Source organism: Crocodylus siamensis, chromosome 8 (genome assembly GCF_052110815.1).
Source record: "Crocodylus siamensis isolate JL-2025a chromosome 8, ASM5211081v1, whole genome shotgun sequence".
Taxonomy (NCBI): domain Eukaryota; kingdom Metazoa; phylum Chordata; order Crocodylia; family Crocodylidae; genus Crocodylus; species Crocodylus siamensis.
In genome coordinates, this window is record NC_143402.1 from 35,009,847 (window position 1) to 35,081,935 (window position 72,089).

Below are 72,089 nucleotides of genomic sequence, written 5' to 3' on the forward strand. Positions count from 1 at the left end.
CTGCAGCCCAGGCCCATGTCTACTGTTTCTAATCCCAGTTCTGGTAACTTTAGCTCCCTACACTTCTACTTCCTTACCTTAACCTTTCTCCAGGTATACCAAGTACACCAAGCACATACATAGATATCACAATACCCAACTTAGGAAATCACTTGTGTGTATGTGTAGGTGGGTGCTTTGTGTGTAAATTAGTGAATACACCTATCTATATATGGATAGATGGATATTGTGTGTGGTATATGAATTAGTAATCTGCATATGTGTATTGAATGTGAAGGTGTTGGTAACTGGTAACTGATTCTGTCTAAATTTGGTGTGTGTAGTTTGCGTGAACCTAGACTAATTATTTTGAACACATGTGTATCTGAGTTGCTTGTGTGTGTGTGTGTGTGTGTGTGTGTGTGTGTATGGCATTGTGTGTATGATGTACAAATTAGTGATCTGTGTCTAATGTTTGGGGTTAGTGTAGGTGCCCAAGCTGGTAGTGTGAGTGTGTATGCCTAATAGGGGTGTTTGCACCTAACAAGTGTGCACTTAATTGATTTTTATGTGTGCATGTGCAGTTGTACACCACTCTCTTCTGAGATCCTGAGTATTGGCCTGATCCCTCAAGGCAACCGATGGTGTCAGAGAGACTTCTCCTCTTGAAGCGCACACATACACACACTTTGCTTCTTCTTTTTTTTTTAATACAGACTTTTATACCCTCAGTTCAGCTTCTTCAAAGCAGTCTTAATAGTGTAAATAATTCTCTTTTCTATTGATAAGGGGTTATCTAGTTTGGAACATCTCAAGAAACTGATTGATAACCAGGAAAAACATAAGGTTATGGAGTAACCAGTCACTTTGGAGCCAGCTTGAAATTCTTATGGATAGCAAATATACTGGATGGGATACCTCTTTGTTTCTTCAGAAACAATAGATAGCTTGCAGCATCAGGGTCTTGGATTTTTACCTGTTGTGACCAAGCTACAGCTTAGCATGACTTTTCTACATCTTACTATTTAACAGACTTAAGGCAATTATTGGAGTGTTCATAACCCTTTGTGGGGAGGACTTCCACCAGTAATCCCGGGAAAAGTATGACAACACTTGTGGTCAGGGCTCCAGTGGTTTGGATGCCGCAATGAACCCTTTATCATTATTCAAATGCCCATACCCCCTCTGACTTGGTCTCTTTGCCTCAGCATTCCCTAACTTGGCAACCAAGATTTAGTCAATGAAATTTAAATCAGCCTCCCATAGTGGGACCAGGAAATGTACGGCCCGAGATGTCTATTAAACTTTTACTTCTGCTTAATGGTGTGTGTGTGTGTGTTGTGGGGGGGAAGTCCTTTGTAAATCCAGATTAGAATTGGTCTGATAAATGCTGATCTGGCTGTGTGTAAATGTGGGTTGATTAGCATTTGGAGCACAGATTCCTGATCATGCAGTGCTCCCCTGCTTGTCTGATCCTAGAATTCACTGCAGTCTTTCCTTCAGGCATTCTGTTCTCCTTCTTCCATGTAAATGAATTGTCATTTGGTTCCATCTTGGATGCAAATGAGACTTAGGGCAGTTGCTCCCTTATCTGGAGGGTTTTAGGTATGTCTCCCACTGCATCTTAATCAGTTTTGATTAGGTAGAGAAGGGGGGGGGGAATTCTTTGCGAGTCAGACAGGCAGTGTCCTGTGCCAGGGTTCCCCAGGAACATGCAGCTGAGAGGTAATAGCATCCTGATGGGGAAGGGTGGCTTGGTGGGGCTGTCTGTGGTAGGACAGCCCCCAAGAAATTTCATAGACATTAGGGCGAGAAGGGACCTTGCAAGATCATCAAATCCAGCCCCCTGCCAGAAGAGCAGGAAGTCAGCTGAGGTCATAGGATCCCAGCAAGATAAGCATCCAAATTTCTCTTGAAGGCAGTCTATGTAGGTGCTTGAACCACCTCCAGTGGCAGGCTATTCCAGACCTTGGGGGCTCAGATAATAAAGAAATTCTTCCTTTCTTTGCCTAACCAGCTGTCATTTTGATGGCCCAGTCTTTTAAAAGGCCTGAAACAGTCTTGCAGGAGTTTATAACCATTCGACCTTGTCATCCCTTGGGGTGCTCTGGTAAACAATCATTCCCCCAGATCCTGGTGAACCCCCCTGCGCTTTTCTAGGCTAAAAAGCCAGCTTCAATAGGTAAAAAGGCAGCTTTTGTCTTTGATTTACCTGCTAGAGCATTCTGCAAGTTCTATCAGATTCTTTACTCGTCCTCCATCCCAGCCTAGTCTGTACCCAAGAAGACTAAAGATAAAACTATACACTTGAGGCAGGATTAAATAGAGTTGTTTATCTGGCTACTTACATGTTACCTCCTGGATTCTTTGTGCGGGCGCGTGGTGGAGAGCGGGGTACAACACTGCATATAACTTCTAGCCCTCCCCCGCTCCCCAAGCAGAAATCTTTCCTGATATATTGAAGACCAGGATAATATGTGCACCTTTTTAGACCTAGAGAATGCTAATTGTAAAGATGAGGTCTTTCACTTAATTTCTTCCAATGGTTTGACTAACCAATTGTCATTTTGATGGTCCAGTCTTTTAAAATGTAAAATTAACCATTGTCTGGTCAAGCCTGGCTCCTGTGCCTCAGAACAGGCTTCAGGTATCAGGCATTCAGGTACTGGGCATCAAGCTTTCAGGCCTGAGGAAGACTACTATGATACCGTACCCAAACGTATGTATGTCTGTCCCAACCATACAGCTAGTCCAATAAAAGATATTGCCTAGGTGTCCAAGAAACTTATTATTTACTACTTAAGAGTCATATTGTGCAATTTTAGCTCCATTAATATAGGAAATGCACTTTCTATCAAATAACACAATGCATGAAACATAAGGATGGTAAGAATAAAAACAGCTTCACAATACCTTTACATATCATATGAGTAAAACAAACTCAAGAAATAAATGCTACACACCCCATGAGCCTCTTAGATTTGTGACAGCAATATCATTTAAAAACTAGTATATTATGTAACAACCAAGATAATCACATAACTGATAACGTATGTTTATTATGAAACAGTACAGTAGCATTTACTTGTTCCAGGGCTTCTCATTTGCTTGGAGGAGCAGTCAGCCAGGTCTAACTGCTAACATAGGTTCCTTGCTGGGATACAAGACCTCCACCTAACCCAGGAGGTGCACAGTCCCACCAGAGGGAATGCCCTACTGGACCTGGTCCTGGCCACAGGCGATGACCTAGTAAGGGGACTCCAGGTCCTTAATCACCTGGGTGATAGTGATCATCACCTACTGGAATTCACCATCCAGTGCAGAGTGTCAAAGGCCTGGAGCGGCAGTAGCCCTTGACTTCAGGAGGGCTGACTTCAATGAATTGAGGAGATTGGTAGGAGAGGCACTGTGGTCCCAAACAGTAGGGGAATTACGTGTCCAAGATGAGTGGTCGATTCTTAAGGAGACAATCGTCCGAGCCCAAGAGGTGACAGTCCCAATGCGAGTCAAAGGGGGCAAGAGTGCCCAAAAGCCCCCTTGGTTCACCAAAGGCATTTAGGAATTTCTGAAAGCCAAAAAGTAGGCGTACATCCAGTGGAAGGGAGTGGGGGAGCTATTACTAAAGAGTATTATACCTCCATAGTAAGAGTCTGTAGGGAGGCTGTTAGGAAGACTAAAGTGGAGATGGAACTAGGGCTAGCAACAAGGGTCAAGGACAACAAAGAGTCCTTTTTTAAATACATAGGAAGTAAAAAGAAGGCATCAGGCAATATGAGGCCCCTGCAGGATATGCTTGGCAATCTGGTGGTTGCACCAGATGAAAAGAAGTCAGACCTTTTTAACAAATTCTTTGCCTCCATTTTTCTGAGAAGGAACCGGGACTTCTCCCCCACTGGGATTCAGGATGGACTCAGGAGTGACTCTGCTAGGCCTAGGGTAAGGGAGGACCAAGTTAGGAAACTTTTGGAGAGGCTGGAGGTGTTCAAATCAGCAGGTTCAGGTACTCTCCACTCTAGGATGCTGAGGGAATTGGATGGGGTCATTGTGGGTCCCCTTGCACAGCTTTACAAGCACTCATTGTATTCAGACCAGGTGCCAGAAGACTAGAATAAGGCCAATGTGGTCCTATTTTCAAAAAAAGGGAGGAGGAAGGACCCAGACAACTATACACCCATTAGTCTTACTTTGGTCCTGGGGAAGCTGTTTGAAAAAATTATCCAGAAGCATATCTGGGAGGGATCGGCAGAGGGGAGGATGCTCAAGGGCAACTGGAATGGGTTCATTAAGGGCAGTTCCTGTCAGACCAACCTGATAGCCTTCTATAATCAGGTTGCAAATTCATTGTATGCAGGTGTCAAGGTGCATGTAGTCTTTCCAGACTTCAGGAAGGCCTTTGACACTGTCTCCCACCCCATTCTCATTAAAAAGTTAGGTGACTGTGGCATTGATGCCTGCACAGTCAGATGGGTTGCAAATTGGCTAGGGGGCTGCACCAAGAGAGTGGTGGTGGATGGTTCATATTCAACCTTGAGGGAGGTAGGCAGTGGCATCTCCCAGGGCTCAGTCATCAGGCCCGTAGTGTTCAATTTCTTTATCAGCGACTTGGACAAGGGGTTGAAAAGCACCCTGTTAAAATTCGCTGATGACACCAAGATTTGGGGTGAGATGGGCACGCTAGAAGGGAGGGATAGGATACAACTGGACCTGGACTGGTTACAAGGGTGGGTGAATGTGAATAGGATGGGATTCAATACTGACAAGTGCAGAATACTGCACTTGGGCAGGAAGAACCAGCAGCATACCTATAAGCTAGGGAACTCCCTTCTTGAAAGCACAGTGGCAGGAAAGTCTTGGAGTTATTATCAATTCTAAGATGAACATGAGCCACCAATGTGAGGATGCAGTCAGCAAGGCTAACCGCACCTTGTCATGTATCCACAGATGCATCACGAGCAGCAAGGAGGTGATCCTCTTCCTCTATGTGACACTGGTCAGGCCACTGCTAGATTACTGTGTCCAGTTCGGGGCACTCATCCCACTTGAGGAGGGATGAGGCGAGCATTCAAGAAGGTCCAGAGGAGGTCCACTCACATGATCGGGGGCAGCAGGACAGGCCCTTCGAAGAGAGGCCAAGGGAGCTGGACCTGTTCTGCCTTCACAAGAGACGGCTGAGAGGGCATCTAGTGGCCAGGATGATAAGCTTTAATTTATTTCTGTAGCAGGGCACTGAGGTGTCTGCTACTTGTGGAGTAGTAATGAAGAGGCACAGGTGCAAGTTGTTACGGCAACCAGTGGGAGTCAGCTGACCAGAAGGGGCAGGGCTTGGCTCCTATACAACTTGCAGGCTGAGGCTTGGCAAGGAGTTCCCTGCCAGTGGCCATGGGGGGAAAAGAGCTTTCCCAGAGCAAGCAGAGGGGAGAGGCCAGACTGCAGATACAGCTTCAAGACTGGGGGAAAGATAAAGCACCCCTGATGTGGTGGGAATAATGTTATAGCCGAGCAGCTTTAATTTATGTCACAGTCCAAGGGCTTGTGTTTTGTTTCTTGTTGTATAAAAGACCGGAGGTTTGGGTGAGGCTGTTAGGGGTTGAAGGAGGCCTCGTAGGAGATCCTTGGCATTGTGGGAACCCCAGCCCCGAGAGGGGGTGGTGAGAAACCCCAGTGAGGGAGTAGTGATGGTGAGCCCCAGTGCGAGAAGTGCAGAAGCCCCAGACAGGGGGCAACAAGAAGCCCCAGAGAGGGGGCACAAACCTCCAGCACCAGTGAGATGTGACCTTAAAAGCTGGGGAGCTCTGGTGCACCTGGGGTGCTGCATTATTCTCAGGCTCAGGGTCATCCCCGGGTTTGGGGCTTGCGGCCCTCCAGCGGTGGGGTTGGCACCTGGGCCCTCTGGACCAGGCTCCAGATTGGAGCAGGAAAAGAGGCCCCGGGCCTCAAGACAGTGGAAAAGGCTAGAGCCTTGAAATCAAACCCTGTTTAGTGGGTTTAGACGGAAAGGCCTAGCTACAGCAAATCAGGGGTCAGTCCCACATAGGGGAAAGGCCCCAACATATTGGCAGCTACAATTGGCAGCTTCCAGCTCACAAGAACATCATCCTAATTTCCATCAAAGCATGGCAGGAGAGTATAGAGTGGGACATAAGAACCCCAAAGAAGGACCCAAGGGTGCCCACGCAAGGCACGGAGTACTAGGAAGATGGTGTTAAACATACCAGCATGTACTATTATCTATGTGTTTAATTACTTTGTTTGCATGTTGCACATTTTAGAAATCCTATTCTATTTTCTGCAATAGGAAGCCATCATTAAGACTAAATATTTTCGGAACTATTCTGCAGTAGTTACTTAATCAGGGAAATCATTCTATTTAAGTCAGATTTGGGATTCAAAGGTATGAATATTAGGAATCTTATTTTAAAATGAGACTGAATATACCTTTTTATACAGAGACTATATTCACATGTAAACACAGTACTAGTTATTTGTCACACCCACGTAACTTTTCTAACTATCAGCTATAGTGTGCCTGCAACTGGTTGGTGGCCAGGTACATGGTCACTTCTTCAATCAAAGGCAGAAATGGATCAGAACAGCTGTACAAAATAGCTGGATATGTTGCTTATTCAAAAGCAAGTGTTATTTATAGTATTTATTTATTATAATTAAAACACTAAAAAGAAGCAGCTGTATTTTAAAACAATTTACCATCTACTTATTTAACTATTGTTAATATTAACTCCTCTCCTTTAAAAACTCTCTCTCCTTTGTATAAAAGATATCGCCTCTACGAAGAGTTCTGACTGCTGTTTCCTGTAGACCAGCATGGCTACAACCTGTATCTCTGAAACATGGAAGATACCATAATTAGCCATTTTCAACTGAAAACTTCACTTATTTATTTTTTTACAAAAAAGAAGCAAAATTTAATACCCTGAGACCTGAAGGCTAACAACCCTTCTCCAGCAGCCTTTTGTTCAAGCCTAATATATGGTGCCAGGTTTAACATTCGGAGGTGCTTCAAGCACCTACATTGAACACTTTCAAGAGCAAATTGGATGCTTATTTTGCTGGGATCCTATGACCCCTACTGACTTCCTGCCCTTTGGGCGGGGGGCTGGACTTGATGATTTTCCGAGGTCCCTTCCAGCTTTAATGTCTACAAAATCTAATTTCCATATTTGCAAAAACAACCTCTACACAACAGAAATGCCTTAGTGTGACAGGGGGTGCACTAAGTCTCAAGCCAGCCTGCCCACCTGTCTATGGGGCAGTCCTCCCAGTCTTGTCTGCCACGACCTTGCTGTTACAATAAACTGGTGGTAAGTGTGGAGATTGCCCACTGTAAGCCCTGATGCCAGGGGGCACTATCCATGGCTCTGTACCACCCCCACATAGTGGCCCATGCCTTGCAGATGCCACCCAAAGGCAGGGCCTGGGGTTAAAGCACCCCTCCTCTCCTTTCACCTGGAAGATAACTGGCCTGGCATTTTCTGGGGGCTCCCATGCCACTAGGAACCCCAAAAGGCCACCCTTCCCTGTCAGGGTGCAGTTTCAAATCATAACCAGGACCAAGAGCCTCCAAGCCATCCCCATAAGCTCCTACCCTTACCTCCTAGTTGGTGCTTGATGCCATGGAAGGAACATGTCCTGGTGGAACTGCTGCTCCTGCAATAAAGTGCTGCCTCCAGCTCTGCTGACCTGGATCTAGAATGACCATTCATCAGAGATGGGACATCACCTGCTGCCAGCTCTTAAAGTGGCAGACACCAGATGTGCTCTGCCATCCACCTTCCCCCTTAAAATGTTTCCTGGGGGAGGATTTACCCTGCTGCTCCACAAGCAAGCCCCAACAGAGCTTGTAACAGCCCCAGAGTGGTGAGGACCCCTCTGGTGCTCTGCCACACAGACTAAGGCTTTTATAATATTAGAATGTTAAACCTGGCACCATATATTAAACATCCAATAAAAAAATGTTTTAGCCAACTGTCATGATTTTATTTGGTGCTATCCCTAAAACTCCAGCTCCTGTGATTTTGAAAATAGGCCAACTTTTATTGCTAATGGTTATAGAGAAAGCTTTGGTAATGGCTACCATAGAAAAGTATAATAAAATAAAGACCCATGACATTATTAAAAAAATAAAATCTCATGCTGCTACATCAACAATGGCCACAAGCTGAGGGAGGATAAGTTTAGATTAGATTTAGGAAGAACTTCGTCATTATAAGGGTGGCCAGAGCCTGGAATAGGCTTCCCAGAGATGTGGTCCTCTCACCTTCCCTGGAAATCTTCAAGAGGAGACTGGATAGGCACCTGGCTGGGGTCTTATGACCCCTCCTACCCCCAGTGCTCATTCCTGCCCCTGGCAGGAGGTCAGACTCAATGATCTGTCTAGGTCCCTTCCGACTCATTGATTCTATGATCAGAGAAGTGGCATAAGGCAGCACTCAAGGAACTTTGTCTGCATAAGGGTGTTGAACATTTGGGTTTGGCAATACTCGCTACATACATGGTCAGACTTTATGTACAATAAACTACTCTATGGTCATGTCTACACATGTATTTAGGATATGCCCACATTTAAATGTGCATTATCTTAAGCTACATTAAGCTAATTTAGTCGCACATCTACACGTGCATGCATTAAAGCATATTAACACTGTGCACGTGGACTGACATGGAAATAATGTCAGTCCCAAGTCAGTCAATACACAGTGTTAATGTGCCTTAATGCATCTACATGTGCATTAATGAACTTTAACTATTTGTGCCTAAATTTGATGCCTTCTTTGGCAGGTGTTAGACCTCAGCTCCATGTGCCACCCAACAACTAGGGGAACAATGGATTGGTGCCATCACGCATCACCTGCGCACATTGCTCATCAACAGCTTTATTCAAAATACAGACAGTTTTGGGTCAGCTCCAAAAACCAGGGAGCTGGCATGAACATTAGTTTTTTTTCATATTTACACACATTGGTTTATGCTCATTAACATTTATTCCACATTTCTCCCTCTTTTGTTTCACCCTTAGTTCTTCCCATTTTAAGCTCCCCCCATTTACTGTTTGTTTCATTAGCTTGGAATTGCCTATGTATTTCACTAATTTACATGTCTTTTTGCTATGAGCACATGCCTAAAATCCTGACCCCACTTCTTTTGGTCACTTGGGTGGATTTCGACCGAAGCCTGGAAGCTTCTGGAGGCTTCTTTGCCAATCACCTTTTGTATATGTTTATCTCAGATTCTGTTACCAGTTGTGTGTTGTCTTTCACATCCCAGTCTGTTTCAGTCCCACGTTATACCATCTCCACATTCCTAAGACTTCACCTCATTCACAGCACACAGACTTACACAGACTTACTTGAAAATGGTTGACATAGTTAAGATAGCTACTTAGCATAAGCAAATGGCTAGCTTAGCATAAGCTTTCATAAGCAAAATATACTTCAACGTCTAACGATAGCTGGTGGCCTTCATCCTGTTCTTCTTACACAATGAGCTATATATCTTACAACACTACTACATTGTTAGGAAAATGCTTACCTAAGCATCTTGCAATGTTACTTTTAACATACCATTTTGCCTTGTGGTTGGCAGCTCTGCTAGACCACAGGTTATAGCCTTTTTATTCAGCTGCAAATCCAATGCTCCAAGATCCAAATGCTGTCACCCTAACAGCAGGTATCAAATTTAGGCATGGGTAACATAAAAATCATTTTTAAGGCACATTAAGGGCACATGCATGCAGACATATGCCCTTAATGCACCTCAAATCAAGCTAAAAGTGCCTTAAAACAGCATGTGTAGATGTGCCCTATGATTATAAAATATTATAATGCAAAATACCCACTAGAACTGTTTATAAATCTTGAGAAAACTGACCTTATACAAGTGATTTATTCATTTTAACTGACTGTAATGAGACAGTGTAATTAATTTATTTCTTCCATAAATGTTTTGTGCACCAGTGAGAGAGAGTATAGATTCAAACCAAACTTTCAAGTAATAAATCAGTATTACACCCTTGTTTCCTTGAATTTCATTAAGTATAAATGAACACCTGAAATAAAGCAAGAAATTGCTAAAAGTTAAACCCAAAGTAACTTCAACTATCCCTTTAATTCAGACATTTAGAGTAGTTAGTTATTTTTTCTGATTTTATTAAGATATTATTTCTGTTTTATTGCCAGTAAAACAGTATGTTTCAAGTCTTTATTGTAAGATGTCGAAGGGACATATCTATGTCGAACAAGCAGTATGCTGTTTCTCCAAGGTATTTCTCAATTGTGCTGAGTTTGACAAAATTAATATATCTGAACAAAGAAATGTTTGTGGCAGTACGCACAGCAGGATGCACTGCACTCATCGTTCACATTCATAAATATTCATCTGGAAAATTTCTATACAATTGCTATTAACAATATTCACTGTCTACTGTAAATAAAGTTTAAATCAAATTAAGTACAAATCATTTATTTCATTGCTAAATATCTAGGAAGGTCATACAACACTTAAAAGAAAAGATATGCAAGGGAAAGGTGGGTACTCCACTTCTCACAGGAAAAAACATACACCTAATCTTAAATATAAAACACAAACATATACTGGTATGCCAACAGAAGTCCTTACCCCTCAAGAGCAGAAAGAGCCCTCAGAGACCAATTATTAAAACAGAGTAATGGATAAGATCACCATGGGCAAAGATAATTTGGTTCAGAGGGAAAGCTATATTCAGGGCAAGGTAGATGTGAAAGGAAATATCCTTTCTATAATGTGAACTTCATTGACAGATTTATACTGCCTGTCTGAGCAAGATGACACTAAGGAAGCCCTGTCCATTCAGTCTCACTCCAGCAGTATAGAAGTTTTCAGTTAGAGAACTTAGGCAGCTCAGATGAACACAGCAATTAAAGAGCACAGACCGTCTGGGGTGGCCCTGAGCACAAACCCCAGCACTCCTCTCAAACTCAAGACAAAAAGTGTGAGAAAAACATTGCCATACATTCTGAGTCCCACTCAGAGCCATTTACACTAACACTCATTGGGTGTTACTATGCCTAGAACTGTAGCAAAATCCCCAGTTTTCTTTTCCTTTTATTAATTGCATTTGCTCCCTTTCCGCAGCCATTTCTGACTTTTTCTCTCCCTGTCTATTCTCTATAGATAAGTATAAGTGAGCTAAAATGTAGGATAAGCTTTAAACATTTTTATTTTGGTAGCAAGTTTTTGGTTTTGAATACCCAGTTTTATATTGTATCATTATTAGGTTTGTATTGATTTTCACTGTTGTATATTGTATTATCATTTTTGTATCAATGTTTATTGTTTCATATAGATATTGTATGGTTTATACCTGTGTTTATAAGTGAACCAAAGTTATGTCAAATCTCCATCTTGTGTCCTCTGACTGGGAATCCGCTGTGTGTAGCAACTGTATGAGTCACGTATCCCTCCCATGTAAATTGGTTCCCCAATGAGTGAGTGTGACTGGGAATGATTGAAATACAATGGTAGCAGGCCTCTACTGAATGGCCTGTAACGACTGGGCCTCACATTGATTGATCCAGGAACCACAGACCTCACCCAGGAACAGAGACAAGACCAGCATTTGAAAAACAAAAGACCCTGCAGAACCAGCAACTCTCACCATTACAGACACCCAAAACTGCACATCCTTGCATGGACCACATATGCTCAGTATGCCAGGGGCTGACCCTTGCCTGGGCATGCCTCCTGTCACTAGGGTCACACAAGGTTTGCCCTATAAAAAGGGACAGTGAAGACAGACCCAGTGGGATGCTCTCTCCATCTGGAACACCACCATGCCACACCACCTATCCACCCAGAGGCCCTGCTGAAAACGCCACTCTGGACAACATCTACTGGACAATGACCCCTTTCCAGCCTGGATAGGTAGATATTACCTGCACACCTCCTCCTACAATTTGGACTCTCTCTGTCTCTCTCTCTCCTCCTGGACTTCAGCCCCTGCATCAAGCCTCTCTAACCCCTGCTGCATGTGCGTGTGTGTGTACAAGGTGTTGGTGACACTGGGCATAACCCTGGGTAACTCAGAGGGACGGAAGACCATGAGTGTCAAGGAAGTCCTTCTGCTCCAGGCTCAGAGGAGCTAAAGCCTCCCCCTTGCCCAACCTTTGCAACCCTTTCTCTGGCGCCTGCAATCTCCTGTCCTTCTGGAAAGCAGGCGAGCTAAAACTGTTATCTGTGGAATGCAAGGGCACCGCTCGGAGAGAGAAAGGAGGAGGGAGAAGGGAAAGCGGGGCTAGCGGGTGGAAAATCACTGACAGTGAAACTGACCGGGGTATAAAGATCTCGCTGTTGCAGGGTTAGGTGTGCAGGATTTGAGACAATACAGTCTCCCTGTGCCTTTTACTTGAGCTCAAATAAACTCTGTCTGCTTCTCCCCCTAGTGTGTTTATTTGGTGCAACGCACACCGGGCAATGAACCCAATTGTTGCCTCCCTCGGGCACCTTGTGCCGGCAACAGTTTTGGGGCCCAATGTGGGGCTTGAGGCTAACATTTCACCTTGCCCGGATCCCTCCTGGGGTCGATGACTTGCGGCAACAACCGACGCCCAGCACGCACCGGTGGTTTCATCGGGGGCCTTGGCAGAGACGTGGTTTGATCGACCCCGGAGGGCACAACTGTGCAACGTGCTCTAATAGTGGAGAAGCGATCGTGGGTGACGGTGTGAAACCAGTCCCTTGGATAAGGTAGGATAAACTCAGAGCATTGTCTGTTAAGACCTGGGGATGCCCAGTGTCTCCCTGTAGGACCTGGGGACGCCCAGTGTCTCCCTGGAGTATGGGGCAGGGACAGAGTACAGTTGGCAGGGTACAGTGTACACCCATAGAATGCATTCTGACAAATTGGAAACTGTTTAAGTCAGATCTAATGACTAAAAATGATCATAAAAGGTTCTGTACAGTGAAATGGCCTCAATATCAACTGGAGGATCAGGAAAGGTGGCCTCCGGAAGGGTCAATTAACTACAATACAATTCTCCAATTACTCCTGTTTTGTCAGCGGATGGGTAAGTGGAATGAACATTTGTATGCACAATTGTTTATGGCTTTATGGAACAAGACAGATATTTTGCAGAAGTGTAATTTGACTCCGACAGGATCAGTAGTTGTTAGTGCTGAGTCTCAGCATTCCCCCCCCATTACTGTAATGCCAGAGTCGGCGTCCCCTTCGGCTTTAACACCTCCACCATATAAAGTTCAGATGCCCCCAGTCCCAGAGATTCCTCCCTCAGTGGGATTTTATCCTTTACTTACTGAAACTATAATAGCCTGGCCTGGGGCAGATAGGCATGCAGCCCAGACCATCCAAGTATACACCCATGTACCTTTTAACCCAGTGGACCTGGCGGCTTTTAAAGCACAGGCTGGAGAATTTTCAACTAGCCCGAGTAAGTTTATCTCTGTCTTTGAGGGATGTTTAGCTAGTCACAAGCCTGACTGGGATGATTGTAATATCCTTATGCGAACCTTATTATCTGAAGTAGAGCGGAATCAAGTTATTTCCAAAGCCAGGGAGGAAGCACAGTGGAGGCATGAAAGGGATCCTGTCAATGTTCCTGTTCCGGCAGATGTGGTTTCCCTAGCAGACCCTAGATGGGACCCTAACAATCCTGTGAATCATACCTGTCTTACCTCTTACAAAGAACTGCTTATTCATGGGCTCAGGCACTCGGCTGTCTGACATAATAATTGGGCAAAGCTGTATGAAATAGTACAGGAGCCGAAGGAAAGTCCCGTTGCATTCCTGCAGCGCATCCAGGACGCCATTCGGCAAAATACCAGTGCAGACCCTGATGATCAGGCGATGGAGGCAATTATAAAGGGTATTTTTACCAGCCGTGCAGCCCCTGATATAAAGAGGAAGTTACAAAAGAAGGAAGACTTAATGGGTATGTCTGTAGCACAAATCCTGGAAACTGCAAACAGGGCGTATACTCTCAGAGAAGGAGAAAAGGACAAGAGACAAGTTAGAATGCTAGTAGCAGCAGTACAGGCCGGAGTCAGAGAAAGGCCACAAGAAGGTGGGAGAGGCAGAGGTATAAGGGGTCGTGGGCGCGGGCGCCTTGGCCCACAAGAAAGACACCTGGGACGGAACCAGTGTGCCTTATTCTGGCAAGAGGGACACTGGAAGAATGAATGCCCAGAGAAAGGGAGAGACTGCACTCCTGTAATGACAGCTGAAGGACAGGAGTAGGGGTGTCAGGGGAAACGGACCACCCCACCCCCGGAACCCCGAGTAAAAATGCGGGTGGGGAATTCAGAAATTGATTTTTTGATAGACTCCGGGGCAGCGCAGACCGCTGTAAATCAACCTCTTCAACTTCCCGTAGCGGACTCTCTCACCGTGGTTAGTGCCATGGGAAAAAAGACTCAGTGCCCAGTGTATGCTCCTGCAGAATGTGCTCTGGGAGACCGGGCTCTTTCTCACAAATTAGTCTACCTTCCAGATTGCCCAACACCCCTGCTAGGACGAGACCTGCTTTGTCGATTAGGTGCATCACTTCATTTAACCCAGGATGAAATAACCCTCACATTGCCCCCTGAAAATGCATGGATAATGACCCTCACGGTTGAACCCTCGGCCATGAACGCTCCCCAGGAGTGGAACCAGTGGTAAGACCAGGTATACCCTTTGGTGTGGGCAGAGGGGGTCCCTGGAAAGGCTACATATCAAACCCCCATTAATATCCAACTACTGCCAGGAAAAGGTCCAGTATGAATCAAGCAGTACCCAATCTAAAGGGAAGCCAGAGAGGGACTGCAGGAGACTATAGACCGTTTCCTAAAGTACAGCATACTACGAGAGTGTCAGTCAGCCTGGAACACTCCTATCTTGCTGGTACTGAAGCCTGATGGCACATATTGACTGGTGCAGGACCTAAGGGCGGTTAACGAACGGGTTAAAACTATTCATCCTCTCGTCCCAAACCCATATACCTTGCTGGCCTCCATAGGGGGGCAGTATACTCATTTCTCAGTTCTTGATTTGAAAGACGCTTTCTTTACGATTCCAGTTGACCCCCCCTCTCAGGAGATTTTCTCTTTTGAATGGGAGGACAGAAAAAGGGTTAAGAAACAACTTTGTTGGACAGTATTAGTCCAGGGATTTAAGAACTCCCCTACCCTTTTCGGCCAGTCCTTAGCTAAAGACTTGGAGGAGTGGAATAATGAGCATGAAGTTCTCTTGTTACAATATGTGGATGATTTATTAATTGCTGCCATAGATATAAACTCCTGCCTTAATGCCACGGTAAGCCTCCTGAACTTTATTGGGCTTCAAGGATATCAGGTGGCTCAAAATAAAGCTCAAATTGCTCTCCTCGAAGTACGATACCTGGGATTTCACATAAGACAAGGGGAGCATCAGCTTTCAAGCAAGCGAAAGGAGGCTATATGCCAGGTTCCCATCCCAAGCAATCGTAAGTGGCTCAGGACGTTCCTTGGCATGGCAAGTTTTTGCAGAATATGGATCCCTGAATTTGGACTATGGGGAAAACCACTATATGACTGTGTGAAAGGGGCAGACCATGACCCCTTTTATTGGACTCCAGAAGCCGACAAGGCATTTAAGATACTAAAAAGGAAACTAATGGAAGCCCCCACCCTGGGGTTACTGGACCTTTCTAAACCTTTCCAATTGTATGTGCATGAACGAAAAGGGATGGCTCTGGGAATGCTTACTCAATTGTTGGGGGCGTGGAAACATCCTGTTGCTTATTTCTCCAAACAGCTTGATCCAGTTGCCAAGGGATGGCCAGCGTGTTTACGAGCAGTTGCGGCAACTGCCCTAATACTTGAGGAAGCTGAAAAGTTAATGCTGGGAGGAGTCGTGCAGGTGTATACCCCACATATGGTCCAGGCTCTGCTGGACGCGAAGGGGGGTCTCTGGCTCACCCAGGCTCGAGTGGCTCGGTACCAAGCTAAGCTGTTGGAGAACCCTGAAGTGACTCTGCATCCCTGCCCCTCCCTCAACCCGGCTACTCTCTTACCTGAAACGGAAGAACAAGAGCATGATTGTCTAGACATCATAGATGCACAGTACTCCAGCCGTGCAGACCTACAGGATCAGCCACTTCTGAATGCTGATTGTGAGTGGTACACTGATGGCAGTAGCATTGTTGTAGAAGGGCAAAGGAGGGCAGGTTATGCTGTAGTGACCCTCTATGACGTTGTTGAGGCCAAGGGTTTGCCCGCCAGAACATCTGCTCAACTTGCTGAACTGGTAGCCCTGACCCGGGCGCTAGAACTGTCAAAAGGGAAATGAGTCAACATCTATACCAACTCTAGGTATGCTTTTGGAGTACTGCATGCCCATGCTGGCCTATGGAAACAAATGGGACTGCTGACAGCCCAAGGCTCCCCAGTGAAGTATGGACCCCAAATTCTCCGACTCCTGGAAGCTGTTCAACTTCCCTCGGAAGTGGCAGTAATGCACTGTAAGGTGCATCAGAAAGAGGATCAAGACGTAGCCAGGGGTAATGCCCGGGCAGACGGAAAAGCTAAAATTGCTGCCACCTTGAGGACGCCAAGACCTGCTGACATCCCTATGCATGCTCTCATTCCATCAGTGGGGGAGCTCCCGGATCCCCAGTACTCATATGAAGAAAAAGAACTAGCCGACAAGCTTGGTCTCCAAGAAAAGAAGGGATGGCTCTGCTCCATGGACGGGAGGATCCTCCTAGCAAAGAGTCTGACCCAGCCGGTGTTGCAACGGCTACATCAAACTACACATGCTGGAAAAGAAGCTCTCACTCAGTTGGTGAACGAATATTTTCTAACCTCTGGACTTCGACCTCTGGCCTCCCAAATACAGGCCAGCTGTTCGATTTGTCAAAAGAATAACCCTTGACCCAGTCTCTCAGCACCTCCAGCCACTTTGGAACCTACTCCAGGCCCCGGACTGGTTTGGCAAATAGACTTTACTGAGTTCCCCCGAACTCAAGGATTTAAGTATCTCCTTGTTATAATAGATCGATTCAGCGGATGGCCTGAAGCCTTTCCATGTCGCAATTGTACAGACAAGACTGTAGCTCTAAAATTCGTCCAGGAAGTTATTCCCCGCTTCGGACTTCCCCAGTGGATGGAATCTGACAACGGAACACATTTCACTTCAAAGATGATCCAAAACATCTCAGATGCCTTACAGATCCCCTGGAAACTCCATACTGCATGGCGACCACAAGCTAGTGGTGTAGTAGAACGTACAAATCAGACCCTCAAGCGTCATCTATCAAAGATCTGCCAGGAGGCCTCTCTGCGATGGCCCGATGCTTTGCCCCTTGCTTTGCTTCATATCCGTGCCCTCCCCAAGGGAAGATTAGGGCTTAGCCCCTTTGAGATTATGTTTGGAAGGGCATGGCCTATGAACGGGACACCGGTTCTAGCAGGGGAGTGGGAAATAGGATGTAATATTTTGTCATGGTATATGTGCTCTCTGTCTGCTGTTCTTTCTTCTCTCCATAGGTACACTAAAGACTTGCAGCCTCTTCCGCTGGATGCTCCAGTCCACTCGTTACAGCCGGAGATTCCATGCTCATTCGGACCTGGAAGGATGAGCCCCTCCAAGAGAAGTGGAAAGGACCTCACACTGTTCTACTAGTTTCCCACACAGCGGCAAAGGTCGATGGACACAAGAACTGGATTCATCACGAGACAGACTTGGCATGATCTTTCTCCCAGCGTACGGAGTGGGCCGGTTAGCCAAGCTGTATCGTCAACTTTCTACGTTCCTTACAAAATTTGCTAATGACACTTTAGCTATTGAAAAGAGCCTTAACTCCAAGATTTATCAACTTCGTGTATTATCTCTTCAAAACCATCAGGCCCTAGATTATGTTTTAGGTTCTCAGGGCGGGGTATGTGCTTTAATTGGGAACGAATGTTGTACTTATCTCCCTGAAAATTCCCAAGGTATAAACAAACACATTTTGTCAGCTGAACAGGCTTTTGAGTTGTGGAAAAGTCAGGAACGTGAACCCACTGTCTTTGATTCTTTCTGGAGCTGGTTGCCCAACCTTGGAGGCCTAGGAGCGGGCATCCTTTACCTCCTGATCACCAGTGTTGTGTTGTGTTTAATTACTCTCCTCTTATTTGCGTGCTGTAACGCCCTCCTGCACAAAGTCTGTGCATCCCCCTCCCCGAGCGCCTCATTATACCCTTGCATTGAAGATTCCAATCTTCAAACACTCAATTACTTTTTGTCTTCAGAATATGAGAAAACTCAGCCAAAACTTTGTTGAGTATTCTCAAAGCGGGGAGCTGTTGGTGACACTGGGCATAACCCTGGGTAACTCAGAGGGATGGAAGACCACAAGTGTCGAGGAAGTCCTTCTGCTCCAGGCTCAGAAGAGCCAAAGCCCCCCCCTTGCCCAACCTTTGCAACCCTTTCTCTGGCATCTGCAATCTCCTGTCCTTTTGGAAAGCAGGCGAGCTAAAACTGTTATCTGTGGAATGCAAGGGCACCGCTCGGAGAGAGAAAGGAGGAGGGAGGAGGGAAAGGGGGGCTAGCGGGTGGAAAATCACTGACAGTGAAACTGACCGGGGTATAAAGATCTCGCTGTTGCAGGGTTAGGTGTGCAGGATTTGAGACAATACAGTCTCCCTGTGCCTTTTACTTGAGCTCAAATAAACTCTGTCTGCTTCTCCCCCAGTGTGTTTATTTGGCGCGACGCACACTGGGCTACAAACCCAATTGTTGCCTCCCTCGGGCACCTTGTGCAGGCAACAAAGGGAACCAATTTGGCATTATGTCACTATCTCCCCTGTTCAATAAAACCACTGTCATTTGCAACCCTGTGTTGGGTCATGTTTTACTGAATCCCAGTCCCTTCTCCATCTTAAATTCCAGCCTCATTCTCTCTCAGCTCTAGTCCCCACACTCTCTGCTAGTTTCCTGATCCCCTCCCAATTCCATCTCCCCTTTTCTGCCACCTCTCAGCCTTCCATGTTCTTACTGCCTTTTCCCTGTGAATTTCTGCTACCTTTCTCTGCTTTCCTGCTGCCTGCTGTCCGTCTCCATTTTCAGGCTTCCCCTGTAACTTCTGTAATCCTGCCCCCGCTGGAACTTTCTTGCTCCTTGTGGCTATCCTGCAGTTCTCTCCAGCTCCCAGCACCTATTGCCACTCCCTGCAACTTTTCTAGCTGCCCCGTAGCCATCTTCTGACTCCCCACATCCAGAGCCCCTCTTTAACACCCACACTTTCCCTTGGTCCCATTTCCCCCCCTCCCCATCTACTTTTTCAGCTCCTCCATATCTCTGGCTCCAGTCCTGGACTCTGTGCTGGCATGCTTCCCTGTTCTGCAGGCTTTGGAGGTTGTCTTTTAATCAATTAAGCTCAATTAACCTAAAGTTACCCCCGAGCCTCAGTTCTTCAGCCCAAGCCCCTCTAGTCTACTGGTTCTAATCCCGGTCCTGGTAACTTTAACCCCCTACACTTCTATCTTCTTACCTTAAAAACTTTCCCCAGGTATCACAAGTACACCAAGCGCGCACGCACACACGCACGCACACACACACACAACACCCAAATTAGGAACTCACCTGTGTGTATGTCTAGGTGGGTGTTGTGTGTGTAAATTAGTGAATACATTTACAAATACTTATATAGATATCATTGTGTGTGTGTGGTATAGAAATTAGTAATCCACATACGTGTATTGAATGTGCAGGTGTTGGTATCTGGCATCTGGCTTTGTATAAATTTGGTGTGTGTAGTGTGTATGGGCTTAAATTGGTAATAGGTATGCATGTGCCTAGGCTGGTTTGGATGTGTATGTGCTTGAGCTGGTACTGTGAGTGTGTATGCCTAGTAGGTATGTAAGCACCTAATTAGTGTATGTGTGCTTCATTGATATTTGTGTGTGCATGTGCAATTGTACACCATACCTCCCTGTGTAATAATGCAATATTGAGATCCTCAGTGTTGGCCTGACCCCTCAGGGCAACAGAATAGTAATAAGCAATCAGACCTTATTTGCTCAGCTACAGTCCTAGAAAGTCAGCTTGGAGGCAATATAAACATCTTTCATAGTCAGTGTGCTCCTTGTCCTTGTAAAAGAAACTTACTCCAGTTCAATTTAAAAAAAAAAGTTCCAGAATATTTGACAGGCATTTGATGATAAGATTACAAGTTATTTATCCTGCATTTAAGAGAATAATATAAATAATGCCTGGAAATAGTTTAATAATACATGGCTAGTGTGCTGTAGAAAGGAACATTAAAAAAGCGTTTATATGATTAAGATTCTGAAGCATACCTTTTGCAACCCTTTTGAATGGTATTTTTAAGCAAATCAGATCCTTCAACCTTTGCAGTTCCTGCTCTATTTAAATTTAAGTACATGATTGAGTGCTTAGTCTTTGAAGCTTTGATCTAACAGTTTGTGACAGGGAGCCACCCGGGGGCTGAGTCTTATGTCAGCCCACCCGCCTGTCTATGGCAGCCTGCCCCATCTTGCCTATCATGACTTGATATTCTAATTGATAACATAAGCTGGAGACTGCCCATTCCTTGCCCCAATGCAAAGAGGTGTCATCCACAGCTCTGTACTTCCCATAATGTCACAGATGGCATCCAGATTACTATTGCTCCCCACCTTTAGGCTGGGGCAAACTCAGTTTAACTGTTGGTCCTCTTACACACTCACTCACTGTGTCCTCTCACAGGGGCCTCTAGCATACCACGCATCATTAGGCCACTTTCTACTGCTCTGCTCCCTTGAGCAACTCTTCCTGGCCATCAGACTTCACTACTCTCAGTCTGGCATGGCATACGCAGCACCTTTGGTTCACCTGAGCTCCCCTACTCTACTTGAACTTGTCTTTGTGCCAAACTTTGGGCTGATGTTTCTCCTATCCTCTCACCGGGTCATCTCACTTATGGGGCTGAACCACATACTGCCCTTCAAGCCACCCTTGTAGCCCTACTCAGTACACCTCCAGTGCAGACCTTCAAGCCAACCTCAGCAGGCCTACTACGCAGCCCACACATGCATAGTCCTTTGAGTGCCTCTTTGCATCCTACTCTGCGCAGGCCTCAATACCAACACTACCCACTCCTGGATCTTCCAGAGTCTTACAGTCCTGCTGGGCTCAAATGCCTCATTCTTAGTGTTCCTGGCCCCCACTGCTCTCACAATCACCGACCAGATGGTGGGTGCTGGGCTTAGGGCACTCCTATCTGGCTTCCACTGTGGGAGGATGGGGGATAACTGGTCTGGTATTTCTTGGGGGCTGTCCAGCCACAGATAATCCTGCCAGAGACCCCTTCCACATCAGGGTACAGTTTTATGTCATGCCCAGGAACAGGAGTCTCTTGCCATCTCCATAGTTCCTGCCCTTACCTCCAAGATTTTCCAAGATCAGCTCAATAAGATGTTACCTGCTTGCCTGCTAGCAGCAGACTACTGCCTCCAGCCCTGAGAGCCAGGCTTTAAAATGGTTGCCCTCATTAAGTACCTGCCAGCTGCCTGCTCCCAGTCCTTAATGTGGCAGGCACCAAGGGTTCACTGCCACACAGTTAATATTCAAACCTTTAAAAATCTTCATTCTCAAGCAGCATTAATTGAGATTTTTTAATTTCACATTTTTTCACCTACAAACAGCTATTGTCAAAATATTTTCTTAATTTGCAACAAGCTCTTCTCCCTAATAAAAATTGTGTAATTAATTGAAATGATTAACATTCCTTTAAATGTATTCCTGAAGTTGTGTTGAATTGGTGGCCTCAGTCCAATTTGTAGTGCATAGTCACACATGACAAAAGCTTGTATTACAATTCCCCTTCATTGTTCATTTTAGGACCATCTACACAGTGGCTAGCTTTAAACTACCCAGTTATAGCCTCAATAGTACAGAACTTAGTGCAAAACCTACTCAAGAAGTTAGGTAAATTGCTGAGACAGTTAAACATTGTTAAGCTCTGTGCTATTAAAATAAAAGTCCTAACAAAACCTGACCCAGCTAGTTTAAAGCTGTATTTAATATGTCAACACAAACCGCACTCACTGAATTCAATGCAATGGAAACATACCCACCAGTAGCAGATCCAGGAATGGAGTAAGTGGGGTGTACAGGGGAAAGGAGGGGAAGTTTGGTGGAGGCAGCACTTACTTCCTGGGCTTCAAAGCCACACAAAAACAGATGTTCTGACCAGATCCCACATTGAGAGCTACATGTGGAATAGCCAAAAATATAGGGGGCAGGGTTGGGGAATGATTAAAATGCCTAATCCCACTCTGGATCTGCTCCTGATACCCACCAAGAAGGTAAGTGTTCACATGGAAAGGTAACTATTCACTTATCCCCTCTTACCATGAAGGTGGCTCTGCTAATTCATTGCTCTGGTATATTTGTGGGTAATGTAAAACTATTCTTGCTACTCATCCTTACTTATGCCATAGCTGCTCTGTGCACAGATGGAAAACCAATGTATTTTAAAATCACTGAGAATCTGAACCACAATCTACTGAAGTCAGTCGCAACTTTCAATTGACTTAAATAGGCATTATTTGGGCCATTTAGATTGTATTTAGCTTGCCTTTCTCTTTTCATAAGCTACAAGTTTATAAAGTTCAGAATACAAGCCTAACCGTAGTATGTGCCCTAAGAATTAATAACTAGCAAGGAGGAATTAATGGTCTAATACAGAGCTAAGAACCAAGAACCCTAGTGGTTCATTTATCCCTTTATAATTCCCTTTGCCTGAGTTATCACTGCAAGCATTCTGCAATATTATTTTAACTTGTTTTTGTGGTTTATCCATGGTGGTTCTGCTACTAAACAATATGGAGCAGAAAAAAAAAGAATGGGGATTAAAAAGAACACCCTGCATTTTATCCTACTGCTATGCAATGTTCACTAATGTTACCAGAAGAGTGAACAGAAGTACTTTCTATTTCCAAAGGGGACTCCAATAATATGGAACACATCCAACAGCTAGACACCAGAGCTGTAGACAGTTATAGTACATGCATGGAATGCAGTAACGTAGCCAAGGAAAAGGCATATTTTCAAAAGTACTTCATATATGAACCCAGTGACAACCAGGAAGAGTTACAATATGTCGCACCTAAAACCAGCAGCATAACAGGCCAAGTTGGTGCCTGGAGCAAATCCTGCAGGAGGAAGGGTGATGGCAGTGGGACTGGCTTCCAAGAGTGTGGGTGGGTTTTGAGAGAGTATGGGATTGTATGAAGCAGGGGCCTTGAGAGGGGGGATCAAGGCAGAGGGGCACCAGTTTTACTCATGATGCAAATTTCTAAACAATTCCAATCTAAGCTGCAGTCAACCTGCACACACTACCTGCCCCAGCTTTGTTGCTCTTAAAGCAACAGCTTCTATAAACTGTTTTGGAATTCACCACATAGCAATGCTGCTGGGGCATAGACTTTCCTGGGGTTGAGGGCATTTCTAAGTCTCCTCCTAATTTGGTGCCCAGGTCATGTGCCTCTGTCACTTACCCCTAGTTATGCCTCAAACTGCTACTGGAAGGTTTCACTTTTTATACGCCCTCTACTTTAGGAAATGGCAGTTAAGAAATGTCCCTGTCTCTTACCACCTTGTTTTTTATTCCCACATATGCCTTCAGGATCACACATGGATAGGTATCAGGTGCTGTAGGTAAAAGAACAGTGATATGGGGCATTTGTACTGAAACTTTATATAAAGCATATACATTTATGTAAATTTATATAAAGTATTTTGCCCCATGAATTAGCATCATGGGATTTCACCTCCAGATAGACAGTTGAAGTCAAGCCAGCGCTTAGTATCCTTTTAAAAGGACATTAAATATATTAGAGCTTTCCCTAATCTATGGGATAAACAAATGTGCACAAATACACATTATTCTTGGATCATATGTTTCGACACTTTTTTCTTTTTCTTTTAAAAATACTATTATACTTCTCAATAGCAATAATTTTGTATTTGCATATTAAAACAAAGGAAATAAACACTTATTCCAACTAGTAATCATTTCTGCTTTGAAGAGAGAGAGAGTTGTTGCCATCATGCCCATAGAGGATTCCTAATTCATTCCACCTAATTCTCAGCAGGCAGTGCTTTATTTTTTGTTCTTGTCATATGTATCATAGTCATTGGGTGTAAATGGCACTCCCCGTCCCTCTTTGTTCTTTGCTTTCACCACTCCCAGGAATGCCTCTCTTTTATCCTTCTAACCTATTCCCTAGATACAGCTACAAGAAGTTAATGCCTGAATGGGACACAGAAATTAAACTGATCATTTAATGTTTTTGTTACAGATGTGTCTAACATTCTAACAGATTTTGCTAAATTTTCATTTGGACAGGATGAAGTAGTATAAACACTCTTGAAACTGAAGATCACAAATAAGCTTTTCTGAGTAGGAAACTTTAATCTCAGAGGGGTTTTCTTCCTTCATGTTAGAGAAAGAAAAAGAAAATTTAGACTTTCTGAAAGTAGTTCTGTAAATAAGACATATGTATAAGAGAAGCCTTACTGCTACTTTGTAGTGTAGGACTGATGAATGTCACCATTTGCTTCCTGTGGTGTATTAAATGAATTATAATAAATCAACTTTAAAAAAAAAACAGGAAAAAAGCATATCCAAGTTGAAATAAGTGCTAAAAGGGTCATAGCAAACTACCTACCCAGTCCTCCCATTTCAATTACATCTTGGCAGTTTGATGGGGATATGCTCCAGGCTTACTTGAGTAAGCATCCCTATTTCTTTTCAGAGATCTGCAAAGGTTTGTTCATGGCCATTGAACAGGAGTATTTATGAAGATAACAAACTACTATATGGCAGAGAGAAATACAGCTCCATGATTATAATAAACTAAGCCTTACCCCAACCCGATTAAACAATCAACCATTCTAGGTACTAATAAAAAAATTAAAAGTAGTTAGACTGTCAACTTTTTACATAAAATAATTTTAAACATTTCATAAGACTATTTTTCAATAAAAACAAAAATGGTGACAAAGTACATACACATATAAGATTCGTAAAAGAAAATAAAAGCATGTCAGTCATTTATTTGTTTCTTAATGTTTTAGGTGCATCATGGTTGAATGCACCTGTTATAGTGTCAAACTTATCACGTACACCTTAACTAGAAGGCCAGTTTAATGCTGATGAAGTAAACAGGAGTTTTCCCACTGACTGTACTGGGCAATAGATTGAGTCCTGGTGCTGAGAAGTATGATGTATTAGTTCCAATTTCCACATAAATGTTAGTTTTTCTAAATATTTGCCAAGTATGAACTACAGTTTTTCAGTAACCATAACTACTGATACAGTGATGGGGATTCTGACTCCCAACCTGAGTTTTATTATAAGACTGAGACTGCAAATATAAGGTATTGTTTCTTCTTGTGTCAGATACAGAATTATTTCATCAGCTGATATAAATAACAATTCATGAAAAGTTCCATGATGCCTATGATTTTTAACCAGATAAGTGGAATAATGCACCCCTCTGACAAATACACTTAAATTGGCCATTTATTTACTCACTCAATTACTAGGCAAATACTAAATTATTTTTTTCATTCATTTTGGAAAGCACAAGATTTGGAGGGAAGCACATGATAGAAGTTTTCAAAAAAATTAAGGGTGTGAACCAAGTGAACAGGGAACAGTTGTTCAACAAGTCTCATGAAATTAGAACTAGGGAGCATCCACTGAAATTAGTAGGTAAAACTAACAAGAAAAAGTACTTTTTATACAAATGTAGTTAACTTGGGGAATTCACAGCCATAGGTGGTGTTACAGGCAGATAATATAGCCAGGTTCTAAAAGGAACTAGATACATTCATGGATAATAGATGCATTAATAGGTATTGAACAAAATGGTTAGAGATGCTTCCTCTGGCATCTCTAAGCAAATGAATAGGACACAGATCACTCTAGATATAGTGCTCTTCTTCAATAGCATCCACTTCTGTCACTGTTGAAGGAGGGATATTACGCTAAATGTATCGTTGGTCTGACCTGTTTTGCATTTCTTATTTTCTTATGCTATTATAGACTGAGTTCAATATTGTTGGCTTTGGTAAATTTGATCACTGTGCTCATTTAAGAGAATTGTAAACAACTTAAGCACATGTTTCTACCTAAAATAATGGCTAAAACAAGTCTGTTCAAGAATTTAAATGCTCTGGTGTTGGCTACATATTGTTTTGGGGAGGGGTATTTGTAGGTGAGACAGGTCTATCTGATAAGCACAGATACTACTCAGAAGCAGAAATAGTCTGAGCTATAGTGCAGAGATAGGCTTGCTATTATAATGTCAAGTTCTAATGTTGGTAGGAGACCCTGGGAGATAGGAAACAAATGCCTTTGGTTGTTTGATTGCATGACTTTGTAAATGAAACAGAGCTGCATCAACAATAATTCCTTTCATCACCCAATCCTGCTCTTAATTTCCAAGAAATCAAACTTTTGCTAGCCATTTAGCTCAAAAAGCTACTCATTAAATTAGCAAGATAGAAACTATTACTGAAAATATTCAATAAGTATTTGAAATCACCTGCCCTGCCACATAGAATCACTTGCAGTATTCCAAACATTAATTCTAAAACTCCTTAAGAAACAAACATTTTATATATTTCATGTTTAGTGAACGTGCATTTTGGCCCACAACCTTAAGAAGTTTGTACTCTGTTGGACTTACACACAATGACATATGCAAATAGGCCTAAAAGGTTTTGAGACTTTTAAGTGATTTCACTTAATTCAGTTTGATGATAAATTTGTTTATACTTTGGTCAAATGAGAGTATGGTTGGAGAGCAGCCTCAAAATGACAGTTTGGGAATGTAAGTATTACTCCTTAATAAAAAAAAAATCTTTGGGGACTTGGTCACAAAATGAAAAAAAAAAAGGAGGGGACATGATTTATTTCAAAAGTTCTAGTGAAAATGTCACGGTTTTCTCCAATAAAATTAAAATCTTTGTCTTCAGTAATTCATGGTGAATTAACATTTATTTTTTGTTAGCAAAATAAGAGAGCCATTCCTATGAAATGGAAGATTTCAGTAATAAATGTTTTAACAAAAAGAGTTTGAGGAACATTACTTTTAGAATCTCTACATAAATGTTAATTCCATTTTATTACTGAAATACAACATATTCACCATGCTTGCAATATCCATTTTTTTTCCAAATAAGTTAGGAGGTTCTTAAAGTGATAAGAAACATAACTGAAGTTGAGGCAGAAGACTGGACTTTTTCGTCCTCTTTTCTCTGAGAGTCACGTTTTCCAAAAAGAAAATTATAATTAGCAACATTTTCAACTTCCTTTTATAAAATTGAATTGGACAAACAACCTCATATCTAAAATTCAGCAAATTTGTATAGATGTTATTGACAATCCTATTGTTAAATCTGTTATATTATAAATCCTATATTATGAATAATAGCTTAATTCAGTTGCTATTTCTTTGCTTCATAATTTCAGGAAGTTTTACCATTCTGCCAATTAATGATCTCATCTAGGTTGTAATCTTTATGAAGTTCCATAGCCTCTTGTGATTTAAAGGATGTGGTACTACATTAAGCCCTATAAAAACACAATATATAGCATAAAATTGGTTTATAAGGTCAAACATATTCATACTGTAATGTGTCATAAAATCCAATATCATACATGCCACTTGGCTATTTTTCAAATATAAGAAGATTAGTGATGAAAGTTATATTTTAGTGTTATCTTCAAATGATGTGACATTGATGGTTTATGTCATTAGTATTTGACCATAGTAGCCAGAATTCATAGTTCCCATAAGAAACAATGGCACTTTCTGAGTCATGCAAAAATAATATATCAAGCAGGTTGATGGAAAAAACCCCATATTATCACTACTATACTGATTTCAGCTGTTTTTGCAGAAGCTGAAAATTACTCAGGCTAAATTTAAAAGCTGGTTAATAAATTTTGATTTTTCTAATATATGTTGATGGATATTTAGAAGGCAATGAATTGAAACCTAGAGTTAAGGCTGAGGTAAAATGTAAGTGTACACTTGAGCAGCCTGGTCAGCAACATTGTACAGGGTAGTGCCAATAGCTGAATTGCCATCAGTGATCAAGGTGGCAACTCAGCTGCTGCTATTTTTTTGCACATCTCTGTTATGCCCCAACTACATGCAGTGCTCAACGACCAGGGAAACAACATTCCAATTACCCATGGATCCTGTTACTCATTAGCCAGAGCAAAGCAGGGAGCAAACACCAGCACACATTGCTCATAATAGCTTTATTCAGAATGGAGACAGCTTCGGACTAGCTCCCACACTGATGGCATATGGGAAGCAACCACGAACAATAGTTTTTCCCCATATTTATACACTTTGGTTCATGTTTATTAACTTTTATTCTACCCTTGCCCCTCCTATGTTCCACCCATTTCTCCTCCCATCTCAAGCTCTGCTTTTGTTTACTATTTCCTTCATTAGCATGGAATTGCCTATGCACTTAATTCATTTACATGACTTCTTGCTATGAGCACATATCTAAGACCTTGACTCCTGCTCTTTGGTCAATGGGTGGACTTTGACCAAAACCTGGAAGCTTCAGTAGGCTTCTTCACCATTCATCTTGTATTCCGTTACCAATTACATGTTGTTTTTTACATTCCAGTCTGTTTTTGTCTCATGTTGTACTATCTTTCACTCTTTTTGGGCCCCTTTGTCTTATCTCATTCCTCACTGTAGCTGGTTCACAGCACACAGACTCACAAAAATTCACTTGCTGCTTTCTTCTCAGAAAACGGTTGACACAGTTAAAATGACTAATTAGCATAAGCAAATAGCTGGCTTAGCTATCAATCTGCCTTGTGGTCAGCATCTCTGCTAGGACACAGGTCATGCCTTGTATTCAGCTGCAAATCCAGTGCTCCCTAATAATCCAATTTATTGCCACCCTAACACTCCCTCACAGAATTAGTATAGGCACCAAAAGAGAAACCCAGCCAATTCTACAGATGTCATCAGTCAGCCTTGGTGAGGCCGCAGCTGGAGTACTGCATCCAGTTTTGGGCTCCACAATTCAAAAAGGATGTGGAGAAGCTTGAGAGAGTCCAGAGGAGAGCCACGCACATGATCAGAGGTCAGGAAAACAGATCTTACGATGACAGGCTGAGAGCCATGGGACTCTTTAGCCTGGAAAAGCGCAGGCTCAGGGGTGATCTGATGGCCACCTATAAGTTTATCAGGGGTGACCACCAGGATCTGGGGGAACATTTGTTCACCAGAGCGCCCCAAGGGATGACGAGGTCGAACGGTCACAAACTCCTGCAAGACCGTTTCAGGCTGGACATAAGGAAGAATTTCTTTACTGTCTGAGCCCCCAAGGTCTGGAACAGTCTGCTAGCGGAGGTGGTTCAAGCACCTACATTGAACACCTTCAAGAGTAAATTGGATGCTTATCTTGCTGGGATCCTGTGACCCCAGCTGACTTCTTGCCCTTTGGGCAGGGGGCTGGACTCGATGATCTCCCGAGGTCCCTTCCAGCCCTGATGTCTATGAAATCTATGAAATTTCTTCACACAATACATCCTTTGGGCCTGGCAAGGTAGATGGTGCTTGTGCGTTGCTCAGACAGAGAGCTGACCTTTATGCCCATCATTGGAAATGAGTGAGAGAGTGCTTAGGCTACTCATTTTTTGAGCCTGAGACTAAGTCAGGAACTGGGACAATGGTACTATAGGAATATTTTTTGCTTTTTGATTGGCATGAATATGCAGCTGAATTTATTTGCTTTTTATAAATGCAGCATATATATACACACACAAAAAAGTGGGGGAAGAAAAGGATAACAATAAAACAAACAATTTAGTAGTCTTCTTAATTTTTGATACAGCTGAATTCTGGCGTTTATGAATGTAATGCTCTGCCTGACATTATTTTTGTAGCCACTCTTTAGGTATTTCATAGCTTATCAAAATTGTTGCTTTACATTTTATAGTCTAGCATGGTTGTCCTTACAATTACTTATAATAATAGCATTCTAAAAACTTATTAAAACACATTCACTACACATAACACAGTTACGTTTGATTTATTCTTGAACTTAGCAAACTTCTTCAGTGAAGATTTCCTCCAGTAAAATACAAGAACAAAAAAGAAGGGGCTCACCCATTTTGGTTAGTTTATTCTTAAGCTTGTGGCTGGCTTTGCTTGCCTTATAGCCAGGTTGGCACTTATGCAAAAAAGTATCCTTCTTGCACAGGCTGCTTTTACAGCAGTGTTCTTCTCTTAAAGTGACGGGTGTTTTATGCCCCACAACTTTTTTCCTTGGCTTGCACTAAGGGTTTTTTCCCTCCTTAGCTGTTTGTTAATGAAGGATACAGAGCTTGCCCTGCTACAAGTAGCTTTACTACACTGACCACACTTAGGAAGGTGGCAGTTTCAGGTTATACTTAGGATTAAACTTTTTACTCTCCTACATTGTTTTTCTTGATTTCTTATGGGCACAGACTCTAACTTCTGGGCTTTTTGGCTTTTCCTCAGGTCAGTTGAGATTGCAGGCTCTTGGCTCTGGCAACTCTAACAGTGATTTTTCTCTGTGCCTCTTTTCTGGACTGCTAGATTACTTGGTCTTTTAGGGTTGTGCAGACTTTTTATTAGATTTTTTTCTTTTTCTCTCTCTAACAACTTTCTAGAATTCTTACATTTTTTCTTGGTTTCACTTTTAGGGGTTTTTTTCCTTCAGAGACCTTAACCATAACTTTTTCAGGGCTATAGGCTTTACAATTCATTCTTATCAGTGGCTCCTTCCTGCTTTGCTCTCCACACACTAATTCTTTCCTCAAATTTCTCTCTCTTACAGCTGTATAATCTAATAAGCTTCACTTTAGGACTAAGAAAGTTCCCCCAAAAGACCATGGGTGACAAATTACACACTACACACAATCCATTCAAGAAAACTTTTCCTACCCTAAAAAGAAACTTTTAAACTATGCCTCTGCAGACAAAAAACCAAAACATAGTTTCATAGTCTCTAAGGGTCAAACATGGCAGGAAAGAGTACTGGGGCCAAATGACCCCAGCAAGGTGTACATCTAGCCGCCTCTTCAAGACCCCCAGGGTAGAAGCCAAAACAACTTCTCTTGGAAGTTGGTTCCAGATCCTAGCCACCCTGACCATGAAGTAACGCTTCCTGATATCTAGCCTAAATCTACCCTCTGCCAGCTTGTGACCATTATTCCTGGTCACTCCTGGCAGTGCTTAGGGGAACAGGGACCCCTCCAGTGCCTGCTGATCCCCCCTGACTAGTTTGTAACAGGCCACTAGATCCCCTTGCAGCCTTCTCTTGTGGAGGCTGAACAGGTTCAGGTCCCGTAGTCTCTCCTCGTACGGCCTGCCCTGCTGTCCCCTGATCATGCGAGTGGTCCTCTTCTGGACCCTCTCCATGTTGTCCACATCCCTCTTGAAGTGTGGCGCCCAGAACTGGATGCAGTACTCCAACTGCAGCCTGACCAGTGCCACGTAGAGGGGGAGTATCACCTCCTTGGACCTGCCTGAGATGCATCTGTGGATGCATGACAAGGTGCGGTTGGCCTTCCTGGCTGCATCCCCACACTGCCAGCCCATGTTCGTCTTGGCATCAATGATGACTCCAAAATCCTTTTCTGCTTCTGTACTGATGAGAAGGGAGTTCCCCAGTCTATAGGTATGGTGCCAGTTGTTCCTCCTCAGTTGCATCACCTTGCACTTGTCGGTGTTGAATCCCATCCTATTCTCATCTGCCCACCTCTGTAACCTGTCAAGTCTGATTGCAGCCTATTCCTCCCTTCTAGCATGCCCACATCTCCCCACATCTTAGTGTCATCAGCAAATTTGAACAGGGTGCTTTTTACCCCCTTGTCCAAATCACTGATGAAGATGTTGAACAGTGCGGGCCCAAGGACCGAGCCCTGTGGAACCCCATTGCCCACATCCCTCCAGGTGAAAAATGACCCATCCACTACCACTCTCTGGGGATGGCCCTCCAGCTAGTTGACGACCCATTTGACTGTGTGGGTGTCAACACCACAGTCCCCCAGTTTCTTAATGAGAACAGGGTAAGAGACCGTGTCGAAGGCCTTCCAAAAGTCCAGGAAGACTATGTCCACTGCTACCCCTTCATCTAAGGATTTGGTGATCTTGTCATAGAAGGTCACCAGGTTGGTCTGACAGGACCTGCCACTAATGAACCCATGTTGATTGCCCCTAAGCATAATCTCCCCTGATGACTCCTTGTGGATATACACCAGTATAATTTTCTCAAAAAGTTTGCCCAGGATTGAGGTAAGACTAACTGGCCTATAGTTTCCTGGGTCCTCCTTCCTCCCCTTTTTGAAGATGGGAACCACATTGGCCCTCTTCCAGTCCTCTGACACCACATGAGAGCACTATGAGTGCTGGTAAAGCCATGCCAGGGGTCCCGCAATGACCTCAGCCAATTCCCTCTGATATGTTTACTCCTTTTTCCCTGCTCAGAGTAACTCAAACTAATTCTGGGCACTGATCTTCATTTCCACAGCTGTTAACAATCTTTATCTCTATTAGGCTCTTTCCTTTTCTCGAGAAGCAGGGGGAAGAGAACCAGGTTTCTCCTCTTACTTCTGATTACAAATTCTCTGCTACTGCTTGAATAGATGTCTAGTAACATACCTTGTTTCTTTCTGTGCTACTTTGCTTCTATTTTCTGATACACATGGGATTCCACAGTGTCTCTCTTACATTTACTAACTGTTTTTGATCTTTTGTGAAGCTATACTGCTTGCATAACACTTTACTTTGCTATATCCTACACTGGTCCTTACACTTTATAAACTCCACAGCAAACACTTTTGTCTTCTTTTTTCTGAACAAAGAGCTGTAATTATTTCCCTTTTTTGGCAGAGAAATAACTTTCTTTGCTTTTTAGCTTCCTATGGTAAACACAACAGGAGTTTCTTACTTATTTCCAAGCAGACCACAGCATATACTTCGACAGCATATACTTTCATTTTTAACTAATATACAAATTAGTTATCTGTGTCTAATTTTGGGGTGTATAGTGTATGTGCCTGAGCTGGTAGTGTGAGTGTGTATGCCTAATAGGAGTGTATACACCTAGGGAGTGTGTGCTTAATTGATTTTTATGTGTGCATGTGCAATAGTACACCACACCCTCCTGTGTAACAGCACAATATTCAGATCCTGAGTATTGGCCTGATCCTTTAGGGCAATACAATTGTGGAAGAAATCAAACTTCGCGTTGTGGTTGAATCAGAACTGAGAGAGCCAGCTTTTCTTTATTCAGGGCTATACTGTGATCACAGGGAGAATTCCATACAGCAAGGGAATCACTCACTTGTCTGTTGAAAGGAATCCTCCCCCTCCCTCAGTTTCTAAGCATTTTTATACTTAAGACAGATAAAGAGAAAAAAATACGGCCTTGAAGAAACTAAAACAAAGTTACCTAATTGGACATCTGTGCCCAGAGTAATAATGCAGGATTTTTTTTTTTTTAATCTCAAAACATATAACTGAAATAAGCAATATTAACACTTCTGGTCTCTGTGTTTTTTTTTTTTTTTTTCTAGTCAGAGAGGCCAAAGCCTGACTAAATTTACTTCAACATCCAACCAGAAAGCAGGCTCTGCTCTGAAGCTTTTTCTCTTAGGTGTTAAGCTAAAGCCTGGAGGGAAGTTGCTTTACTTAAAATTCCCTTGACCCAAGCCGGGGCCATAGTCCAAGCCAGGCTAGATGGACTTTCCTGGGGCCCTTTGTTACCAGATTTGCACACTACTTTGGGGTGTGCTCATTTATTAGGGATAGGGTCTTGGTAATTCTATCAATGTGCTGCTTGTGTTACTTGTGTTTCTATATAGAGCTGTATCTCTCCCTTCTGCAAGCCCTCACCCCCAGTGGAGCTATCTTGCAGGACTCAGTTCAGTGTGGCTGGGTTCCTCCAGTCCCCAAATCAGTCATACACACACACAGATTAATGTGACATGCCTGACCTGGCCAGGTTGATCAGCATGGACAGGCTGACACCCTCATATGCCAAGAATCAGTTCATCAGAGCAACAATAACCACAGTCAGACACAAGCACACAATTAAACATAATACCTCTTAATCTGGCTGGGTGTCCAGATGACATCCTCATGGGCCAGCATTCAGTTCATTAGGGCACATCTGAGCCAAACTGGATCAATCAGCCTGTACAAGCTGATCCCCTTATGTGTTTCGAACTTAGCACGTCCCGATCTTTTAGTCTCTTGATGAGCAGACCCCACAGTATTTCTGGGTTTCACAGGGATCTTTAGCTTAGGTATGAGGGGCGTTGCTACAGAGCAAGTGGGGAAAGAGAAGTAAAGAAGGCAAAATATACCCAGTTACCACCAGTTTGACTATAAAAGTTATTTATTGCAAAGTAGATGAAATATATATTGACACTAGTAGTGATAGACATGCAAAGGAAAAACAAACACAAACAGTCACAGTATACCCTGGTTTCACTAAGTATTTGGGGAAACTTAGCTCAAGCTTAACTAATACAGAAATCTATGCTTAGAGAGAGAGAAGAGAAAAGAGAGAGAGCGAGCTGGGATCTCACCAGTCCAAGGCACTCAGGTTGCAAAGCTGACAGGTCAAAGTTCTCAGCATGATCCTTGAAGGGAGATGATCTTCCTCCTGCAGCCTCTCCAGAAGAAAGCAAGTGTTGTCAGCACACACACTGCTGCTTCTTTTACAGATCTTTATACCCCCAGTTCAGTTTCTTTCAAGCATTCTCAGTATTGTAAATCAAATTGTCTTTTCTATTGACAAGGGGTTATCTGGGTGGAACATCTCAGGAACTTGATTGATACTCAGGAAACACAAAGTTAGGAGCCAACTTGACATTCCTATGGATAGCAGATATACTTGATGGGACATCGCCTGGTGTCTTCAGAAACAATAGATTGCAGCATCAGGGTTTTGGATTTGTACTTGCTGTGAACAAGCCTCAGCTTAGCATGACTTTTCCAGATCTTACTATAGTCTTTTAACAGACTGAAGGCAATTATTGGAGTGTTCATAACCTGTTGTGGAGAGGACTTCCACCAGTCATCTCGGGAAAAGTATGACAACACATGTGGACAGGGCTCCAACGGGCTGGATGCTGTGATGAACCCTGTACCATTGTTCAAATGTTGCCCATACCCCTTCTGACTTGGTCTATTGCCTCAGCATTCCCTAACCTGGCAACCGAGTTTTAGCCAATTAAGTTTACATAGGCCTTCCATAGTGGGACCAGGGAATGTACAGCCCAAGATGACTAATAAACTTACTTTCGCTTAGAGGTGTGTGTGGAGGGGAGAGGCGGGGGAAGGAAAAGTCCTTTGTAAATCCAGATTAGAACTGGTCTGATAAATGCTGAGCTGGGTGTGGGGGTTGATTAGCATTTGGAACACAGCTTCCCCATCATGCAGTGCTCCCCTGCTTTGCTGATCCCAGAATTCACTGCAGTCTCTGCTTCAGGTTTTCTGTTCTCCATCTTTCATGTAAATGAATGGTCATCTGGTCCCACCTCAGATGCAAATGAGACCTAGGGCAGTTGTTTCACTTTTGTCACCCTTATCTGAAGGGTTTTAGGTGTGTCTTTCACTGCATCTTAATCAGTTTCTGTTTAGGTGGGGAGGCGATTCTTTGTGAGTCAGACAGTCTGTGTCCTGTATCAGGGTTCCCCAAAAACATGGAGCTGACAGGTAACACCCTGCAGGAGACCCCCATTCCATTTAACCTGTAGAAGTAATTGGCTTACTTGACTAGAAAAACAGACAAAGACCAGAAGTACTGACACTGCTTAATTCAAATGTTCTGAGATAAGGAATCCGCATTTCTGCTTTCCTTGGGTTATCTTAATATCTTGCCCTGAGTATTCCTGCATGCCTTGAGATAGCCCTATGCATAGATAGTTGTTTAAGTAAACGACCTAAGTTTCTGTGTAATTTACTATTGTTTTGTTTCTCCAAGATGTATCCTTTTATCTCTTTCTCTGTCCTTAGTATAAATACGCTTGTAACCTTAGAAAGTCTGAGAAATCCCTTGAAACAGACAAGTGGGTGATTCCCTTGCTGTATGGAATTCTCCCTGTGATCACAGTATAGCCTTAAATAAAGAAAAGCTGGCTCTCTCAGTTCTGATTCAACCACAACTTGAAGTTTGATTTCTTCCACAAACCCAACTCACAGAAAAAACACGGAGGTCACCCTGACCCCACACACAAAAAGGAAAAGCTTCTGAACCAGTGCCCATGCTACTGGGGAAAGGTAAAAGACGGGGTACAATAGCTGAGCCAGCCCAAGAGAACCTAGTGCATGTAAGGCAACCCAGGCCCAAGAGAACCCAGTATACTTGTTAGGGTTTACCCTGGTAGGATTGGGATGGCCAATCCTCTCCAAACGTGTGTCGAATCCTACCAACTACACCAAGATGTTAGACCCTGACTCCATGTGGTGCCCAACAACTAGAGAGACGACAATCCAATTACCCATGGATCCTGTTACTCATTAGCCAGACAGAGCAGGAAGCAAACACTAGCACACATTGCTTGTAATAGCTTTATTCAGAATGTAGACAGCTTTGGACTAGCTCCCACACTGATGGCATATGGGAGCTGCAATGAACAATAGGTTTTTTTCCCCATAGTTATACACCTTGGTTCATGTTTATTAACATTTATTCTATCCTTGCCCCTCCTATGTTCCACCCAATTCTCCTCCCATCTCAAGATCTGCCTTTGTTTACTATTTGCTCCATTAGTATGGAATGCATTTATAAGAGGATCATCTTGGAGAAGGTAATCAGTGTTTGCTGAAACATTATATCATACAATAATAATACTCAGCCAGTGAGTGCGAGGCTTTCTCTTTTTTTAAGTCCTGGGAGGTTAGGGCTGGGCAAGGAAGAGGCTGGATAGGGCAGCCAATGGGATCTTCTATGCCTCCCCCCACTGGGGAGACACAGGTACACTGGAGGAGCCATGGGAGAACCTGCAGCCACCTGGCTGTGCCTGCCTTTCCCCGGCTGATCCAAATCTCTGAATCAGCACTGAATCTCCATTTCTGATTTGGCTGAATACAATGAGGACTGTGATTTGAATCATGGAATTGAATCACTGTTCTCTGAATCAGTCAAATCATCTGAATTCAGATTTGAATACTTCCCTATTTGCACAGGCCTAATTGCCATTATGAACATACTAGTTTGATAAATACCTTTCACTATTACATATTGAAGAACTATTAGCCAGTTTTTAAAACATTTAAAAATATACCTTGATGAATCTGTATCATTTTAATTTTTTAATCAAGATATCTGTGAAGGAGACGTGGCAAAAAGACCTGGAGAATGCCACTTCCAAAGCCATCACCATATTAGGATGGAAGCTCTGAGATTGGAGTGAGGCAGTAGGATAGAAGCTTCAAGGAAAAAAAAAGTGGAGACTAAAAGAGAAAAGGAGGAGGAAAGAGGATCCTCAAGGGATCCTCAGCTTACCTGAAATGTCCCCCTGTGCTGGGAGAGAACGGAGCTCTGAGAAAACAGGAAGACTCCCCAAGAGTGAAACCCCACAGGATGTATCACATGTTGGACACCTGGAAAATAAACAAAGAAGAGACATGAGTTAATTTGACTCAGACTGGTCTGATTATCCTTCAAGAAGAGTCGGGACATCTACTACACTTGGGATAAAAGGTAGATTCATAAGTTATTTGGATAAGTGGAGTGTCAACAGAGAGATTTGAAGATAGAGGAACATAATGGGAATAGAAGAGCAAGAGAATCAGAACAAAGGAGACTTTGTTTAAGGATACTAAGTTCTGGTCATCCAAGTTAATAGTGATAGCATAATAGCTTTATATAAGTAGAATTACTAAATTGATATTACAGATAAGATTAAAAAGGAAGAAAGATACAAAAGGACAACTTCTGCCTGTAACTGAAGGAAAGTTGTACATAATGATAAAAGATAAAAATAAAGACAAGTGTTAATCTGAATCAGACTGTGAATATACACACACACATATATATATATATATAGGTAAGTATGTGCAAATAGTTGGGGAAGCGAGCGAGATATTTTATCCATAGTACCAGGACCCCTAATAGAGACATACAAAAAAACAAACTATATATAATAACCCTCCCGACTAGTGACATCATAAATTAGAACATATAATAATAATAACATAGAAGATGTGGCAGGCAGGAAAGTCTGGGTACCTAGAGTTCACTGAGAGTTCATAAGAGGGTACAAGGAGGCATCCAAAGCACAACCACCACAATATCATGAAGTACAAAACCAGAAAGTATGTTTAGATTGCAGACTATTAGAGAAATATGAAATGATTTTAAATTTTATAGCTAGATAGATGCAGTTTTATATATGTGTATATATGTGTATGTATGTATGTGTATATATTTATATATCAAGCTTTATCAATATATAAAAAGCTTTATCAAAATATACCAAAATTTGGTCGATCGATCTATCTATCTATCTCCACACACCATATAAACCTGAATATAGTAGGACCCTGACTATAAGATGACCTCCCAATAATTAGAGTCTATGCATGGTCAACGTATAAGTTTATTACAACTTTTCAAGTAAATAATCTAATTAAAATTTTGCCTTGAATTTGTCCCCCTCCCACTGTTACATCAGGGAAAAGAAATCTGGAAGGTCAAGTAACCCCCTTACCTTCTGCCCCCTCCCCGCAGCCCAATTTCTTTCCCCTGCAGGCCCTTCACCCTCTCCTTACTGTCAGATCCTGCTCTCCCATAGCGCATGGAAGTGAGAGACAAACTTGAGAACAATGACCTTGAAATTGACACAGACTTAGTCAATCTAGTATTGATGCATTTTAACCTTTTTTGAAACTTTTACAAGGTTTAGCACAGGTATACCATGAACATGCTTTTAAACAGTGCTTTTGTACATGTTTATATAAAAAAGAAACTATGCATGATATTAGTCCAAATCCAAAAGTTTCATCATATATTATATAGCTCATTGGGCTGGGGCCCAGCAGAGTCAACAACATTTCAAACTATGGTAACCTCACATGTACTAATTAGCCCACTACTCATGACTAAAACTGGGTGTTCTTTTTCCATATCCTATGTTCCTCCAATTTTTTTTTTTATGCTGATGAGTACAGGGCAACCTGGTCTGGCTTCATTTCATGGAGGGAAGAGCCACATTAATCATATGTGACAGGGTGAGATACTGGGCAACAGAGGGATTCTGGGTAAACCCTAGTGCTGGCCCTGGGCAACCAGTCAGAAGGGCCCCAGCAGCAGCAAGTATGACCACCACCAGGTCCCACTTTTCCCCAGTGCCTAGCACCAGCTGCTATTGCTTATTGCAGGCACAGGGTGGGCAGGGCTGCCTTTCTGTCTGTCCCTTGCCTGAACCACTGCACACTCACAGCATGTCACCACAGCTTATACCAGCTCCCAGCCCATGTGCTGGAAGCAGTGCCAGGCAGGTGTCAGCATCAGCTGTGAGCACAGTCAACAGGTTCCCATTGGGGATTGGGTCATCTGCCTGGGTGCACAAGTGATGCTGCTGCATCAGCATGCCAGGTGCAGTCCAAGGCAGTTGCCTCAATTCCCAGCAGGGACTTGCTGGCAGCATCCACAACTGATGCTGGTACATGTCTGGTGCAGGGCAGGAGCTAGTGTAAGCTGCGGATGGGGCTAGAACGTGCCCACCTGCCTGGAACAATGCAACAGCTGGAGTGGCTGTGTCCCTGTGGGCCAGATACTATCAGTTGTCAAGCCAGATCTGGCCTGTGGGCTGTAGTTTGCCCAGCCCTGACTTAGAAAAGCAATGCTATACAAGGAGAAATTGAAAAGAGAATGGGACCTCCCAGATATGTTTTTTTCTTGTTTATGCAAATCTGTCAGTTTATGCTGCAAAGAAGGAATAAAGGGGAGAACCAAATGGGCTGGGTTTGTCCAGTACTATTCAGGGACATTATTGTATAAATATAATGTATGTAAATGGTCACACTCACAGCCCTTGGCCTGGATAATGACACCAATGTACAAAAGATTGTGGCAGACAAAATTCTTCGGGTAGAAGTAATATCTATTATTAGACCAACTAAATAGTAGGGAAAATAAATCTTTCTTTGCAAGCTTTCAGGCCCAAACACCCTTCATTAGGCAGAGAAGAACTCAAAGATCTCCCAGGTAGAAAAGCAACTTCATATTGCACAGGGAAGGTAAAGGATGGTAGGATTCTCCTGGGTTTCAAAGTCCATTTGTGAAAAATTTGCACTGTGACTATGAAGATTAGGCCTAAAGTAAGGTTCCATCAGGCTTCTTCTCAGAAGCTGTCAGATGTCAGGGAGGGATTTGAATTTTGCTTCTTTCCCATTCTACCTTTTTTCCTTTCCTTTCCTTTTACTTTTCTTTTCTTTTCTTTTCTTCTCTTTTCTTTTCTTTGTCTACCTCAGAGAACTTTTACAATCTTTGAATTCCCCTTTGCCTGACATAAGGTATTTAGACCTGAAAGCTTACAAAGACAGAACTTTTTTTACTACTATTTAGTTGGTCTAATAAAAGACATAACTTCTACCCCTACAGTGTTGTCTGCCTTTGTTTTTTAGACCAACATGGCTACAACCTATATCCAAGAAGACCGTAAAATTTGTGAATCAGTATGGGATGCAGGCAATAGTTGCAACAGAACTGATGAGCCATAAAAGAAATCAGGGCCTGGGTGAGGAAAAAAGGAGACTGTTGCTCCAGCAGGGAGGTTTATAGGAGAAGAAGCACAGATTATTTGGAATGTGGTGTTTGACAAAAGCTTACAGAAGAAGCATGGAGACTTCAGTTGGCTGTTAATACATTGTACCAATATGAGCACTCCATTACAGTGGGGGATTGTGTAGAACAACCATATGCTCCAGACGAGCATGCTTTGGGGAAGAAAGCATATGGCATATAATGTGAGAGTGTCAGTTTGCCAGAACAACCTTGGGGAAGACAGAAAAACTGCTACAGCAGCAGGGTGCTAAGATTCATCTCATGCTAGAAGCGGTTCTGTGTGGTGTGTGGGCTGGGGCCCAGGGAGAGTATGGAGGAAGAGCATGAAAAGCTGTGGTGAGCATTGGGGAAGGCAAGAAACTCACTAGTTTTGCAACAGCTGGAACTCTCTGTAGAAGATACCTTGCATTTGGGCTTGAGTGAAGTGGGTTGGTATTGCTAGTGGGACACAACACAATTAGGGAAGAAGGCAACAGATGTATAAAAAAGAACAAAATGGAGATGCCTTATACATCTAGAAGGATGAAAAGATGATGAGGCCTGAGAGGCAATGGAGCTATAGCTACAGACTTGGGGTTGGCTAAGAAAAGGCTCATAGGGGCTAAGACAAGATATATGGTATAAGGGGTAATAGTCATTAACAGATGATCTTGCAAGGTGACAGGGAATAATGTGGTATTAAGAAACAAATCTGTTCAAGTCCTTGGATTAATGGGAATTTGGGGAAGGGGGGAATCATATGATAATATGTAAAGGTTCATTTTATTTTTATTTTTATTTTTTATCTTATTTGGCAAGGTTTTAGAAGCTGATGGAGGCATGGTTTAAGTTTCAACACCTTATTTTTTGGTCTATAATTGATGTAGGGCTTTTTAAATGTAATATAAGCTGATAGAAGCGGTTTTAAAAAGTTTTCCATACTTCATAATAATAATAAGGTTCCTATCAGTGTTTGCCCAATATGTGTTTTATCATCATGTTCAATGTTAGCTGCATTTAATAACTTCATAGTTAGTTTCTATTACTGAGTACATGCTGCTTTTGGCAGCAGTTTAATGATAGACAATGTATTTAACAAGGTTTCCTTATATGTGATTATAAGACAAGGGGCTTTTTCCCCCATCCTGATTTTGCGGGGGAAGTCACTATATTTGGATCTTGAGGAGCACTGGATTTGCAACTGAATAGAGACTTTAATCTGAGGCCCAGCAAAAGCTGCTGACCACAAGGCAGAATGATATATTAAGAGTAACATTGCAAGATGCTTAGGCAAGTAGTTTTCTAACCATATAGTAGTGTCATCATTATATAAAAGAATCAGGAAGTAAACCGCTGGATATTGTTAGACGATAAAGCAGATTTTGCTTATGGGTGCTTATGTTAGGTAACCATTTGAATTGTGTCAAACATTTTCTGGAGAAAGCAGCAAGTAAGTCCATGTGATGTAAACCAGGTACAGTAAGGAACAAGATAAGATACAGAAGACTAAGGAACATGGAGATGGTAGACCCTGAGATAGAAAAACAGATTGGAATGTGAAAGATAACGTGTAACTGATAACAGAATCCAAGATGAACATATGCAAAAAGGTGAACAGTGATTGGTAAAGAAGCCTCCAAAGTCCGCTCAGTGATAGAAAGTAGGTTCATGGCCGTGGACATGCGGTCATAGCAAAAAGTCACATAAATGAATAAAATATATAGGGAATTCCATGTTAATGAAGTAAACAGTAAACAGAGGTGGAGCTTGAGATGGGAGGATAAATGGATAGAAGCAAGGTAGGAGTGAGGGTGGAGTAAATGGTAGTGAACAAGAACCAAGGTGTATAAAATGTGAAAAGAACTATTGTTCAAGGCTGCTTCCCATGTTCACAGGCTGGGGAAAAGTTCTTAGCAAGCTTTTGAGTGCAATCACCCTTCTTCAGGCATAGAGAGTCTCTGCTGGTCTAAGATGCCAAGGAATGAGGAAAGCTAAAAGTATGGCAGGATGTCAGTGAGAATGTAAATAGGTAGAATAATGTAAATAGGTAGAAATTAGAAAAACGAAAGATAAAGTAGGGAGGGGGGAGTGAAGCTGGGGAAACAAAGGCCAAAGATGAGTAGGGGAAACACTACAGTGGTAGTGATACAAGGTGAACAATAGGTGGCATTAGCTACCAGTTCTGTGTGAAGCGTCAGTCCCTGATTTGATTCAGTGGAGATTCAGCCTGATTCGGTGGCCGAATCTCCAAATCTGAATTGAACCAGGAGACCCTTTAATTTCTCTGAATCATATTGGAGAGATTCAGAAAGATTTGTCTTTTTGGATATAGACACAGCTTTAAATGTTTTTTTTACTTACCTCAAAGTAGCAGGCAGTTCATGAATGCTGCAATGGTGGGGCAGATAGAGCATCCAGCAGGAGCACAGGGGGTGGAGGTGGGGGAGTTTCCCAGTGCACTCAGCGGCAGACCCAGAAGTGGACCAGAATCCACTTCCAGGTCTGCCAGGGAGTGTGTGTGTGTGTGAGGGGGGGCCTGCGCCCCCCTTGTTTGGTAACTGGTGCTTTCTGAGTCAGGGGGCACCCTGGGTTCCCTTGTGGCTGATTGACAAGCCAGGGGGACAGGGACGAGGGGATTTCCCCACAATCCTGTGAGACACTCCATCTGCCCCAGCATGGCAGCATTCATGAGCTGTACCTGGTACCTCAAGGTATGTAGAAAAGACTTTTAAAGCACTGTCTATTTTCAAATCACTGATTCTCGAAATCAGCATCGAATCTTCAGATTCAGCCAAATCAAAATGGGGACTGAGATCTGAATCAACAAATTGAATTGTTGTCCCCAATTCAGGCCGAATCCAAATCCGAATTGAATATGGCACAATTCACACACCCCTATGATTAAAGAAACCGTGATTGATACATTTTTTTAGAAACATTGAGGATGGCTAAGTATTAGCACTATGATACTTTCAACAAGATTGAGTAGGCAATTAGGAGGAGCCAGGAAGAAAAACTCACTTAAATAAACTGGTAAACAGAAACAAGTATATTATACTTTCATAGTTAATAGGCTTGCAAGGGGCATGAACAGATCATCAAGTCTGACCCCCTGCTCTGGTCAGGAATGAGTGCTGGGATCATAATACCCCATCCAGATATCTATCCAACCTCCTCTTGAAGACCCCCAAGGTACCACCTCCCTTGGGAGCCCATTCCAGAGCCTGGCAGCCCTAACCGTAAAGTAATGCCTCCTGATATCAAGCCTGAAACTACTATCAATCAATTTGTGGCTATTCCTTGTTATCCCAGGTGGTGCCTGAAGTAACAGAGCCTCACCTATTTTCCATTGGTTCCCCATGGTAAGTTTATAGACAACCACCAGATCCCCTCTCAGTCTTCTCTTGTGGAGGCTGAATAGATTCAGGCCCTTTAGTCTATCTTTGTAGGGCCTAGTCTGCTGCCCCCTGACCATGCGTGTGGCCCTCCTCTGGACCCTCTCAAGGTTAGCCACATCCCTCTTGAAGTGTGGCACATAGTACTCCAACTGATGCCTGACCAGCACTGCATAGAGGGGAAGGATCACCTCCCTGGACCTGCTTGTGATGAATCTGTAGATGCATGACAAGGTGCAGTTAGCCTTACTGACTACTTCCTCACTTTGACAGCTCATGTCCATCCTGGCGTCAACAATGGTTCCAAGATCCCTTTCAGCCACTGTGTTGTTGAGAAGGTGTTCCCCAGTCTATATGTATGTTGCTGGTTCCTTCTCCCTAGATGCAGCACCTTGCACTTATCTGCATTGAATTCCATTCTATTCTCATCCACCCACCTCTGTAACCTGTCTAGATCTAGTTGGATTCTGTCCCTCCCCTCCAGTGTGCCCACTTCTCCCCACATCTTTGTGTCATCAGTGAATTTGGACAGCATGCTTTCCACACCCACCTCCAAGTTGCTGATAAAGCTGTTGAATAGCACAGGCCTGGGGACTGATCCTTGGGGGACTCCACTGCCCATATCACTCCAGGTTGAAAATGGCACATCCACTACCACTGTCTGGGTGTGACCATCGAGCCAATTTGCTACCCATCTGACTGTGTACGCATCAATGCTGCAGTCGCCTAGTTTGTTTTAATGAGAATGGGGTGAGAAACAGTGTCAAAGGCCTTCTTGAAGTCCAGGTAGATGATATCCACCTCAACACCCACATCCAAGGACTTGGTGACCTGGTCATAAAACTAAACAAGGTTAGTCAGACAGGATCTGCCCACAATGAACCCATATTGGTTGCCCCTGACCATTACCTCCTATGTTGGGCCCCTGCAGATACGCTCCTTGATAATTTTCTCAAAGGTCTTCCCAAGGACCAAGGTGAGACTAACTGGCCTATAGTTACCCAGGTCCTCCTTTCTCCTCTTCTTGTAAATGGGGAGCACATTGGTGCTTTTCCAGTCCTCTGAAACCTGGCCAGAACACCACAAGCACTCATACAGCTGTGCCAGGGGCCCTGCTATGACCTCTGCCAATTCTGTCAGTGCCATTGGATGAAGAGCATCCAGACCTGCTGATTTAGCCATGTCCAGCACCTCCAGAAGGTCCCTAACTAAATCATCCCTTACCCTAGGCATGGTGTTGTGTCCTCTAAGCCTGTGTGTAATCCTAGTGGGGGAGTTGTCCTGGTCCCTGCATAGAAATATGGAGGCAAAGAACTCATTGAAGAGATCAGCTTTTTTCTTTGTTGCAATCACCAGATTGCCAAGACTGTCCTGTAGGGGCCCCATGTTACCTGGTGCCTTCTTCTTACTCCCTCTGTATTTGAAAAAGGACTTTTTGTTATCCTTAATTCTGGTTGCCAGACCTAATTCCGTCTCTGCCTTGGTCTTCCTAACTGCCTCCCTGAAATCACAAGCAATGGAGGTGTAATTCTCCTTGGTGATAGCAAGGGGGCCTTTTAGCACTCTTGCCTCCTTTTGGTTTGCATTGGGACTGAATCCTTCTGAGCTCAGGGGATCATCTCTTTAAGGAACAACCACCCATCCTGGACTCCCATCTCATTGAGGCTCCGAGTCCCCAGTGTGTCTCTTACTAATCTCCTTAGCTCATTGAAGTCAGCCCTCCTGAAGTCAAGGACTTTTGCCTTACTGCTTGCTTTCACTACCCTGTGCCAGATAGTAAATTCCAGCAGATGATGGTCAATAATGCCTAGGTAGTCAGGCACGTGCAAATCCCTCCCAGCAAGTCTTTTCCTCTGGTGGGATTGTGTACCTCCTGGGTTAGGTGGAGTTCCTGTGTTCAGGCTAAAAACCTATGTTAGCATTCAGACCTTGCTGACTGATCCTCCCAGCAGATGTCTGGGTAGTTTAGGTCACCCGTGACAATCACATCCCTTGTCCTTACAGCCTCCATGAGCTGACCTGAAAATTCCAGGTCCAGCTCATCCCCCTGGTAAGGCAGTCTGTAGTAGATGCCCACTATCAAGTCCCTTTTCCCCCAACCCCCTTGCATTCTAACCCAGAGTGCCTCATTTTCCCCTCTTCTGAACCCATTCTGATCATCAAGGATATGGACTGCTTTTTAATGTAGAGTGCTACACCGCCCCCGCCTTTTTTCCCCTACTCTATCCCAGCTATACAACCTATACCACTCAATGTCTACTGCCCTGTCATGCGTAGAATCCCATCAGGTTTATGTAAGCCCAACCAGGTCTGGGTTTTTGCTAGCTAGCAGGAGGAAGAGTTCTTCCTGCTTATTCCCAAAAGTCTAGCCTATAGCAATAGAGACCTCCTATGGATATTAGTATGACCCTCTTGTTCCCAAGCATGCCCAGGCCCTTGTCACTTACCTTGGTTGTTTCTGCTAGCATCACCTGGCTTGATGTTGAAGTGTCCTCCTGGACCTCTGCATTCCCATCCCCTGACAAACCTAGTTTAAAGCTTATTGTACAAGATCAGCCAACCTGGAAGAGAAAACATGCTAAGCTTTCAGGGAGAGATGTAGCCTGTCCTGTCCTAGCATGTCTCCTGCACAGAAGTGTGGATCATGGTTAAAGAAACTGAAGCCTGCCTGGTAACACCACCTGCAAAGCTGTCGGTTGACCTCTCTGATGCAGGCCTCATGGTGCCATCTGCATCTACTCATCAGAAGAACAGATGAGAAAAACACCTGTGCTCCCGTATCCCTAAGCTTGGCCCCCAGAGCCTTGTAATCTCTCATGACATGGTCTGGACTACACCGAGCTGTATCATTAGTGCCCTCATGGGTGAGGACCAAGGTGTTGTGATCAGAGGGCTGGATGAGGTCTGGGATAATTGCTGTGATGTTCCAAATCTGAGCTCTGGGCAGGCAGCAAACCTCATGTGCCATGGCATCCAGACAACAGATGAGTCCTTCTGTTCCTCTCAGCAGGGAGTCACCTACAATGATGACACAGCATCTCTTCTTCTTACCTGGACAGCCCTCAGCTCACTCAGTGATAGCAGCAGGCTCCTCCAGTGCACTTTCCCCCACTGCAGACTCCAGTGTAGCCAGGGTCTCATATTTGTTCCCCAACTGCACTTGTTGTGGGGGGAGGTGTTTCTACAGTGAGAGATCTTGTCCGAGAGGTGATCATCCTCTACTCACCAGCATCTGCTCACGGAATTCCCTCACAGCTTCTCCACCAAGTATCTAGTCCTGCAGAGAATTAAAGTAGCCATCAATCTCTTCCTCAATTGCCCTGATCCCCCACAGTCTGCTCACCTCCACCTGGAGTTCCCTCACCTGCCCCTCCAGGGCCTCAATCTGGGCACATGTGGGACAAGCAAGGGAAACCCCAGCCCCCATGCTACCCCCAGGCCTCAGAGGTCCCACCAGGCAACCCCCACAGACATGGGGCCAAGGCACTGATGACCCATCCAAGGGTCCTGTCCAAGTGGAGGACTCACAGGAGGTCCAAGCCAGGGGCTGCAGCAGGGCAGGGGCGCTGGTTGCGCTCTGTGTCACCACCCCCATAGTAACACCCCTCCTCAATCACTTACCTGAGATCTCTGGCAGAAGCTCCCATGTATTCCTGCCCATGAACTGGCCTGCCAACTGCCTGGAAATTGCTCCTGTTGGTAGTCCCTGTTTGCTGGCTCCCTGGTCACAGGCTCCCTGGTCCCCTGGGGAGTCTCCTTTTTTACCCTTCTGGGTCTGGGCTGACTCCAGCCCAGGCAGATATCATACAGCAATCAATCAGCAATCAACACTCACTTCCTGCTTCTCAGAGCACACACCCACCAAACAAACACACAGTCAGCTAAACCAAAGCTATAGGCAGCTGGATAACTTACATTTCCTGAGCAGGATCTAGTGCCTGGCCTGGTCTGCTCCTTCCTCCCTCCTTTTGCCTCCAGCTACTGCCTGGAAACTGGTTCTGTTGGCAATCCCTGTTTGCTGGCTCCCTGGTCACAGGTTCAACCTGTCGCCCATTGATCTGTTTCAACAATTTATACCACTCCTCCTCATTCCCCATTAGGCCCCCCTGTAAAGGACACCTTTTCCCCCCCTTCTTTACAGAGGAGGTTTTGTCACAAGAAAATAAGGAGAAAAGATGCTGTTGTTGAGATGAAAATTTGGGGAGAATACAAAGGCATTCTAGGCACAAACTCGCTGAACTCCTTGCACACCACTGTATGATAGCCCTACCAGAGATGTCCCTGAAAGGCACAGAAGTGTGATAAATGACAGGGATATATTTGCAAATCATTTATCTTCCTTAGTGGCATAACTAGGGTAGATGACAGTTAGGGTTACCATACATCTTGGTTTGGCTAGGACAGTCCCATATTTTGGAGGCTGGTCCTAGCCCACTGGTGAAAATTAAAATGAGCATCCTTGGAACCAGGGGTAGGGTTCAGTCTACTGGGGAGGTATAGTGGCATGAGCTGAGCTGTGACATAAGGAGCCCTAGCAGACAGCAAAATTGTCCCAAAAGAGCTTAGTTTGAATAGTGAAATGACAATTAAAAAGAGGAGATGACTGTTAACATCTGTGAAGTAAAGAACCATGGGTCATTAACAGGCCATAGAGTCTGTTAGCTGCCCAAATAGTAATATCAGAGCTGCACCACACTGCTCCACCTCTATCTGCAGCAGCACTGCTGACTTGTGGATTAGGAAGTATTCTGGATGTCAAATCATCCCATATGGTCACCCTAGTAGTAGGGGCAACCTCTCAAGCTGAGAATTTGGGTGGGGAGGGCAAAAAAAATTGCATTTATAAGCACAAGCACAGTGGCAGCCAGAAGTAGTCAGTTCCGGTTTGCTCCAGGCAGCTGGCCACATCCCTACATTACTGATCTTCCTGATATCTTTCCTAGCTTTTCTCAATAGCACCTAACTATAGAAATCTTTTAAGAAAGAATTGTGTGAAGGAGAGAAGAAAAAACTGGTTAAACTCACCTCAGGGGGAGAGACTGCAGCATTGAAAGAGAAGAGGACACCATGAGAGGTACGGTTCAGGAGCAGCTGCTCCATCCAGTGAGAGTGCCCCTGGAGCTGTGGAGGCTGGAAGGAGATAGAGGCATGGGGAGTGAAATGGGGAATGGCGAGCCAAGTCCCAAAATGTGAGACCACAGGTGGGAGGCTTTGAGCCCCAGAGAGCTGGATGCAGGCTGGCAGGAGAGTCCAGCTGGGCTCTGTTCAGCTGGGAGATGCCAGCCATGGAGGTACCACAGTGAAAAGTGGCATGAGCAACAAGAAACTCTGCCGAAGGTGAGCCAGCTGCAGAAGAAGTCACCTTACCCCAACCAGATGCTGTCAATTTTCTTTTTGTTTCTTTTCTTTTTCTGTCTGTGTATTCTTCCAGGGACCTGAGTGAGGTTGGCTGGGAGATGACCAGACAGACAGGGCCTTGACCCCTGGGTCTGCTTAGTCAGCCATGGGCCAGGAAGAAAAATCAGAGACAAGGGTGAGCACATAACCCAAAGCAGGATCCAGAAAGGTCCTGATTAGAGAGAAAGAAGACCTGGCTGGAGAGTAGCTGTAGAAGAGCTGAAAGGCATCCGGTTCAAAACAAGAAAAACCTGGACAGGGGTTATTTTTTGGAGTTATGGTTGGTTACTTTTAATTACTGGGGAGTGGGCACCACAAAGAAAAGAGAGGTACATAAGGCCTGAAAATGTACACACGAGACTTACCTGGGACTGGAAGGAAAGTCCTGCAGTCCTTTCTTTTTTGGTTCAGTTGAAACTCTCTTTTGAAACACTTGCGAGCCCATAAAGAGAGAGAAAAAAACAAGACCTGTCAAGCTCCACAGGCATGATTACATAGTGTAACATCTGGATGGCACTGGGATGAGGTTTTGGGAAGGTTGGAGCCCTAGAGGCAGTTCCTATCTGGGTTGCCCTTGGCTAGCTTTTCTAATAATTCGGTGAAGTCTAATAATTCCTGATCTAAAACATCACCAAAACATCAAGACGTGGCAGAAGAGTGTCGGATATTTCAACAGTGAGGCAAAAGCAAGTTCATGTGTGATCAACACTCTCGTCCAGGTGAGCACCAGACCACTGAGCTCAAGGCTTTTTATGAAGCCACACTGACAAGTCATAACAAATATTTTCCATTAACACCCACATTTTTAATTTTCTTATCTAAACCACTATGTACAAGATTTGGTTGTGTTTTTTATGTTGATGCCTGAATAAAAAATACTTTGAATGACAGTATTCTAATGGGTCATAAAATGTAATTTTGCTTTTAATGTAAATTAAAGTCCAAAGGAAAACATGTTTCTTGTTTTCTGATACCAACAACTTTACTTCCTTGTTCTGTAAAGTGACAGCTTATATTATGCACAACTTCTGTGTGTGAGACAGAATTCCCAAACTTTTGATTTTTCTGAGCTACTGTACAGATGTTGTAGCGAAACCCCCAGTTTTTCTTTTTTAATACGTATTTTTATATATATGATAGATATGCATTCCCTCCCCGTCCCCAACCATTTCTGACTTTTTCTCTCCCTCTCTGTTCCCTATAGATAAGTATGAGTGAGCTCAGACTTAGGTTAAGCTTTCAACATTTTTATTTTGGTAGCAAATTTTTTGTTTTGGATATCCACTGTTTTATATTGTATGATTATTAGGGTTGTATTGATTTTTACTGTTGTATATTGTACTATTATCATTTTTGTATTGATTTTTATTGTTTCATATGGATATTGTATGGTTTAGGCCTGTGTTTGTAAGTGAACCAAAGGCACGTCAAATTTCCATTTTATATGTCAAGTCTCCATCTTGTGTCAGATGCCAGACATCCCCTGTGTCACTACTGTATGAGTCACGTATCCCTCCCATGTAAATTGGTTCCCAGATGAATAAGTGTGATTGGGAATGATTGAAATACAATGGTAGCAAGCCTCTACTGAATGGCCTGTAATGAGTGGGCCATCATCTCGCATTGATTCATCCAGGAATGATGGATCTCACCCAGGAACAGAGACAAGACCAGCATTTGAAAGACAAAAGACTCTGTAGAACCAGCAAATCTACCATTGTACCGCACCATTACAGACACCTGAAACTGCATATCCCTGCATGGAACACAGATGCTCAGTACACCAAGGGATGACCCTTGCCTGGGTATGCCTCCTGTCACTAGGGTCACACAAGATCTGCCCCTATAGAAAGGGACAGTGAAGACAGACCAAGTGGGAACACCATTTCCCTCCAGACCAGACCAGCTTCACATTGCCTGTCCACCCCAGAGGCCCTGCTGGTGACCCCCTCTGGAGAAAACAGAGCTGAAGGACACCCCGATTGGCCATCGAGGATCAACTTCAAGCCTGGGTAGATATTACCTGCACACTTCCTCCTACTATTTGGACTCTCTCTCTCTGTCTCTCTCTCTCCTCCTGGACTTCAGTGAACTTCAGCCCCTGCACCAAGCCTCTCTAAACCCTGCTGCCAGTGTGTGCATGGGGGGGGGGGTTCAAGGGAACCAATAAGATATTGTGTCACCATCTCCCCTGTTCAATAAAACCACTGTCATTTGCAACCCCCAGTTGGGTCATGTTTCACTGAATTCCAGTCCCTTCCCTATCTTAAATTCCAGCCTTGTTCTCTCTCTCTCTCTCTCAGCTCCAGCCCCCCTTTTCACTAGTTTCATGATTTTCTCCCAATTCCATCTCCCCTTTTCTGCCACCTCTTAGCCTTTCCTTGCTTTCATGATGTCCCTGCTGCTTTTCAGCCTCCTGTGCCATCTACTGCCTTTTCCCTGTGACTTTCTTCTGCCTTTTTCTGATTCCCCACTGCCCTGCTGCCTTTCAGTCTCTCCTGTTGCTTTTCCTGTGTTTTTCTGCTGCCTGTATCTCTGTTTTCAGGCTTCCCCCACACCTTCTGGAGTCCTTCCCCCTCACTGCAGCTTCCCAGCTCCTCATGGCTTTCCTGCAGTTTTCTTCAGCAGCTGGAGCCTTTGTCCAGCTCCCAGCACCTACAGCCACTCCTTGCAAATTCTCTAGCTGCCCTGGAGCCATCCTCTGGATTCTCACACCCAGAGCCCCCCTTTACCACCCACACCTTCCCTTAGTCCCATTTTCCCTCCTCTCCCCATCTACCTTTTCAGCTCTCCCATAGCTCTGGCTCCAGTCCCAGCTTCTGTGCCAGCATTGCTCCCCTTTTCTGCAGGCTTTGGGCATTGTCTTTTAATCAATTAAGATCAATTATCCTAAAGTTACCCCAGAGCCTCAGTTCTTCAGCCCAGGCCCCTCTAGTCTACTGGTTGTAATCCCAGTTCTGGTAACTTTCACTCCCAGCAGCTTTCACTCCCTACACTTCTATTTTCTTACCTTAACCTTTCCCCAGGTATCCCAAGTACACCAAATACATATATACATACATACATAGATACATACATACACATCACAACACCCAACTTAGGAACTCACCTGTGTGTATTTGTAGGTGGGTGGTATCTGTGTGAATACACATATATATACATATATAGATATCATTGTGTGTGTGTGTGTGTGGTATATGAATTAGTAATCCACGTATGTGTATTGGATGTGTAGGTGTTGGTAACTGGTAACTGATTCTGTCTAAATTTGGTGTGTGTAGCATGTATAGGCTTAAACTGGTGATACGTGTGCATTAACCTAGACTGGTTATTTTGAACGTGTGTGTAGCTGATCTGCTAGTGTAAGTGTGTATGCCTAGTAGGGGTGTATGTACCTAGTGAGTGTGTGTGCTTAGTTGATTTTTATGTGTGCATGTGCAATTGTACACCACGCCCTCCTGCCTAACAGTGCAATGTTGAGATCCTGAGCATTGGTCTGACCCCTCAGGGCAACAATGTGGCCTAATACAAAAAAAAAATTACATAAAGTGAGACATGGATGAGTTCTGGATGAGGCAATCAAGAAACATGAAGAATTTACCAGTTCCTTCACATTTGTACTACACTGTGCTCTCTCCTCATCAGAGAGTTCAGTGTTATTTAGGCTGCCTGTGATACAATATCCAAAAATTCCCACTGGGGACTGAAGTAATATGCCATAATACAGCCCCTTGTATTGTCATAAACATCTTCTCAACTGATGGGAAATAGAAAACATCAAACAATTTCCAAGGCACCTCTTGCTTTTCAAAATTAATCCAGCAGAGAAACGAGTGCATGATGTCCTCAAGTCTGAATTACTTTATGATCCAGTCTTCATCTGATATTCCATATAATTCAATGAGCCTGCAGTCAGGCCCTATATGTAGTCTCTGTCTGGTCTCAGGCTAGATACAGACAATCAAAAGGCCTGAGGCAGAAGCAATCTAAGTCGTACAGTTTTCTGTAAGCAATATAGTTTAGATTCATTGTGAATAAAACATCCACTTGCCCTTTAGTGGGGGGGTGTGGAGGGCAAAGATTGACCAACTTCTGCCGTTTTTAAACCAATCGGCATGTACTGAACTTCCATTCTGTTAAGGATATAGGCTGGTTGTGTGCACCAAACTTCTGTTATGTTGTTGATATAGACCAGTTTCCAATCACTTACACTGATAAAGATGTAATGTCTATACCTGGCTTCAGTTGTTAATATTGGCAATATTGCTCAGTGCAACCACAAAATTCCACCCATGTGATTGTCATCCCTTTTCAGTCACTTTATGAAGTGAAAGTACTTTGAAAATGTTCACAAACATAAAAATTAAGAATGATTAATGATTTCTGTTAATTTTTTCTTCCACATATTTATTTCAAAGACACAGAATAAATTGTTAAGGTTCATAGTGCTACAGGCTAGATCACAGATTTTCTTAAACTAGGGAAACATGATGTGATATTTTGTTATCTCTATTCCTCTATTCCTTATGTAGTGCAAAATTCTGCTACATAAGTTTCACATCTGTTGTCACTTTTCCTACTATTTCACATACTAAACCCAATATTTCATAGAACTGCTGAGCAATCTTTCATCTTCAAAGGTGATACACTGTGTTCTGCTGGTGATTTGTGTTATTAATATATTAAATCCAACCTTATACATAAATTACAGGTCAGTGGCATCCAATCTGAAGCAGATGAGTATTTTTTTCCTGCTACTCCTCACCAATATTTCATAAACTTCTTGCAAATATTTACAAATAAATAATGAAGTAGAACATTTTGTCTTCTGAAGTTGAGATAATAAATAAATAGTTAGCCTGATAATGTGGATTCCTAAAGCTTCTCCAATTTGTTTATTTTTTTACTTGTGATGTTATAGCCATCTATGATCTACCAAAAGATGAATAATCCTCTATGCATAAAACTGTTTTTCCAAAACATTTTCAGATAGTTTAATGTCAGACATATTTCAAAGGGAACCAACAATATATAAGAAGCCAGCTATACATGCAGACATTCAGTAAAAATTTTAAATGTCTGGTTATCGCTGCTTGTATGGAAAAAGACAATGAAGAAAGAAAACAGTGTAATGGACCATAACACTGAAATGAACAGTCTTTCATAAGTACAACAAGCATTCAGAGAAACACCCAAATGAGCAACAAAATCATGAAGAGAACTATTCAGTTAAAAATGGAAACCAGAGAAATGCCTTAACCATCATGTCATTTTTGGCCTGGATAGAAATACAAAAAGAAAGTTTTAGTCAATTTCCAGCTTCATTGGAATAAGCATTGAAGTAAACCGGTGTCTGAGAAATCCACTGCTCAATCAAGCTGTAAACATAACAGAAGATAGTGAATTTATACCAGATAATAATGTTTTTAAAGGGACAATTGAAATTGGGGGGCGGGGGGGAATTTCAGAGCTATATGCGTGCATTCTTCCAGAAATGATTTAGTCACAAAAAAAAAAACCAGCTTGCATGGAACTATATAGTTTTTTTTGCTCCAGTTCATATATTAAAAAAAAAAAAATCTATTAGGCATTCAACTGAAACTTCTTTAAGAACTCAAAAGGAGATACTCAAATATAAAACCCTGACAATATTTCACAATCTTGTATACTTAATTCATTAGTTTTAAAACAGAAAAAAGCAATATTTTATGGGTGACTAAACAAAAGCAGCAAGGCTGCTCCAATGCACCGTAATTACATCATGTTGGAGCAGATTCGATTAATTACTACCCCCCAGCAGACTCCATTGTTTCATGTATCAGAATTCCCATGCTTAAAAATAGCAGCAGGGGCACTGTTTGACAAGCTTTTGATAAAGAACCCGCACCACCATTTTGAAGCATGGGAATGCTTATAAACAAGATGATCCAGGTACTTTAATTAGTGCAGTTCTCAGAGATGTTTTACTTAACCGTCCCCCACCCTCCCCTCCCCACCAACTCCTGGAGCACATGTATAAACACCCTCCCTTACTTGCACCTGTTATGCCAATATAGGCCTGATGAGATTATTCACCTATTTAAAGTCAAGTCCATGCTCCTGAATTCTGCTGGGTTATCCACATAGACTACGAATTCTTTAGGGCAGAGATCATCTTACCAAGTAAAAAGTTATTGCATGAGGGATACATGCAAGGCACACAGGTAAGGTATAATAAAGTTTTCAGTGCTTATGATTAGGGATCTACTTAAATCACAATAAGTAAAAGGGATTTTTGTGGGCCACTCATAGTGCCTGGACTGAATTTTGTGGCCTTTTTGCAGTGTCCATACCACTTGCTGCTGATTGGCCATGAGGGCTGTCCATTGTATTGCCCCACCCCTCTTTACTGATGAGAGGATAGGGGCTGGACCATGCAAGGGACAGCCCTCATCTAATCAGTGTAAGGGGTGGGGGGGGCAGGCACCATCTTGGCTGCTCCATTCCAGTGGCTTCCTTGCAATAGTGGGCTGCAAGGCCAAGCCATGGAAGTCATGAGGACCACTAGCTCCCACTGGGGGGCCAACATTTTATTTTTAGTAACTTTTTTGTGTTTTGTTTTATTTCACAGATTTCACAGACAAAGCCCTATTTCTTGGTTTGCATGAAATCCACAAAATCATGAATTAACTAGTAGGGCTGTGCAAAACTTTAGACTCAATTCAATTCAGAGAAGGTTTGGCCCAATTCAGAGGCTGAATCTCCAATTCCAAATTGAATAGGAAGAAACTTAAAACTTTCTGAATCAATTTGGAGCCTCCAAATTGATTTTAAAAAGATCTGAAGATTTGGAGGTGGTGTTTCAGGGGAAACAGGACCTTAGAATAGAAAGTGGGAGCAGGGGGGAAAGGACTGACATCTCTAGCTGGCCAGTGAGCACGATTTCTCCATGAACCCTAGGGCTGTGTGAGTCTTTGGATCCCACTTCAGATCTAGAGCTGCTTTGGATGCCAAAGCCAAGCATCTGAAGCAGCAATTCTGGATTGAAGTGCAATCACAGCAATATCATCTGGAGCAGATCAGGGCATCTGAAGGGCTTCAGATCCACTTCAGATGCTTCGGACCTGCTTCAGCCACTTTGAGGCACTTAGAAGAGGGAGGGTGAGTGGGGGAGGGACAGAGAGTGGGAGGGGGAGGGAGGCGGAGCATGGGCAGGAAGACCGACATCTGTAGGCAGCCAGTAAGAAGGATTTCTCCCTGGCTACCTTTCCAATGTCAGTGTCTGTGTGATGGGACTAAAAAAAGCATAAAAGCCTCTGTTTGCAAAACTTCTCTGCCCTTTGCAGCTCGTTCCCTGTCAAAGACTGTGAGAGAGGAACGCTGCAACTGAGACCTGCATGCTCCCTTTTCTTGTTATAAAGGAGTCGTTAGGATTTACCTTAGCTTAGTTTAGCTTAGCTATTTTATTCAATTATTAAGTAGTATTGCAGGCACACACCACACACATACACAGAGACCAAGACTATAGAAAAAAAGTCACAGCAGAAGAAACAATAAAGATATTTACAGAAGAACAAGAGAGGAACAATACACTGAGACACAGGAAGACACACAAATAATTTTATTCAAAGCATAAGGGAGACAAAGCTATCAAGATCCACAATGCACACAGACAATTTTATTAACAGCAGAAGAGACACAGATATTGAAAGCCACAAAGAAGACTACCAAAAAAATTTATGCAGACCACAAAAGAGACACAGATATCAAGACCCACACAGAAAACACACAAATAACATCATTCAGAGCATGAGAGACAATATAGCAAGACCCATAAAGAAGATGCACAATTTTATTCACTGCACAAGAGAGAGACAGATATCAAGACACACAAAAACCCCAATAATTCTATTCACAGCAAAAGAGACACAGATATTCAGACGCACAATTAAGACACACAAATAATTATATTCCAAGCAGAAGAAAGACACAGATATCAAGACGCACGAAGAAGACCCACAAATAATATTCACAGCAGAAGAGACAAAGATACTGAGACCCACAAAGAAGAAACACAAATAACTTCATTCAGAGCACAAGACAAACAATATAGTGAGACCCACAAAAAGATGCACAAACAATTTTATTCACTGCACAAGAGAGAGACAGATATCAAGACACACAAAAAACCCACCAATAATTCTATTCACAGCAAAAGAGATATTGGGACCCACAAAGAAGACACACAAAAAATATATTAAGAGCACAGGAAAGACACAGATATTGGGACCCACAAAGAAGACAAACAAATAATTTTATTAAAGAGCTCAAGAGAGACACAGATACCAAGACCCACAAAGAACACACAAATAATTTCATTCACAGCAAAAGAGACACAGTATTAAGACCCAGAAAGAAGATACAAAAAAAATTTTATTCAGAGCACAAATGAGACACACATATTGAGACCCAGAAAGAAGACAGACAATATTATTCATGGAAGAAGAGAGACATAGGTATCAAGACCCACCAAGAAGTGACACAAATAATTTTATTCACAGCTGAAGAGACAGAGATCTCAAGAACCACAAAAAAGACAAAAAAAAAACCATTTTATTCACAGCACAAGAGAGATATCGCTATCTAGACCCACAATGAAGACACAGAAATAATGTTATACAGAGTGCAAGAGAGACAATATGTTGAGACCAACAAAGAACACAAATAATTTTATTCACAGTTCAAGAGACAATATATTGAGACCCACAAAGAAGACAGACAATTTTATTCACAGCAGAAGAGAGACACATATAACAAGACCCACAAAGAAGACCCACATAGAATTTTATTCACACCAGAAGAGAGAGAGATTTCAAGACCCACAAAGAAGACACAGAATTTTTTTTATTCAAAGCACAAGGAAGAAAGATATTGAGACCCACAACAAAGACACACAAATCATTTTATTCCCCAGCAAGAGAGACCATATACCAAGACCCAAAAAGAAGACACACAAATAATTTTAACAGCAGAAAAGACACAGATACTGATGCCCACAAAAATACACACAAATAATTTTATTCAGAGCACAAATAATTTTATTCAGAGCACAAGAAACAGACACATATTGGGACCCACAAAGAAGAAACACAAATAAATTTATTCAGAGCACAAGAGAGACACAGATATCGAGACCCACAAAGAAGACACACAAATAATTTTATTCAGAGCACAAGACTGAGACAAATTGGGACCCACAAAGAAGACACACAACTAGTTTTATTCAGAGCACAAGAGAGGCAATGTATCGAGACACACAAAGAAGACACACAAATAATTTCATTAAGAGCACAAGATAGACACAGATATTGAGACCCACAAAGAAGACACAGAAATAACGTTACTCAAAGCACAAGTTTGGGAGCCAGGAGCAGTGGGGACAGGACGGATCCGGACACATGTGTGTCCCGCATGCATGTGTGCCCCCTTACCAGACCTGAGGCGGAGGTGGACGCAGCAGCAGTAGAGCCAGCAGTGGGGGCAGCAGCAGCTGATCCCCCTAAGGTAAGTGGGCAGAGGGACCAGATGCAGCTGAGCCAGATCCAGAGGGGAAGCCCCCCGGATCCCTCTTAGCTGAGCCGGTAGGGAGCCGTGCTCCCGAGCCATGCCACATGAACAGAGTGCGCCGCTGTTTGCGTCAGTGTTCGCACCAGCAGGTGAGCAGGAAAGGCCAGGAGGGAGACTCCTACTAGGGCAGGGCGAAGGCACTGCAGTAACCAAAAACAAGCAGCTACTCCTATGATGGTGTTTCATAATTTCATAGTTTCATAGTAGCTAGAGTCGGAAGGGACCTAGGTAGATCATCTAGTCCGACCCCCTGCCTTGGCAGGAAAGAGCACCGGGGTCAGATGACCCTGGCAAGGTGCTCATCTAACTTCCTTTTAAAAATCCCCAGGCTAGGAGCCTGCACCACTTCCCCTGGAAGCCGGTTCCAGGCCCTAGCCGCCCTGACTGTGAAGTAGCGCCTCCTAATATCTAATCTAAACCTACCCTCCGCCAGCTTGTGACCATTATTCCTGGTCACTCCTGGCAGCACACGGGGGAACAGGGACTCCCCCAATACCTGCTGATCCCCCCTGACCAGTTTGTAGCAGGCTACAAGGTCCCCCCTTAACCTTCTCTTGTGTAGGCTAAACAGGTTCAGGTCCCGTAGCCTCTCCTCATAAGGCCTGCCCTGCTGACCCCTGATCATACGAGTGGCCCTCCTCTGGACTCTTTCCATATCGTCCACGTCCCTCTTGAAGTGTGGCGCCCAGTACTCCAGCTGCGGCCTGACCAGTGCTGCATAGAGGGGGAGGATCACCTCCCTAGACCTGCTTGAGATGCATCTGTGGATGCATGACAGGGTACGGTTGGCCTTCCTGACTGCCTCCCCACACTGCCGGCCCATGTTCATCGTGGAGTCAATGACGACTCCAAGATCCTTTTCCGTCTCCGTGCCGTCTCCGTTGAAGCGGAGTGCTGCCAGGGCCCCTGCCCAGGGGGAGCAGCCTACCTGAAGCTTGTCTGAGGCCTCCAGCCAGACAGAGCCCATGGGGAAGCTGGCAACCCCCCACCCCCTAGCCTGCAGTGGTTGCCCAGCAAGGCCCAGGGGGGCAGGGATTGGGGACCCCCACACCTGTCCTGCAGGTGCCTGCCTTAGGGCCCTGGAGGCACAGGTGAGGGAGCTCCAGGAGGAGGTTAGCAGGCTGAGGGGAATCAGGGAGGTGGTGGAAGAAAATGACAGCTATTTCCTTTCCCTGCAGGGCCACACACCCAAGGAAGAAACACCTTGGGAAGTGCCCTCCACTGCAAAGTGGCAGACAGTCACCTCCAGAACCAGGGCTGCTCATGACACAGCAGTATCAGTTCCTTCAGTTCAGCTGGAGAACAGGTATGAGGCCCTGGCAACACTGGAGGAGAAGGAGGGAGAGGAGGCAACTCCACACTCTCCACAATCTGAGCAGGCCGAAGGAGCTAAGCAGTCCTGGAGGAGAAAGTGTCCACTGATTGTCATAAGTGACTACATCCTGAGAGGTACAGAGGGCCTCATCTGTCCCCAATTGTGTTTACACCCTCCTGTCTAACAGCACAATATCGACATCCTGAGAGCTGGCCTGACACCAAAGGGCAACAAAATGACATACTTTGATTTTTTTCAAACATTTAATTGGTAGATTCAGTAGACAAAAAATTAAGACTCATTTTTCCCTCATTACGCATAGACATAATAATAAAAAAGCCGATATAATAATACTTTACAAAGGTCAAGAAAGCAATTTCCTACTCAACTCTTGATGATGATTCCAATTCAGCTAATACTAGGAAAGTAGAATAAGCTCTAGAAGCATCTGATACACTGCTCTCAACTGGAATTTAACCATCTACCAAGCTTCCTTTTAAGTTGAAGAAATGATAGATCGGAGACATTACTGCAAATAACATAGCAAAACATTACTTTAATTGTTGAGACATCCCCTGAAACAGTATAACTATTCAGAAGGATAGAGAGAATAGAATAAGTGTGTAGTCATTATCATGTATAAATAGAAAAGAAAGCAGGCAATAACTTCCTATTTCTTCCTTTCATAAATTAGGTTAACAACACATGCAGAAAGAAAAGAAAAAAATCTTATGTAAACCTCAGTAGATGCAACAGTAAATATATTTCAGTTGCACAAGTCCACTAATAAAAACAAAAAAAAACTTTTTTTTTTAACAATAAAGTTTTTCTTATGTTAATATGATTATAAGTACTATCAGGGAATCATATGCACTGCATATTGAGGAAAATTTTAAAAAGTCCAAATCTCTCTCTCAGCTGTGGTAACCTCTCAGAATGTAAACTATACCGGTATAATAATTAATATTTATATAAGAGCTTCAGATATTGATACAAGTTAAACAACTTTGAATGCTAGCAATATTTGCTTAGAATGTATCTCTTTCTATAGCTATTCCTAATGTGGTATTAGCTATATAACATGAGCTCTAGATAACATCAACATTGTGTTATCATATATCAACACCTGATTATTTTTATTCTTGTAGTGCTTGTGTTAGGGGGCCTGCTCGTGGTCAATCTCGGTGTCGCCTGCCCACCTGTTCCTGGGCTAACTGCCTGCATTCTTGTCCACCGCGCCTTGTTAATTATTTAAAGATGTAATTAAGCAGGAGGCTACCCATTTCCTGCCCTGATGCCAGGGGGTGCTATCTGCAGCTCCTTTCCTTCCCTACACCACAGCCCAAGCCTCGCAGATGGCATCTAGAGTTCTTACAATCACCGCCCCCCACACTGGGCCCCAGAATCCTACTGTTGAACACCGGGACCTTTGGCTCACTAGCTCTGGTCCACCATCAGGCCAGTCAGAACCCCAGGCCCTCAGATCTTGGGCATTCCTCATGGTAGGGCTCTGGCCCTTTGACCCTTCCAGTGCTGGCCCCAGCATGGGCCACTCAGCGGAAGTTCAGACAGGTGTCGAGACTATGGCCCTTACTCTTTCACCATGGGGTCCACCTTCCCGACCCTCAATAAAGGGGTAGCCCACCCGGTTGTGGAGGCTAGGGCTAAGGCACCCCAACCCGCCTTTCACTGGGGTAGTAACTGGCCTGGTATTTCCTGGGAGCTCCTGCACCACTGGTGCACCACCAGGCCACCCACTCCCAGCAGGGTGCAGAAGAAGATTAAGCAAAGCCAAACCAATGACACCTGAAAACAGCCCCAAACACCACATTTCATGGAGTTGCTGGATATTCTATTTCATTCATGGAGATGCTGGTTACACAGCAACCCTATGAGGACATTCATTTTTCCATATTCATGCCCAAACCAGATGCATGTGTTTTGCTGACATCCTAATGCCTGCTTCCTGCTAGAGGTGCAAGACATAATAAAGACCCTCATAAAAAAAAAAAATTACCCTTCATTTAACTATCTGGGGAATGTTGAAAAGGTGTGGGTATACAACAAAGAATAACTTGAGTTGTTATTGCCATTCACTGACCACCTTCATATGACTACTTCATATGTTAAGCTTGGAGAAAGGTACTGTATGCTAGCTAGACAAGGTTCTCTGGGTAAATGTGATACCCTTTATTAGACCAACTAAATAGTTGGAAAATTTGTTCTTTGCCAGCTTTAGGGTACTGTAACAAGGACTCAAGCAGAAGCCCTGTTATTTGAGCTAGCTCCAGGAGAAGTGACTTCTGAAGGCACCCTGCCAGGTGGAGAGGATTTCACACCTGGAAAAAGGTGAGATGATTAACCTGTGAAAACTGGAGATAAAACTGGCAGTGGAACATTCACTGATTGCCTTCAGACATGAGAAGATAAATGAGGAATGACAGAGACTCCAGAGGGGAAAGAAGAAACCGACCTGCAATCCAGAAGAACGCTGGGAGTGTGGGACTTCAGGAGTGGCAGCAGGTCAATCTTACCTTATGGAGAATCTCAGCTGCACTGGTGAGTGCAGGAAGCAGGCAGATGCTGGGAACTGAGAGAGAAAGAGGTATAGAGCCCTCTTAGATAAGGTAAAGGGTACAGGTAGGAGCTAACCTCAGGCCCTGATCCCATTGGGATAATTAAAACCACAGATGGAGAGACAGGACAGGAAAGATCAGCAGGAGATCCCTGTCAGCAACAGACTCCCATGGAGAAAGAGCGATGTGGGAAATGTGCTAATAAGGTAATTAGTGGCAGAGACTGTTTGCAAAGTAGCTACGAAGTATCCAGCACAGAGATTCTTCATTTGTAACACTGATGTCCCTCACCAATGAAGTAATTGGTGAGGTTGTTATTGCTGTACCACTTTTACCTCAGAAATAAACTAGTACTGTGAGCCTTAACACCAGGGCACTTATCTATCATGAACATCAAAGAACTCACTGATCTCCTTCCTGTTCTTATTAAGTTCAAGTCATGGCAGGAAAGTATAGGAAGCATCCAAAGAGATTACCCAACATGCTCACAAAGTGGTGCATTGACCAGGAACCCCAACCACCCTCAGGCAGTATCGAGTCCATGGATACCCAAGTCTCTGGACTGGCAGCAAGCCCACAGTATTAACTTGAGACTCCTACAGGGCCATCAAGCACAGCTGGAAGAAATGGTGCAAGTAAGTACATACCCAAGAAGCAGAGGCTTGGATTCAACTTTTTTCCAGACAGCAGGATCTGTGTGAAAAAATTGAGGATCAACAAATGTCACTGTGGAGAGAAGGAGACGGAGCCAGGCTTCCTCACATGTCTCCAGATGATGATGTAGAAGCTTATTTAGAGCCTTTTGAAAGAACAGCTACAGCTGCAAAATGGGATCTGGGAAGCTGGGCGGCTTGGATTGGACCACTCCTTATCAGACCAGCACAAGCAGGCTATCAAGCCCTCAATAGGGTAAAGGCCAGAGATTACAGGAAAGTGAAGGCAGAAATTTTATATCATTTGGAGATTTCAACTGAAACATATCATTAGAAATTTCAAGCATGGAAGGGCCCTGAAGGAACCTGACCCCGTCTACTGGCTCAGATGCTAAGAGACTTGGCTGAACAATGGTTGCAACCTGAGACTTGTTCACTTCAAGAGGTGATAGTCTTAGAGCAGTTCCTGACTGACCTTAATAGTAGTTCTCAGCGATGGGTGTGACGTCATCAAACCAAAACTGTAGAGGAAGCCCTACAGTTTCCTGAGGACTATGCCACCATGGAAGGAGAGGGAGAAGCTCCCAACAGGGATGGCCCAGGAGGATTGATATCTGGAACCCATCAAGGAACACTCAGTCAGACACGATGAACTGAGAATAATTGAAATTTTGGATGAGAATCACAAGCCTCGGACTCTAGAGAAGTGACTTGCTACAGGTGTGGGGAAAAGGGGCACATTTCCCAGTTCTGCCTATGGAAGTCCCAGGTCAAAATTCCTATAGATAGTTCTCATGATGAGAAAATTGATTGCAGCTTTGGCTGTCATAAGGGGCCAGGCCATCATAACAAACCAGTGGTCAAAGTGAAAGTAGGAGACACTATCATACCGGCAGTGGTTGACACAGGCTGCTCTCAGTCAATGATACGAGCAGATCTTCTTCTTCACCCTCACCTAGGAAGCCTGGAAAGCCGGTGAGTATGATCTGCATTCAAGGATCCTCATACACTTATAAGTGTAGAAATGTCCAGCTTTCTGTAGTCAATCACACTGAAGAGTTTGTCATGGGCCTAGCAGAAACACTGTCCTGCCCCATGCTTTTAGGAGTAGATTGACCTCATTTAGAAGAAGTCATCACTCAAGTTATCACCAAGAGAGGTGGCAAGTGGGAGAGAAAATCTGAAGCGGACTGCTTCAGAAACTTCAAGGAGGATGAAGGGGAAAACTTGGACATGGAACAACTTATAGGTGATCGGTATTTCCGGGATGAACAAAGGCAAGAACCCCTATTCTAGAATATTTGGCAATCTCAACTAGACAAAGAAGAAAAGGAGACAGTGGATCACCAGAGGGCGAACCAGAACACACAATATGTGGTAAGAAGGGACATCCTCTGCCAGGTGGAGGACCAAGAAGGTGGGGAGGAGAGGTGCCAGATCCTTACTCCCCGCAAGTACTGGAAGACCCTGCTGCAGGTGGCCCACATGCTACGTATGGTGGGGGCACCTAGATCAGGAAAAGACTGAAGCACACCATCACAGACCAGGGTCCTAGGACTGGCTGTGATCTCCCTAGCGCCCCCTTATCGCGCCAAGTTAGCTTCCAAGCACCCTCAAATCTCGCCTGCCATGTCTTGATCTTAAATATTAAAGGGAGGCTACCTTTCTTCCTCTTGGACACAGGTTTCTCCTGCTGTCACTCATTTTGTTCTTTTAATGGGGTTCCCATGCACCCCAGCCTTATGGGCAATGCATGGCTCCAACTGCCCCTGTACCATGCCCCAAGCCTCGCTTATGTACTGGACTTTATTCGGTCTTAGCTGCAGCCCTTGTCTCTCTCTGTGCTCTCTGGCACTCGGGCTCTCCACAGCCCTTGCCTCGCAGCTGTGCCCCACAGGTGCTCTTGCTTTCCACAGCCTTATCTCACAACCACACCCCACAGGTGTTCTCTAATAGCTGCCCCTTTGCTCTGGGGCTTCTCTTGCTGCCCCCTTTGCTCTGGGGGCTTCTCTTGCTGTTCCCACACTAAGGAGCAGGGCACCTGTGTGCTCTGTGACACATCTCCCCTCTTTATAGGAGCAGAGGACTGTGGTGCTTTGCAACACACACCTCAAATGGAGGATTTTCTGGCCCAGCCGCTACAATATGGTAGAGAGGTTCTGTGCAGAATGTCCCAAGTGTCAAAAAACTGGAGGATTAAGACCTGGGAAGGTACCCCTGATATCGAGGACTCCTGCAAAACATCCATTTGGTCATATTGCCCTGCTTGTGACAGGGCCGTATCCCCGAAGTAGGTAAAGGTATCAACTTATTTTGGTAATTATTGACTACGCAACTTGCTTCCCTGAAGCAGTTCCCCTAAGATCAGTAACAGCTGCGGCAATAACTGGGGCCCTCCTAAAATGGATTGCATGGGTGGGCATTCCCCATGAAATTCTGATGGATCAAGCAAAAATTTTTATGTCCAAAATCTTAAAAGGGGTTTGTCAAGTCCTGAGGATCATAAAACTGCGTACCTCCATTTCCCACCCGCAGACCGATGGTTTAGTGAAACGCTTTAATGGCATCTTGAACGGAATGATTCAAACTTTCATTTCAGAAGATCCTTGGGGATGGCATGCCTCCACTACTCTTCTCCATAAGAGATGCTCCCCAGGCTTCTACAGGATATGCTCCATTCAAACTAATTCATGGCCATAGTCCCCAAGGGTTACTGGATCTTATATGCGAAGAATGGCAGAGTGAGGAGGATAACTCGACACAGCCACAAGTGGTGGTTGATTTTTAAGAATGTTTAAGAAAGGCCCAAGAGGAATCTGAGTCAATGCTAGCAGAGGCAGAAGCAGCATTGTTACACCTGGTCCACTGAGAGAGAACTACAGGTTGGAGATTGGGTGTTAGTATTACTCCCTGATAACACCCATAAGATCCTATCCCAATTGCGGGGACCCTTCATAGTGATAAGGCACATGGGACCAGTCAACTATGAGGTTCTCCAGACCACTCCTACTCAAAGGAAACAGACCTACCATATCAACGTATCAGGTCCCAGGGGAGGCACACCTAGGCCAAGGGTTAGTGAGGAACTAGTTAAGGAGCTTCTTGAGGGGCTGGACATATTCAAGTCTGCCGGTGCAGATGATCTCCACCCTAGAGTACTAAAGGAATTGGCTGAGGTCATTGCAGGACCCCTGGCACGACTTTACGAGAACTCATGGTGCTCTGGTGTGGTGCCAGAGGACAAGAAGAAGGCCAACGTGGTTCACATCTTCAAAAAGGGTAAGAAGGAGGATCCAGGAAAGTATAGGCCGGTTAGTCTTACCTTGATCCTAGGCAAGCTGTTTGAGAAGATTATTCTGGCACATATCCACGAGGGGTGAGCAGGGGATTTTATGCTTAGGGGCAACCAACACGGGTTCATTAGTGGCAGGTCCTGATAGACCAACCTGGTGGCCTTCTATGATCAGATCATGAAATCCTTAGATGCAAGTGTAGCAATGGACATAGTCTTCCTGGACTTTCAGAAGGCCTTTGACACTGTCCCTCACCCTGTTCTCATTAAGAAACTGGGGGACTGTGGTGTCGACACCCACACAGTCAATTGGGTCACCAACTGGCTGGAGGGCCGCACCCAGAGAGTGGTGGTAGATGGGTAATTTTCAACCTGGAGGGATGTGGGCAGTGGGGCAGGGCTCGGTCCATTAGTGACTTTTTCATCAGTGACTTGGACGAGGGGCTAAAAAGCACCCTGTTCGAATTTGCTGATGACACTGAGATGTGGGCCAATGTGGGCATGCTAGAAGGGAGGAATAGGCTGCAATCGGACCTAGACAGATTACAAGGGTGGGTGGATGAGAATAGGATGGGATTCAATACTGCCAAGTGCAAAGTGATGCACCTGGGGAGGAACAACCGGCACCATACCTTTCAGGCTGGGGTACTCCCTTCTTGTCAGTACAGAGGCAGAAAAGGATCTTGGAGTCATCATTGACTCCAAGATGAACATGGGTTGGCAGTGTGGGGATGCAGTCAGGAAGGCCAACCATACCTTGTTGTGCATCCACAGATGCATCTCAAGCAGGTCCAAGGAGGTGATCCTCCCCCTCTGTGCGGCACTGGTCAGGCCGCAGTTGGAGTACTGCGTCCAATTCTGGGTGTCGAACTTCAAGAGGGATGTGGAGAACATGGAGAGGGTCCAGAGGAGGGCCACTCTCATGATTAAGGGCCAGCAGGGCAGGCCCTACAAGGAGAGGCTACAGGATGTGAACCTGTTCAGCCTCCACAAGAGAAGGCTGAGGGGGGGATCTTGTGGCCTGTTATAAACTAGTCAGGGGGGATCAGCAGGAACTGGGGGAGTCCCTGTTCCCCCGAGCACTGCCAGGAGTGACCAGGAATAATGTTCACAAGCTGGCAGAGGGTAGATTTAGGCTAGATATCAGGAGGTGCTACTTCATGGTCGGGGAGGCTAGGATCTGGAACCTACTTCCAAGAGAAGAGGTGCTGGCTCCTACCCTGGGGTTATTTAAGAGGAAGCAAGATGGATGGTTAATGAAACAAGAAAGTGAAGTTGATAAAGACTTTGTGACAATACCCCAGGACCTAACAGACACCCAGAGTCAGAGATTGATGATCAGTTAAACATCGAACAATGAGAAGAGTTGAAGGCCATGATCATAGAATTCTGTGATGTATTCAGAGAAGTGCCAGGGGTAGCAAGGTGTGTCAATCATCAAATCTTAACTCTGCCGGGGCAGGTGATACATAATCACTGGAGAAGGTTGCCTCATCACCTCTGGCCTGCAGTAAAGCAAGAGATTGATGAAATAAGGAAACTTGGAATTATTGAAGAATCACAAAGCCCGTGGAGAAGTCAATGGATGGTTCCATAAGCCTACGTATTGACTATTGCAAAATAATTGAAATTGCAACCTTTGACACCTTTCCAATGCCACAAATAGATAAAATGCTGTACAAAGTCAGCCAAGAGCAATATATCTCCACCTTGGATCTGACTAAAGGTTACTGGCAGATTCCTATGGCCGCAGTGGACAAAGAAAAGACAGCTTTTGGCACTCCATGGAGCCTATTCCAATTTAAAAGGATGCCATTTGGGCTCCATCGGGCAGCAGCCTCGTTCTGGAGGTTGATGGAACAAATATTGCCATCCCACCAGGAGTATGTTGCAGCATACATTGATGATATTATTATCTTCTCACCAGACTGGGAGGCATATCCTCAGCACCTATGACAGGTACTGGAGGAACTGAAATGAGCAGGACTCACAGCCAATCCAAGGAACCGTGCGCTAGGGTAAAGTGAGACTCAGTACCTGGGTTTCCTCATTGGCCATGGTGTCATAAAACCAGAAGTGGACAAAGTGACGGCCATACAACAACATCCTTTGCCAAAAACACTTAAACAACGGCAATCATTCCTAGGTTTCACTAATTACTACAGATGATTCATCCAGGGGTTCTCCAAAAAGGCAGCTCCCTTAACAGAACTGACCAAGGGTCACCAAAACCCAGTTCAATGGAACACAAAAGCACTTTGTGCTTTCGAAGAACTAAAAGAAGCTTTGTGCTACTACCCAGTATTATACACTCTGGATTTTTGGAAGACATTCTTTCTACAGACAGATGCCTCAAGACTGGCACTAGGGGCAATACTCTTCCAAGAAGATGGAGGTGAAGAGAGACCCATAGCTTTTTACAGTAAGAAATTAAATCTGGCAGAAACTCACTACTCCACAATAGAATGGGAGTGTTTAGGCATATGGTGGGGAATAGAATTGTTGCATTATTATCTCTTAGGCAGAGAACAGCAGGTTGGCATTTATCTATCACAAACATCAAAGAACTTTATCAACTCTATCAACTCACTGATCTCCTTCCTTTTCTTATTAAATCCAAGACATGGCAAGTGAATCTAGGAAGAATCCAAAGAGATTACCCAACACGCTCTACAGGTACAAACACCCTCCTTCAGGCCCAGGGAGAGGTTTCCAAAAAAGTGCCCAAAAAACAGTGTTTGTACCCATAAGCTTGCAAAGAACATTTCTACAACTATTTTGTTGGTCTAATAAAAGTTATCACATTTACTGAAAGAACTTTATCTGCCTATGTCTTAGACCAACACAGATACAACCAACAACCCTGTATGCTAGGTGGAATATGCTATACACACCTTTTGTTGTTGTTGTTGTTTTTCACCTTCCAGGATGTCAAGTCCCTGGGTTCATAATCATCACTTAAATTGCAACTTCTTCTAAGAAAAGTCCAAGTCCTAACAACAACTCCATCTCCTCTGTGCAGTAGCAGAATTCCTAGCTAATGAAAGTCTGCTGCCCATTTAAGTAGAAATCAGTAGAAAGACAATAACTAATTCTAGCAAGGATACTTAATTTCCTCTATACATATTTTTGCAACCAAACGCAACAGTACAAGCATTTCTTCCAAAAATTCAAAACTTAAAGATTATCTGTAACTGCCCCATACATAATACAACACCATTTAATTTTATCTAAAAAAATGCTACAATTCATGTCTAAAAGTCAAGGAAATGTATGACAATATTTTTAAGAACTGCCTTTCTGACACCAGTTTAGAAACACAAGTCTCACTATTTTATATATTGCTTCATAACCAGGCTTTAAACTGGAGTGGTAAAGTCTTTGGGCTGTAGCACCACTTAATAGGTTTTGGTGAGCTGTTGAGGGCAGGGAGGTGCCATTTGACCATATCCAGCCTGCCAGTCACCACCGGGAGCGTGAGGAGGGAGGGCTGCACCCTATGCCATTCCACTCTGCCACAGCTGAGGGTATGCTGGGTTGCACAGCGCACAGAATCTCTACCACCCACCCTGGATACATCTCCCATCCTGCCCAGCTACATGCTGGAGCCATGTAGTCCTGCCTCCTGGCAGGCCCACACAGGATGAGACATGATGCAGCACACCAAGTATGTATTCCTCCTATCCACCTGCCCACTGCAATAAGCTTCTGCTGCCGTGGTGCAACAGGAAAGTTAAGGGTGGCTGCTCTGGGTCAAGCTCCCCTTGTGGCTGGAATGAACTCACCTCCTAGCAGCTCAGTGCAGTGGGTGGGTGGGCAGGACAATGGGATGACTACTTAGCACGCTATGTCATGCTCCTTCCCATGCGGGCCCAGCTGCTGATGGCTGCAATGACAGGACTGTGCAGCTGCAGGGCCAACTGAAAGATGGGTGGGGAGGGGATAGATGCAGGGGAGGGCAGAGGAGTCTGTGTGCTGTACAACCCAACCCTGTCCCAGCTGCAGCAGAACAGAGGGCACAGAATGCAGTCCTCTCTCCTCAGGCTCCTGACAGCAGCTGGCAGGGCAGATCGTATCCATTCATGGGCTGGGTATGACCCACAGGCTGTATTTTGCCTACCACTGCTTTACACAATAACAAAATAGCCAAAATATTCAAAATTATTAACTGTGACTATTATATTATTAAAAGATAGAAAAATATAATTTAGAAAGAACAGACCATCATTACTCCACTCAGTTATATGTTTTTTCTGTGAAGACATTCTGATAGAGGTTTCACATTTAAGAATAGATTTATCCCCATTACATTACAAATATTTTGTTCCTCAAACTAGTAGATGCTCAACTTTCTGTGCATCACAGCTAGATAGAAGAGATAACAGATCAGAGAAGACTTTAATTTAGGATGGTTTTACATTTTTTTTCTTTCATGGATAACCTCAGTAATTCCATTTCTTATGACCTCCAGTCTTCTACTAACAGGGCCCATCTCTAAATGGTGTTTTTAAACATAATTATACTTAAAAAGAATTTTTCTCTATAAATAGTAATTAAAGATGCCATTATTCTTTGGAAACAAGCTTTGAAAATGTGTCTCTTGTCCTTTAAATCTGATATTAAAGTTACTGAAGAATTGATAAATAATTATTCAATTAATATAAATGGTTGATACACAAAAGACTTCTTGTTTTACTAACGAGTCTTATATTGACTGGCCTTGCTATAACCCACATAAACCATCTCACTAGTCCCATGACACGTGCATCAGGAAGTTCCACTGTGAAGATTTATAAAAACTAAAACAACATCTTTGTTTCAAAAAAATGTTTCATTTCAAGCATTTAATAAACTTATCATTTCAAACAAATGGAAAGGTTCTCACAATTGTGAAGGAGTATGAGTTAAACAGAAGATGATTACTGCTTCTGTCTAACAGTATGCACCTATCAAAAAAACTCTGAAGGCATTATGTCTACAATAAAGACATAATATAGATGTTTAAACTCAGGGGTTTAGGAAAACAAGAGTGAAACTGCTAGTTTTATAATTGATAACAC